The sequence below is a fragment of the Acartia tonsa genome, chromosome 7, assembly GCF_053477335.1.
Source record: "Acartia tonsa isolate MP-2025a chromosome 7, ASM5347733v1, whole genome shotgun sequence".
Lineage (NCBI taxonomy): Eukaryota > Metazoa > Arthropoda > Copepoda > Calanoida > Acartiidae > Acartia > Acartia tonsa.
In genome coordinates this window covers 20,480,928-20,553,016 of record NC_137266.1, presented here as the reverse complement: position 1 = coordinate 20,553,016, position 72,089 = coordinate 20,480,928, and the positions used below count along the sequence as shown (strand labels likewise).

The 72,089-nt window shown below is 32.8% G+C and overlaps 1 protein-coding gene and 1 pseudogene across 3 annotated transcripts; both read right to left on the bottom strand.

Annotated features, from left to right (window-relative positions):
- Window positions 1-28,914: 28,914 nt before the first annotated feature.
- Window positions 28,915-32,833, bottom strand: LOC145323997 (CCR4-NOT transcription complex subunit 7 pseudogene; annotated as a pseudogene). Its single transcript, XR_013881162.1, has one exon. The product of XR_013881162.1 is annotated as a CCR4-NOT transcription complex subunit 7 pseudogene (transcript).
- Window positions 32,834-51,905: 19,072 nt separating this feature from the next.
- LOC145325041 (uncharacterized) lies at window positions 51,906-54,160 on the bottom strand. 2 transcript variants are annotated; one of them, XM_080167841.1, is made up of 3 exons: window positions 53,957-54,160; window positions 52,418-53,462; window positions 51,906-52,029 (listed from the first exon to the last, which is right to left on the bottom strand). In XM_080167841.1, exon 2 carries the CDS (start codon window positions 53,441-53,443, stop codon window positions 52,448-52,450), a length of 996 nt encoding a protein of 331 aa, XP_080023967.1. In that variant the 5' UTR covers window positions 53,444-53,462; window positions 53,957-54,160; the 3' UTR covers window positions 51,906-52,029; window positions 52,418-52,447. The 2 variants fall into 2 exon arrangements, with proteins under 2 accessions (XP_080023967.1, XP_080023966.1); XM_080167840.1 differs by having other exon boundaries at window positions 51,906-53,462.
- Between the last annotated feature and the right edge of the window lie 17,929 nt (window positions 54,161-72,089).

The window sequence follows — 72,089 nt, the reverse complement described above, 5'->3', positions numbered from 1 at the left end:
GAAAAATTATGACATGTTAAAAGCTTTGTCCATATTTAGACCACTGTGACTGGTCATTGAGAAAATTATGACATGTTAAAAGCGTGCCTCCTCCGCGCTTTTTGTCAGAGTTCCCAAACTTATTTAATTCTAATTATATAGAAGTTTTATTATATTTTCAATAGCGCAGCTGTAGTCAAAGGAAATTTTTTTCTAAATATTACTTATAGAATTGTTTCGAATACATGCAACATACATACATATTTATTAAATTTTTCTTGCTGCGCTTCTAGATCCTAATCTAATAACAATTATTTTGATTTATTACATTAAAGTAAAAGAATAGAGGGACATGAGCTATATGTAAATTAACGGTAAATGTAACAAGATTTTTTATTGGGTCTTGGAAATGAGCTATTAGAATAGGAATTATAAACAAAGCTAAGTCCCTACAAAAGAACAGAAAGCAATTTACTAGCAGACGAATAGGGCCTCCACCACTTGTCTGTAGTTGCCTGGATTCTACACCTATACATTTATTTTTATTAGTAGCGAAGCTACTCTATAATTCACTATGTCCGTCCGTCCGTCCGTCCGTCAGTCAGTCCGTCAGTCAGTCCGTCCGTAACGCTATGGGGGAAACGTGATTTTCTCGGCTCCTATTCAAGATAGACAGCTGAAATTTTTAGTGAAGATTCATATGACATATGCCCATCTAATCTATACATTGTTTTGTCCGTCTGTCTGTTAATTGGGGTGCTAGATCGATTCCTAGATTTTTACGTTTTTGTAATTTTCTCGATTCCTGTTCAAGATAAATGGCTGGAATTTTCAGGGATTGAATAAATTTAGATTTTACATATTTCGATTAAGTTTTATTTAGATGCCTTTATTGGTTGGGGTGCTAGATCGATTCCTAGATTTTTAAGTTTTCCTGATTTTTTCAATCCCTACACAAGATAGACAGTTGAAATTTTTAGGGATTGAACAAGTTTAGTTTATACATAATTCCACCTATTTTTATTAAGATACCTTTATTGGTTAGGGTGCTAGATCGATTCCTAGTTTTTGTGATTTACTCAACTCCTGTTCAAGATAAACAGTTGGATTTTTTAGTGATTAATTAAGTCAACATTCTTCATATTTTGACCAAGTTTTTTAAAGACTTACTTTTTTTTTGGGGTGCTAAATCGAATTTTAGATTTTAACGTTTTTTCTTATTAGCTTAATGCTTCAAAAAAACATTATACAATATACATTTTAAAAGGTTTCGTGATTTTTGTTATTGAAGTTTTTTATTACATACTCTATAGATCATTTCCAGTTGTCTATTTATAGTTTTTGAGCTTCGCTACTTATGGATGTTGTCATCCTTGTTATAATATAACTTGAATATATTTTTTGGCATTCATGACAGAATGTTCAATAGTCCAGCAAAGAAATTTCTAAGAGAGGTAGAAATATTCTCAAATTACAAATAGGTAATGAAAGTGACAGAGATTTACTTTTTTTAATATGGCTTCAAAACCGATTTATATCCACTGGATTAGAACCGGTTCTCAGCCACTCTCAAAAATCATGTATAGCATCGTATTACAGATAAGTTTCCACAATATTAAAATAAAAATCAAGAATTTAATACAAGTTTTGTTAGCCCAGCCTTCGACCCCGTATGGCTAACAAAATTGATTTAATCATATAATTTTTCTTTCAATTTCCGCGGAAAGCTTTCTATAGTACGATGCGATAAATAACTATTCCTTATTTTTAAACATAAAAATTAATATTTAGTTTTGACACTCTACATCTACAATTGTTAATGTTTGTTTGTCCTATCGTTTTATAGCTTCACTTTTATGGATGTTGTCATCCTTGTTTCAGAGAATTAAAATCCCTGTTTTCGAGTAAAAAAATCTTATCTCTTATATTTTTTGTGTGATATCATTTGAGACTATCTCAATAGAAGAAACTTTTTATTAAAAAACTAGATTTTTAAGAATTTTTTTTTAGAAATGACACAATCTCATTCAAATAAAGCAAGAAAGTAGATAGATATAAAAGTTTTTTTTTATGATTTTGAAAATGCTTTTATATCCAACGTTATTTTCATTGAGAATTCTTAACCTTAAGTCTAATTTACGAGCAACGAAAACTGAATAAAGTTACTTTAAATTCTATCTTTTTGTCTTGAACAAAAGTTAGTAAAGGAGATTGTTTGCCCATCCCCCCCCCCCTCACTCTAAGGTGTAGTATTTTTTACCCTCAGGTATCTTAACCCATTCCCCCCTCCCCCCCACCCACTACTATACCATTAAGACCATTACCAAACTATTCTGAAAACTTATAATCTTCAGGAGAGTTTTAATCTTTTATTTTTTAATGCAGATGGGGTGTCTTTATCCCCTACCCCCCCTCGCACGCCCTAGGTCTGACTAGTTTCACTGGCAGGATACATTTGCTAAATATTTGTTTATCTTATAATCTAATTCTGTAATACAATACTCTGTAATTGTACAATGATGTCCTTGTTTACAAATTTACTTGACAAAAACTTTCTCATATTTGACAATAGCAAGGAGGGAGGGGATATTGGGCTGTTTATTATTAGATTAGTCTCCAAAATTTTATAATAATTTTTTCTTATTCGTTGGCTCAACAACTTTAGGGGGTTATAAATTATTATATCAAAATAAAAAAAAACAGTTTTATGAGCCCCGAGGGGCCGAAGGCCTGTGCTAACACAACTGGTATTAATTTTATGATTTTCAGTTTAATATTCCTGGAAAATTGTCTGTATAAGGATGCTATACATGATTTTTAAGTATAGCTAAGAACCTGTTCTAATTTAGCGGATGTTAATCGGTATCAAATGAATACGAGAAAAACATTTACAATGTCCTAATTGAAAATAATTTCTACTCTTTAGTTTTACGTCTAGAAAGCAATGTGTATAGGAATACAGGGTTAACACAATTAAAGATAAGTTAAATTTCACCCCCCAATTCTAGTGTAATTTAGTATATTAGTAGCGGAAAAGTTTTGGGGACAAAAAGGATTGTAGATTATATTCCATTGTCCTCTCCCTCCCTGGTTAATATATGAACTACGTAAATAGATAAAAAAGAATCATGCAGGTGTATTTAGGTGCTTTCTCACAAACTACCATGTTGAACACTGATAACCTCCCCCCTTCCTCCTTTATTTTTGTAATAGATTGAAAATAAGTGAGGGTTGAAATTTTAGAATAGGCTAGGTTAGGTTATTTTGGGAACTGGGTAGCCCGTAAGGTTAAGGCACTGTTTAGAGTGGCCCCTCGGGGTTAGGGCATCCCGCAGGGGATAGGCATGACAAAAGGTTTCCTCCCCTTTTTTTCAATCTACTTAAAAATTATGGGGGTGGGTACTGGGTAGGTATCAGTGCTCAAGAGGCTTTTTGTGTGAAAGCACTTGTATTTGTAAATGTATTTACGTTTTTCTATGTACATATGTGTGTGTGTGTGTGTGTTAGAATGAATGTACGTTTTTTGTGTGTACGTAAGTGTGTGTGTGTTTGTGTTTGAGTATGTATTTTAAGTTTAAATTACCAGGGACATGTTAGATGATTCTGGAAAATTTGAAAAAAAACATAAAGTTTTATTTAAAACCAGGTATCTAAAGGTATAAGATTATAGAGATAAATTGATTTACATCCCCAATGATGATACACAGAATTATCCCTTGCTTAGATTTGAATTAATGAACCAATAAATCAAAAATCAAGAAAAGTTACCAAAGAATAAGAAAATATTATTTTTAAACATTGGAGACTAGTGTAATAAACGGCCAAATGTCCTCTTCCTCCCTGATTAAAAACCTATTTGTTCTTTATTTCAATTTTCTACTTTCAGGTTAGGTTGGGTCCCTCCCTAGTTCAGAAGATTCCCGATGGGTTAGAGCCCTTTGCATAGGACAGGTTGGACATTTAGCTTTTTTTCTATGACCAGTCAAATATACTGTTTTACACTTTAATGTTTTATTATCTGCGCTTCTTATAGACTTTTTAAAATCCTCACAGGATTTTTTCTCGGAAAATTAAGTATGCGGTAAGGGGGGAGTAGATGGGTATCAACACCCCTCATAATTCTCAAATTTGTTTGTAATGCCGCCTTCTTATCTTCACTTCATAAAGATTTAAACCCCCTGGCAAAACCCTGTCCACGCCACTGATTAGATAATTTGATGTAATTAAGAACTTGTTTTTATTTTTTGCATTTATGATTGGCCTGTTTATTAATTTTTGTGAATATTCTTCTGTATCCCCAGAGAATTATAGTAAAAGCATTCTTTGCATAGTATCCACACAAGTAGCAAGCACAATTTTGTTCATATACTGCGCAGCAACTTTATATTAATAAATATAGAAAGTCTAGATGTAATATCTGTTGATTGGACCAATAGAAACACAGTTTAATCTAACAGTTTGACGACCAGATAGTCGGACAGATGGACATACAGACACACAACCTTTGAATAATGAAAAGCTGCTATTTTTTTAAAATTTGTCTATTAAACTATCTACCTACTTCTTCTTTTTTATATATTAATATAAACCTTTTTTTAATTTGATCGCCCAAACTAAATTATACTTTAAGCTGTATGTACTTTATTTTCTAGCTCTTATTAACAACAGAAGTATTTTAAAAAAACACGAAGAACCTAGTAATAGTGTCTAACTTTTTATCTTTGTAACGTAACAAAAATCGAAAGATGAGAGGGGAGGGGAAAAGAAAACCCCTAAAAAAGAGATGGATTTTTGTTAAGTCAAAAGTTAAAAAGTTAAACACTATTACTATGTTCAAACACGAAACCTACACGTTATTTCAGCTGTCGTTTGGGGACAACACATAGTTAAATTGAATACCTCCAAATAAATACCTTATTCCTGCATTTTTCTCGTATCTTATGTATATCACATCTAATCTTCATGATTCTGTAAAAATAAAACATCCTACACAAATATCGAGAATAGAAATTTATAGAATGATAATGTAGATTTTGTTAGGTAAAAATATAAAGGTCACAAGAATATAAATATAGACTTAAATTTTAGGTAATTTTAAATTTGATTGTTTTAAGTATATTTAGTATTATATCTTTGGAAATCACTACCCTTTTTATTTCACGACTTTTGTTATTTAGCCTTCATTTGTACCTGTTTAATAGTCAAGGCATTTCTTTGCTGTTAAATTTCAACGTTTTTAGAAACTATACTTTTTAGCATGGCTACGTTTAAATCATGTAAGCCTTCTGTACTATGGCCCTTTTATTGCACGTTCTTTGTTTCATTGTCCAATGTTAGATTCTCTATTAACAGACCATGTTTCGTTTCGTTTCGAATAGAATCATGCTTGAAAATGCATGATTTTGCAGTAAATTATAGGGTTTCGCTTATTCTAAATATGATTCTTTATTCTATTTACATAAAAAAAAGTCTCCAAATTGACGTCACTAAATCGAGTGTCATACACTTTATATAGGAAGCTAAAATTATTCGGTAAAATTTCCTATATTGTCAGTGCACCAACCAATTACTACGCCCCTATCATTCTGTTTTTGTTGGGGGGGGGGGGGGGAGATGGTGTTACTCTATAAGTGGATGTGTCTGTCAATCTGTCCAGATTAGAACTGGTTCTCAGTCATACTGAAAAATCAAGTATAGAATTGTATTTCAGACATTTTAAACGAATATTAAAATGAAAAGTAATAAAATTAATACAAGTTTTTATATCCGCGGAAAGCTGTCTATAATACTATGCAAGAATAACTATTCCCTCACTCCTCCATCACTTCGTTTTCCTTAACTTCCTCTTCTCTTTTAATATCCTTGTTTCTCTGTTAGCTACTTAATTTCCCCTTTTTTTCGTTCCTTTGCTTTTATAGTTCTTCTTTTATGTTTGGGTTAGGCTAAACAAGTTTTAGGAGCCCCATAAGGCTAGTACTTTGCATGTGGCTTTACAGAATTAATGTTAGGTTGGTAAAGGTTAAGTATAGTTTAGGGAAACCCCACAGGTAAAGCTAAATACAAATTTTCAAAAGAATGGGAGGAGAGGGTGGTTTATGTAGAAAAAGTCAGTTGTACAGAATCTGGAATAATGACAGATATATATTGGATTCATTGAAAATAATCCACATTACTTTACGTCAAGAAAAAACACAAATATCAGAATTTTTTTTTATATATTCTATCTTTTATCGAATCAATGCTAGTTTACAAGCAATTTCTGTCAGATTACAGACTAAAGGATGGACATACAGACCAAAATGACAGACAGACAGACATGATCACTTATTAAGTATCTTTCCAAATAAAATTAAAATTTCTTTGAAACTACAAAGATAAGAAAAACAACACCGTTTAAGAACGGGAGTTCTAACGAAGGGATAAAACAATGGCCGATAAATTTTTGCTCATACCCAATGATCATACACATAATAACTCCTTTTGTAGATTACCAACTAATCAAAATTAAATGAAAGTCCCAAAAGTTGTTAAGACTATGAATAAGAAAACGTTATTATAAAACTTTGGGGTTGATTTTAAAAAATAGCCCAATATCCCCTCCCTCCCTGGTTCTAACGTGTTTATATACAGTTAAAATTAGTTCAAACAAGGACAACTATCTTAAATAAAAGCAAAGCTTTTATAAGGTAAAAAAGGTAACAGGAATTCTGACTGTTTGTCTGTACCGAATCTCACTAATCGCTGATCCGTCATGGTTCTCCTTTAAAGGGTAGCTTCAAGTAGGTCCTGGGAAGTTTTATAACTATTTTGGGGGAGGGTACCAACCTCCCATTTTTTTCAAATGGCGGATGGGTGGTTGACGCAATCCCCCACCAAAAAAATCAAATTAAAAAATTGGGTTATCGAAATCAACTCTCCCCTCCTCAAGGTGTCCCTAAAAGCCTCTTGGGGCGTAGCCGCTAGTTGTCAATAACTTAATGAATTTGACATTTTGTTATAAATCTTATTATTTTTAAGCATAAAAGGTTTTGAATTATTTTTTAAAATCTGCTAAAAAACAAGAGGGATACCGTCAATTTTCTTAATGGTATGCCTTAACATACAATTGGTCGTACAGACATACCTATGTTCATAGTGTAGCTCTGCTCCTAAAAAATAGTTCACAAAATTGGCAATAATGACACTAGCGTTAAACTTTTTACGTGTCGCATGGATTTGGGATTTAAATTCAATGATTTTAATTTATTTTAAACATTTAATACTTGTGTGTTATTTAAAGTCAAATTTTATTAATATTTATCACAAAAAGATTTTGGTGAAATATACAACACTTACTTTCACTCAATATATACAACAGCCAAAAGGTATGTATTGCCCTATAAGATTTTATTTCAATTCAATTGCCTTATCATTGTATCTTTGATAAAAATTGTACTATTTATCAGGGATCTTAGACATAAGACAATGAATGATAAAACAGTTTGCATCCTCCATGACGATTTATACATTATACATTCAAAATTTAAAAATGTTAAACTAAAATTCAGTACAACTGTAAACAGATGGACCGTAAATACCGTTATCTTTTATTCGTTGGCTCAACTATATCTATATAACCATATAAGCGGCAACGCCCATTGCCTCTAGAGGCTTCTTATATTTTATTTTTTACTTGGCTAAAAACAATTTTATCTTGTGGTAAGCGATAACAGACAGAAGCCTAATTACCTTATATTATACGATAAAAGGTTTTTTAATGATTACAATCATTGGGATCTTGGACAAAATAGCCTCGGACATAATAGCCTTCGACAAAATAGCCTCTCGGACAAAATAGCCTCGGGACAAAATAGCCTCGGGCCAAAATAGCCTCGGTCAAAATAGCCTCTTAGGGAAAATAGCCTCAACTAATAATAATTATCAAGGCCGCAGCGCTCGGCCCTCTGGCCTGCCTAGCCGCGGTCGCTCGGCCCCCTAGCCATATAACCTAACCTAACCTTACCTAAAAATTGCAAAAAAATATATTTTTGTTTTGAGGCTAATTTGTCCGAGGCTATTATATCCAAGGCTATTTTGTCCACGATCCAATAATTCTATGGTTTTGTCTGTTCTAGTATTTTGTAATTTCAATCTACTACATTAACAATGCAATTCAGACACTTTCACTGTTATTATAATCGATGTATAATCACTTGGATGTTGCACCAGATTTTCATGTAATCTAACGAAGTGATACTCACAGCTAGCTAAAATAACCCACAATCACCATTCCTTACCCCATCCCCTCACATCTCCCTGAATGAAGGAACTGACCATTAAATGAGCTCCATACTAGCAAGCTAAATTGATGAAATTCTTCCCCTGTCATAATATCCACATATATTCTTTGTTATTAAATAGTTATTAGTATTGTATCTACACTGTTATTAGTAATTCACAATGATACAGTCTCTATGCAGTTTCTCTCTAGATTAAACGCAAATAAGTTTACACAAACAAAGACACACTTTTCTTTTTTAATGTTGTTTTTATATAATTTATTTCGAGTTAAACATGAAACAAACTATGAATTTATGTATTTTTAAATGTTTATAATAGATAAATTACGAATTACGGAATATAAATCATGTACATTTGAAGTATGAGATATTATTTTTTTGTTTTAATAGAAACTCAAGAAAATCATTAAGAAAATCAGAATTTAGACCCATATTATTTAAAATTGATAAAGCAGATTTTACAACAAACAATGATTGAGAGAAACAGTTTAGAATGGTCCATCTTGATAAACATTCATCTTTACTAATTTTTAATGAGCGATCTTTGGCAATTAGAATTAGCAATGATAGTTGAAAAAATATTTCATTTTTAGCAAATATAGGGTACCAAACATTAAAAAGATAAAAATTTTCTTTGAGATAAATGAATTCAGGGGTATCATTATTAAAATAATAGTCTAAATATAAAGCAAGTGCATTTATGAAGAATTTTGGGTAAAGGCAAAAAAATAATGAATGTTCTATACTACTTTCTACATTACATAGATTACATTTGGTAGAGTCACTATGACCAAAAAGACCTAGTTTTCGTTTTGATACAAGAGTGCGGCATATTTGTTCAAAAAAGAAACTTTTAAAATATAGGGGTAGAGGAAGAGAGAATAATTTATTGAAACTCAATTCAAAAGACTCAGTGTCAGGAAAAAATAGACCATCTCTCAAACGAGTTTTTATTGCAGGATGTTGTTTTTTGAATTTATTTCTTAACATGATTTTGAAGTGTAGAGAAAATATTTGTGGATTAAAATTGTTTAGGTTAATGAGGGGTTTTCCTAAATTCATAAACTCTTTTTTGGTGACTACTGGAAAGTGGGATGCAATAGATTTCAAAACATTTAATTTATTAACTAGTGTAGTACATGCAGGGTTATTTGTTATTTTAGTATGTAGAGTAGGAAGTATGATAATTCTATCTCCAATTATTCTGTGGTCAAAAATATTTGCAACTGTAATGATATTATTTTGTTTAAGAAGGGAAATTTCATTTGATGATAATTTGTGTTTAAGCATAGAAGTAGAGGTTAATGAAATTTTTAAACAAGTGTTTTTATTAGTTTCCAAATCTTTTAAAAATGATATAATTTGATTAAAATATCTATCATTACAGTTAGGGTATATCGATTTAATGGAGTTCTTATTTTGAAGAAAAGTAGAGTAACCAAAGTTACTTAAAAGGTTATTTAAATCTACATGTTTGTGACGAAAAATAATTCCTAGAATTGAATTTGGATAAATAAAAGCATGATGTAGAGTGTTAAGTAAACTGGGAATAAAAATAGATAAACTTTGATTTTCTGGTTTTAAAAATTTTAATCCTCCATTGACAAAATCAAGTTCAATTCTTTTTTCTGAGACTTTGAAACGATGTGATATACCATCCATAGATTTATTAGACCACAAGAATTTAGAAATGATATTCCATAGTTTTTTTATTTGTTCAATATTAGGACAGTAAACACGAAAAATATGGAAACACATTGAATTAAGTAAAGACATGCAAAGATTACGTCGTTTGAAGATATTGTAACTATTTCTAAGGGGAAGAAACTTTGCTTTTTTGTTCAAATTATTCAATAATTCATCATAAGTGATTTGGGCAGCATTTTTCATATCAAATGATAAATGGATACCCAAATGTTTAAGGCTAGATTGAATAGTTCCTATTTTGCTAAGATTTGGTGGGATTGTACCATGGACGAGAATTTTAGTTTTAGAGAAGTTTATTTTTAAACCAGTACTATTTTCTAATTCATTTAGCATGCAATATAGTTTTTCAATATCCCTCGAGAATCGAATACAATAAAACCTCCAAGTATCGTCAGCAAATGCTAAAGATTTTAAAATTTTTTTACTTATTTTCAAAGAGATATGATGAAAAACTATAGAATCAAGTACAGAAGGAAATATATGATGTAAAATATTAAATAGAGTAGCGGCGCTTGGGCCTCCTTGTGGTGTTCCAAGGATAATGTTAATAAATTCAGAATAGCAATTTTCTACTTTAGCTCTAAAACGGCCTTTAGAAGTAAGGTTTATCCATGTCTGAGCAAAATTTCCATTAGGAAATATATGTTTAATTATTTTATGTAACACTTCGGGTATAATACGATCAAATGCACGCTGAATGTCAAAGCTGATAAGTTGGCTGTCTAAATTATGGGATTGAATGTAATTCATTGTTGCAATAGTAGAAACACTTGCAGAGTGCATATGACGTTTAGGGGTAAAGCCAAATTGATCATTTGAAATTATTTTGCTCAAATATGGAATCACCTTTTTGTTTAAAGATTTAGATTGTATTTTATATAGTGTTTCCATAGACGAAATAGGTCGTTTATTTTGTCCTAGTGAGGGATCAGTTCCTTTTTTATCTATGAAAACAATATTCCTATCCTTAATCCATGCAAAAGGAGAATTATCAATGTTTTTAACTAGATGAAGTTGATTTAGAGCTCGTGTCATGAAATTAGGCAATAAATCAAACAAGTATTGAAATAAAATTTTTGGTTCAGAGGACAACCCAGGAGAACTATTATTACTCATAGATTTGATAACATCCTTATATTCATAGCAACGTGTTTCTGTCTGTCTATTCTTCTGTCTGTAAGGCTAAATTTATCATAACCATGTAATATATCCAAATAGTAAAATAGTAAGGGTTTTTGTCTGAAGAATCAGATCTCAATAAACATTGGTCCCATGATGGTTTCATGCTATTTTATTTTCAAATCTTTGTTAAAAACAGCTTCTCTATTACAAAATGAAATCTTCCCAGTTGGACTATATCATGATAATAATTTTACAATTTAAATATAGTTTGTTTATTGCTTCTTTTTGTAGCCTGTTTTAAGTTAATTTTTACGTACATGCGAACAAGACGGACATAATATAGTATTAAAGAATTTGCGTGTCTGAATGGAGTTTTAGAATAGCTACGCTCATAAAACACATTTTTATATAAAAGATATTTTTTTGTGGTAATAATAATAGCTTATCATTAATGCGATATGTTTGTCTTTACAGGGATCTAAAGGGATGAGACAATGGCCGATAAAATGATGTACGTCCCCAATGATGATACACAAAATTTTCCCTTCTGTAAATTACAATTAATGGCTATAACGTTTGGACACTCAACTTCATGAACAAAACAAATTAAAACTTCAACGAAAGTCCCTACAGTTGCAAAGCCAACGAATAAGAAAAAGCTATTAAAAAACTCTTGGGACTAGTGTAATAAACAGCACAATGTCCGCTCTCCCCCTGGGTAAAAATCCTTTATTTAATTTAAATGTTTTGTAGATAATTACTTCTGAAAAAGTCTATGCATAAAGAAAACATAATTGTTAAAAGCTACTCCATACTTCAATTTGCCCGTCTTTCCATAAGGCTATAAGGTAAAAAAAAAATTTCTCTGCTGTTTTTAGAGATAGACGACTGAATTGTGTGTAATGATTCTTTTACTGATGAGTTTTTTTTAAGGACGTGAAGGGGGGGGGAGAGTTCTGTAGTATAATTCAGTTTTAAGTTTTTGGCTTAAAAGGAGAAACATCATTTACTCTCAATTGCTCTGTAAAAGTTAAGAGAACATTTAAGAGAACATTTATTTAGTTAGTCAGTTACCTTTGTATTAATTAGACAGACAGGCATCCTGCTACTTTGGTGTTTTCACACACAAACAGACATCCCGCTACTTCAGAACTTTCCAGCTTAATTAATCAGTAGTTTTAAATCATTCTAATATATTTAACCATTTCTAAATAAAGTATACATATTTAATCTTATTTACCCAAAACTGCATTTAGTCCAATATAAATAAAAACTTAAAAATCTGTTTGTATTTTGAATTAAATATTGAATCTACTCTATCATTAACTTGTGTAAGTCTGTCTACATCTCAGTTCTGTGTTCAATAAGGTAATTTTAGAGAAAATACAAAATAGATATACTTGTTGCTGTAATAACTTACTGAAAAATAATAAAGTGTATGATAACATGTATCACTAGAACGAATACAACCATTATTAGCAAAGTATCTTAGCGGATACGCAAGAAAAGGGGCAATTCAGGGGGGGGGGGGGGTTTGAATGGGATAAAGCAATTTATAAGTTCAAACCGTAAAGAAAAATAAAAAATAAATTTGGGGGTAATTTTTTTTCTTGAGTCTTGAGGGTGGTGCAGGTACCCTCCCCAAAAATAGTTATAAACCTTCCCAGGACCTATGAGAAGCTACTCTGTGGAGGAGAACCATATCAGAGGTTAGCGAAATTCTTCGGTACAAACACAAACATCCTTTTACTTTATCATAAGGATTCTGTATTCGTTGCGTTATGTTACGATTATATGATTAACACACAGTTATACATATGTTCTTAATGACCTTTTGAATACATACATTTTGAAATACGAGTCTTATAGGGCAGCTGCACTCAAAAAACAAGGATGACAACATCCATAAAGCAAAGTTCTAAAATCAGACAGGTAGGAAAAACGAACATTAACACTTGTAAAGTGTCAAGTTTCATGAGCTAAATCTTGATATTTTATGTAAATAAATTATATATAAATTTAATGCAAAATTGTTCAAATACAGGATAATGTTTAAGGACATGAACGTACGGACATAATGGTAACGATTAAAGAGTTTCTACGCTTTCTAAATAGCACTGAATTGTTACAGGAATCATCATGCAAAGTTTGGTATCGATAGGACAATTCAAACATGCCTGAATTAAAGACAAGAGCTATCCGTTACGTACGGACGGACGTACTGACCAATCCTAATTATATGAAAGCTTCGCTATCAAAAATAAGTAAATAACATGTGTTTTTTTAGGTCAGAGTTATAGAGAGTGTATCACATTATATTATTATTTGATATTGCGTATTATAAACAAGGATGAAAACATCCATAAAAGCGAAGCACTGAAACGGTAGGACAAACGGACATTAACACTTGTATAGTGTTAGAACTTAATTATCATAATATAAATTTATAAGAGTCAAAGCAAAATTGTAAGTAAATTTGTTGTAAAACTGCTTGATACAGGATAATTTTTATGGACATACTTACATTTTTAGGGCTTGATTATAGAGTTGCTTCGCTTATTACATTATACTTTGTTGTCCCAGGAATCAATATACCAAAAATCAGATCAATCCGATGATTTGATCACATAAAAATTTGTTGTTAAACAAGGATGACAACATCCATAAAAGCGAAGCTCTGAAACGGTAGGACAAACGGACATTAACACTTGTATAATGTCAGAACTGAATAATCAGAATGCGAATGTATAAGAGTCAAAGCAAAATTGTAAGTAAATTTGTTGAAAAACTGCTTGATACAGGATAATGTTTATGGACATACTTACATTTTTAGGACTTGATTATAGAGTTGCTTCGCTTATAAAATTGTACTTTGTTGTCCCAGGAATCAGTATACCAAAAATCAGACCAATCGGATAATTAGGTCACATACAAATTTGTTAAAAATGTAAAAAAAATCAACATGTTTAAAATGGACGTACGGACATTCTGGTAATGATTATAGAGTTGCTACGCTTTCTAACTCGTACCTAACTATTACAGAAATCACCATGCAAAATTTGAAATCGATAGGACAATTCTAACATGCCTTAATTAACGAAAAAAGCTATTTAAAAAAGTAAAAAAATCAATATGTTAAAAATGGACGTACGGACATTTTGGTAATGATTATAGAGTTGCTACGCTTTCTACATCGTACCTAACTACTAAAGGAATCACCATGCAAAATTTGAAATCGATAGGACAATTCTAACATGTCTAAATTCACGAAAAAAGCTATCCGTTACGGACGTACGGACGTACGGACGGACGGACCGACCCTAATTATAGAAAAGCTTCGCTTTTAAAAAGTAAAAAAATCAACATGTTTAAAATGGACGTACGGACATTTTGGTAATGATTATAGAGTTGCTACGATTTCTAAATCGTACCTAACTACTAAAGGAATTGCCATGCAAAATTTGAAATCGATAGGATAATTCTAACATGCCTAAATTAACGGGAAAAGCTATCCGTTACGGACGTACGGACGGACGGACGTACGGACGGACCGACCCTAATTATAGAAAAGCTTCGCTTTTAAAAATGTTATCGTAATATCTAACACGCACAAAAAATATTATCAAGAACGCATTTTTTTCATAGTAGATTTTAAATGGTAAAACTTTTTCATAAAAAGGGAAAAGGAAAAAATATTTCTTAATTTTATTACTAATTATATTTACTAACTAGCGGCTACGCCCCCTAGAGGCATATAGGGAAACATGAGAGGGGGGGAGGTTAAAAAATAGTTAAAAACCTTCCCTGGGCCTATAAGAAGCTTCACTGTTAAGGAGAAACATATCGCTTTAGTGGTTAGCGAGATCCTTCGATACAGACAAAAAAAAAGCTTACTTCTTTATATAATAGGATTACCCCAAGGCAACAAAATTATTTTTATTACTTTTTTTCATTGAAATGCTTAAAACCTTTTTTATACTATGTAACAGTTTTATTTTTAAAAAAATTAAATAAACATTCATTTTCAGCTTCTTCTTTGTTGGCGAGATTTAATATTTTTTCAAAAGCAAAGCTTTTCTACAATTAGCGTTGATTCGTCAGTATGTCATAAGCGAAGCATCTTTATAATTGTAAAATGTAAGTATTCGACATTGCAAGCAACTTGATTCTTGGATTTAAACGGAAAACAGTAAAAGTGTCGAACTATGACGTCAGAAAAAATTAACAATTAACCAATGAGATGCCGCTATATATTTTACCACAGTGAATACTGGCTTCTTATTGGTAAATTGTTAATTTTTTCTGACGTCATAGTTCGACACTTTTACTGTTTTCTTACAACTTTTTGGGAATAATCAAACTTATTCAACAAATTTAGAAAACTTTGTATTTATTATATGATTTAACAAGGATGACAACATCCATAAGTAGCGAAGCACAAAAAATCGTAGATGGGAATACGTACAGGTAGATTTAAAAGGTTTTTACTAAAATCAAGAATAGATTTATTGGATAAAATAAATATGAAACCTTGTTTTATTTTGTATGATGACGATGGTCAAAGTAAATTATATTAAAGATGCTCATAACAATGGGAAAAATTATTTTGCTACTGATATCCCCTAAAAGTTTGAATATTGGATAAACAAAGGATATAAACAAAGATCTTGGGAAATATGTAAAACGTATAAAAATAGCCAAAAACCTGATAAAATGCAGTCTGGCCGCCATGGTTGTTTTCTTAAAACGACAAAAAATTTAATTTTTAAATCCTTAAAAACTTCAAAAATTTGGAAAATCGGACCATATACACTGAAGATATAGAAAAAAGTGTTAAATATATTTATAAATAGCCTAAAACCTGCCAAAAAGGCAGTCTGGCCGTCATGGTTATTTCCTTTACAGACGGGAAATTTAATTTTGATATCTACAACTGAAAAAATTTTGAAAATCGGACTATAAACACTGAAGATTTGGAGAAAAATGTTAAGAATATAAAAAAACAGCCTAAAACCTGCTGAAAAGGCAGTCTGGCCGTCATTGTTGTCTTCTTTAAAAGACGGGAAATTTAATTTTGATATCTATAACTGAAAAAATTTTGAAAATCGGACCATACACTGAAGATATGGAGAAAAATGTGAAAAATATAAAAATAGCCTAAAACCTGCTAAAAAGGCAGTCTGGCCTTCATGATTGTTTCTTTAAATGACAGGAAATTTAATTTTGATATCTGTAACTGAAAAAATTTTGAAAATCGGACCATAAACGCTGAAGATATGGAGAAAAATGTGAAAAATATAAAAATAGCCTAAAACCTGCTAAAAATCGGTCCGACCGCAAATGATGTTTTATAGTCAATTGTGCTCCTTAATAATGGGAATGTTGTCAAAAAATTTCAGCAACCTATCTTTTATAGGAGCTGAGTAAATCCCATTTCCCCCATAGCGTTACGGACGGACTGACTGACTGACTGACTGCCGGACGGACGGACAAAGTGAATTATAGAGTAGCTTCGCTACTAATAAAAAGACTTTGTAATATGTATGTAGAAAAAACATCATTTAATCAGCTTTTTTTTTCATTGTTAGAGGGTATTACACTTTTTTTTGGTGGGCATCTACTCTATATTTATTCTCTAGAGTACCTTAAAGATTAATATAAACACTAGGGACGTCCAAGGGGGGAGGGTACCCCCCGCCCCTTATAAAAAAGCTTGGACGTCTTTGCCTATATGATATAAAGATTACCTCCCTCCCCCAAATGCCGTAGGCACCCCCAACATTTTTAATTTTCATTTTTAACCCCCCTCCCCCATTTATGGTTTCATTTTATGTTCAAATTTTTTATAATAGTTCAAGAGAGGGAAAAGCCACCTTCCATTTTTAATGTTAGTTTTGAATATTTTGACAACTTTTTTCGGGGGGAAGGGATCATTTTTTAGGGGGGTTTCATTTGGGAGGGTGATGGTAGCCTCCAGTAAACCTTCCATAGACTAAAAGAAGCTTCACTGCAAAGGAGAACCAAATCGGTTCAGTTGTTAGCGAGATCCTTCGCTACAAACACAAACATCCTATTACTTTAATATTGAAATATTTTTAGTTTTATAATGCTGCGCTACTTATGAAACTATTTAAGTAATTATCCTCAGAAAAAAAGAATGAATATAATTTTTCCTAACTTACTTACGTGATTATTTTCACATATATTATATTTATTTTGGTAGAGTACATAGTTTTCTATATACCAGAAAAGTAATTGGTTTTTAGTTGCGAAGCTACTCTATATTCAGGACCTTTTCACCGTTTGTAGTTTGATGTTTTATCTTTAATAATCTAGAGGGATTAGAAAAAAACTTAAACATATTAAGACTTTATTTTAGAAACAAAAAAGCAAAAAAAAATATCGAGGAAGCTATTTTTAGCGTCCCTAAATTAAATAAAACACAGGTCTTTGGTTCCTAATGGACAAACATTAAACTTAATTATTTATATAATAGGATGAAGAGGTAGGCAACATAAAAATATCCTAAAACCATCCTATGACTTTGAGTTAAATATAAATATAATATCCTAAACCCATCCCGTGGGCTATGTAAAAAAATTTATTTTGATTTTCTGTGCTATCAGACAAAAAAGGGTATTTTACCATTTTATTTTTAAAATATTTATCCCTACAAATAAACCTTACAATAAGGCCTTATTCTGTAACAAGGACATCATTCTTAAAAATTGAAAACTTCAAAAACGTAGGTTGTTTGTCACTAGCGGCTACGCCCCTAGAGGCCTCTAGGGGGCAAATAAGGAGGGAGAGTCGACCTATCTTATCTATCTTAGGAAAATTAGTGTGAAAAATCTTTTGTGAACTGGGCTATAGGAATTTTAATGCTTGGTAAACCTGCCTTAAAGTATTGTCTCCCTTTTTTTAAAGCAAATTGCAGGTAATGTAAGCCGTTAAAACATTTGGATCATGGAAAAGAAAAGGAAGATGCGGGTTTTATCGTATTTTCACAGAGGCTTTTTCTAAAAATGTTAATGATTGACCTGCAGGGTTAGGAAATAGGCCCCACATGGGCTAGAAATGGGAAAAAAGATACTCTGAAAATTCGACGAAACCCGCTACCTCGTTTTCTTTCCATTACCCAACATTTTTTTCCAACCTTTGAGAAAAAATCCACATAATACTTAGATACAGTTTTAAATGGCATCATATTCTATAATATCCAAAGGAGAATCCTAAAGATTGAAGTATAAGATAAGCACAGTACATTAATATCATCTATAAGAGACTTATCATGCTGTCATGCTATTGTAACTGCTATAGCTAGAACCAGTGTGTTGGGTGTGTCTGTGTCAAAATACATTTTACATTTATTATATCTGTATGAGTGTTATACATAGTCTAGATTAGACTCATGGCTACTATTTTACATTTATTATATCTGTATGAGTGTTATACATAGTCTAGATTAGACTCATGGCTACTATTTTACATTTATTATATCTGTATGAGTGTTATACATAGTCTAGATTAGACTCATGACTACTATTTTACATTTATTATATCTGTATGAGTGTTATACATAGTCTAGATTAGACTCATGACTACTATTTTACATTTATTATATCTGTATGATTGTTATACATAGTATAGATTAGACTCATGACTACTATTTTACATTTATTATATCTGTATGAGTGTTATACATAGTCTAGATTAGACTCATGAATACTATTTTACATTTATTATATCTGTATGACACGGCGCGTTAAATCAAAACTAATTGGATTTCTGGTGTGTCACAAATATTACCATTGAATTTCAGGGTCGCCACATTTTGTCAATATATTTCCCCAAAGTTTAGAGTGATTTTTTACATGTAATAAACGATTGTTGAAATTAAATTATAGCTAAAGATAGAGAAAACTAGTTTATTTAATTATATTAATTCTTAAATTAACTGCTTTATAAATAAATTTCTCAAAATTGACGACTAAAGTTTATGAATTTTAAAGTCTGATAATTTTTAAAATTGAGCTTTTATACTCATTTATTAGAAAGTATTTAAAAGAAAATATATTTTTAAACATACCCTAGCAATTTCTTTTCATTCTGATCACTAGAACCAACTGTCTGTTACTTTTTATAAAAATGGGGTCATTATTATCTTTGTTAAGGTATGTGTTTTAAGACTGTAATACAGGAGTAGAATGCTAAAATTTGAAATGGCAGTTGCTCTAATATCATACAATATGAAATTGTTAAGAAATGGCTGCAAAACTGCTGTTGCCGCCAAAAACTGGTAATCCCCTGAAAAAAATTTAGCTTGTTCTTAATTAATTAGACAATTTTGAAAAACGTTAAGGCCCAATGAGTAAAAACAATGTCCTAGTTGGACCCAAGCATAACTGAGATAATCAAGCCTATAGTAGAAACCAATCCATTGCTTTGAGCTAAGAAGGAAGGCACAAATTACGGGTAAGACGGTACTAACCACTACCGCACGTAGTATAGCTAGATATCTTATGCTCAAATGCAGATTTTCACAACCATATTTAAAGTTTTAATTTGTTCTTTAGAAGCTACCAATACAAAAATGTGTATTTCCAAAATTTTAATGACTATTATTTTTCAAGGGGAAAAAGTTTCCAAATTGCATGGCAACCATGTTATATACTATTACTGGCTGTACTCTGTGTACAGCTGATATAACAGCTGATCCTAAACATTTCAAATGTTCAGAAGTTACAATAGGATTAGGAAAAATATGTTCTTTAACATACTGTGATTATTTGATGTAAAGTGACTCTAGAGATGCAAAATGATTTGTATTGACTCAAATTTTATAGTACAGTAGAAGTGCTTGCTTAAAGCGCGGTGATGAGTGTTATACATAGTCTAGATTAGACTCATAACTACTATTTTACATTTATTATATCTGTATGAGTGTTATACATAGTCTAGATTAGACTCATGACTACTATTTTAAACAAGGATGACAACATCCATAAAAGCGAAGCTCTGAAAAGGAAGGACAAACGAACATTAACACTTGTATAGTGTCAGAACTAAATAATCAGAATATAAATGTATAAGAATCGGAGGAAAATTGTAAGTAAATTTGTTGAAAAACTGCTTGATACAGGATAATGCATATGGACATATTTACATTTTTAGGACTTGATTATAGAGTTGCTTTGCCTATAACATTATACTTTGTTGTTCCACAAATCAACATACCAAAAATCAGATCAATCGGATGATTAGATCACATATAAATTTGTTGTTAAAAAAGTAAAAAAATCAACATGTTTAAAATGGACGTACGGACATTCTTGTTGTGATTATAGAGTTGCTACGCTTTCTAAATCGTACCTATCTACTAAAGGAATCACCATGCAAAGTTTGAAATTGATAGGACAATACTAACATGCCTAAATTAACAAAAAAAGCTATCTGTTTGTGACGGACGGACGTACTACGGACAGACAGACGGACGGACGGACCAACCCTAATTATAGAAAAGCTTTGCTTTTAAAAACGACCTTTAGATTTATCAGTTTATAAGAATTAAAGGTAATAGCTTATATGTGGCACTATATCTTTAAAATTAACTCAATTTAGGGAAGTTTTATGTCAAAACGAAAAATTTTTTCAAAATAAGAAGGGAGTTTTATCAGTGATCAAGGGGGTACTTTGTGTGATAGCCTCTAAATAAACAAAGGAAATGAATTAATGCATACTCGACAAATAAGATGAATGACAAATTTTATTTATAAATGAAGGAAATTTAGATGTAAAACAATTAGATTGCTTAGCGAAGCTACTCAACCTTCACTTTATCTGTTTGTCATTTAGTCAGTTTGTGTAGATAAATCGGTAAATTTCAAAAGACATAAACCTTACTTGCACATTCTTCCTCTTTCTTTTAAACTCTATAGCTATATTTGATTTTTTGTACTCTGCTACTTTTAGATGTTATTATCCTTAGTTACATGAAATTCAGTAAGTAAATCTCTAGTCTAAAATATCACTTATTTGAACTTATTACATACATATATATGATAAAAGTACAGCTAACAATCAATATCTGATCCAAAATAAATTTGAAAAGGCATAAATCTAAATTTAAATACAAAATTGTCCATAAATAGCAGTTACAAGGAAAAAGAACAGTAAATTACAGTACTACAGTAAGAATAGAACAAATAATAATTGAGATTTTAATTCATTTTAAATTATTGTAAAAACTAAATTTAAAATTTCGAAACAGAATTATAAAACTCCGAATGTAGTAATCCTTATATAAAAGTGATAGGATGTCTCTTTGTCCATAGCATAAGATCTCGCTAACCGTTTGACAGATTTCTTTTGTTATCCTTTATAGAGAAGCTTCTTAGAGTTCTACTAAGGATTGTTTGTAACCATTTGGGGAAGGGTACCACCACCCTTCCCTAGGGGGGGGGGGGGGATAATAAATCGTATAACGTCCTATCTTAATATCGACGTATTGTAATTCTAAATAGAGATAAGCTTCATATACGTAAATCATTTATATTTTACGTTTTATTTTATATGAAATTAAATCAATACCAGGACAATTATATCCATAAGTAGCGAGCTTTTTTGTTTTTTTATATAATATATTTTGTCGTATTCATTCGAATCCGGTGGATAGGAACCGGTTCTTTTTAGCCGGTGCCTTCGGCACCTTGGGTGTTGGTAGCGAAGCAACTCCATAAGTATTCGTGACCGTTCGTCTGTCCTTCTGTTGTCTGAAAAATAAGGATTTTACTTATGATTTTTAAACAGCGTTTGGAAGTAATAGTCCTTGTCAATAATAAGAAAGATAATTAAAGAACGTACTGACAGACAAACCAAACTTATAGAGTAGCTGCAATATAAATTATAATTGAACAAAGATTACAACATCCATAAAAGCGAAGCTCTGAAATGGTAGGACAAATGAACATTGACACTTGTAGAGTTTTAGAGCTCAAAATAATCAGAATATAAATTTGTATACAAGTCGAACGAAACAAAATTGTAAGTAAATCTCTTGTAAAACTGCTTTAATACAGAATATTGTTTAAAGACATACTTATATTTTTAGGACTTGATTATAGAGATACTTTCCTCATAACAATGTACTTTGTTGTCCTATGAATCAGTATTTCAAAACTCAGACTAATCGGATAATTGTATCACATAAAAATTTGTTGTTAAAAAGTTAAAATCAACATGTTTGAAATGGACGTACGGACTTTCTGGTAACGATTATAAAGTTGCTTCGCTTTCTAACTAGTACCTAACTGCTACAGGAATCATCATGCAAAGCTTGAAATTAATAGGACAATTCTAACATGCCTAAGTTAACTAAAAGACCTAACCGTGACGGACGTATGGACGGACCGACCCAAATTACAGAAAAGCTACGCTTTTAATAATAATTCTACGCTTTAAAATGATAATGAATATAAAATATTAAACTCCCTATTGACGTAGATATAAATTAAATTATGAAATGTTCTCTTTTAATTATAAGGAGCACTTTTTTAAGGCTAAGGTTGTGGAATATAGGGGCTTATTGTAACAAAGAGGTTCAAGGGGGGGAGGCGGTGGCGTGCACAGCAGATCACCAAGGGTGTGTGAAACCATCAAAAAGTGAAAAAGGAAAGATATGTTTTCCAAAGAAGGTGTATTAACTTTTTTGCTTTTTATTTAAGATAGCTAGCCGGTGCTTTTAGTAAGTAGTAGATGTACAATTTTTCATAGAATTCAGATATGCAATCGGTTTTTTTGTAGACCTCTTATTTTTTAAGCAATTCAAGTTTTTTTTTAAAATAATTAAGTCGGTTTTAAGGTACTAAAACGCAACAAAATAAAAGAAGAAAATGGCCAGTATGAACAAAAATAGTAAGATCTTTAATTTGACACCTTACTTTTAAAATTCTGTTGAGTAATTATTGAAAAAATCTATTTTTTAACCTCGGTTTAATAAAAACTTTAAACCTTAATATTTTCTCAAACAGACATAAAAACATGGGTTCATATATACCTTTAGAATCAGAAAAATATTACGAATCCATTCTAAGCAAAATTGAAAAAAAGTAAAAACTTAAAAAAATAAAAATGGCCTAAAATATTATATTTTTACAGGCAACACTTAATTGTAACTATTAAACTAGCCAATCAAAAATCTCTTAAATTGACGAATCAAGAAGCTTCACCTCAAAACTTAACCAATAGAATTGACAAAAAAAAGGATAATGTTCAAACAATATATACAATAGATACTACAATAAAAATAGTGATAATTACATAACATGTAAAGAATGAAAAATTATGAACAAGTATGCTTCAGTCTGTTTATAAACTTCAAAACAATGCAGTTAAAAATGCATTATTGTTTCTTGTGTTTAAAAAATATCTGTTACAGTGTATGTACATTTGTTTAGGTTTTGTTCAAGTCAACCCTTTAAAGCCGAAAATTATGATTCTTAAAATAAACTTATTTTTAAAAGCGAAGCTTTTCTATAATTAGGGTCGGTCCGTCCGTACGTCCGTCCGTACGTCCGTCCGTACGTCCGTCCGTACGTCCGTCCGTCCGTCCGTCTGTACGTCCGTCCGTACGTCCGTAACGGATAGCTTTTTTCGTTAATTTAGGCATGTTAGAATTGTCCTATCGATTTCAAATTTTGCATGGTGATTCCTTTAGTAGTTAGGTACGATTTAGAAAGCGTAGCAACTCTATAATCATCACCAAAATGTCCGTATGTCCATTTTAAACATGTTGATTTTTTTACTTTTTTAACAACAAATTTTTATGTTATCTAATTATCCGATTGATCTGATTTTTGGTATATTGATTCTTGTGACAACAAAGTATAATGTAATAAGCGAAGCAACTCTATAATCAAGTCCTGAAAATGTAAGTATGTCCATAAACATTATCCTGAATCAAGCAGTTTTTCAACACATTTACTTACAATTTTGCTTTCACTCTTATACATTTATATTATGATTATTCAGTTCTGACACTATACAAGTGTTAATGTCCGTTTGTCCTACCGTTTCAGTGCTTCGCTTTTATGGATGTTGTCATCCTTGTTTTATTATAGTTTTATAAAACTTTTTCAATTTTGCTTAGAATAGATTCGTAATATTTTTCTGATTCTAAAGGTATATATGAACCCATATTTTTTAAGTTTGTTTGAGAAAATATTTAAAAGTTTACTCCCCCTCCCCCCCAAAGTAATAAATATCGAGTAATAAATAGCAGAATTGTTTACCTTATAAAAATTTTAATGTTGTCCTTGTATTTTGTTATAGTGGCGCCACTTATGGATATAATATAAATGTCCCTTTTTAAAATATATTTGTTATTGCTGCGCAACTTATAATCATAATTATCCTTGTAAGTAGATTTTATTTTTCTTGTCTATTTTAGTGGACTTATTGTTATTTGGATCTTACACCAGATTATTTTGTACCCTGATGCTCGCAGCTGGCTAAAATAACAAAACACTCCATCCACACTTTTACCCATTCCCTTCCCTCCTACTGCATGGATGAACGAACTGATAAATAAATGAGGTTCATAATAGCAACCTAAAATGACGAAAAATTTTTTATCCACATATATTCTATATCCTTTGTTGTTGCTGCGCTACATATAGATATAATTGTCCTTGTATAGAATGATTAAGTGTTGCAACTATTTCTCTATTCTATAGAAATAAATCATCCATGATCTTAGAATAGGGATAGATATTATAAACAACAATTAAACAAACTATTCAAACAAACATTTAACTAATATAGACACTTTAAATATTTAAAAAAAATAATCCTTATAATAAAGTAACCGGATGTGTGTTTTTCTGTACCGAAGGATCTCGCAAACCGCTGAACCGATTGGGTTCTCCTTAACATGGTAGCTTCTCATAGGTCCTGGGAAGGTTTATATTTTGTAGGAGGGTACCACCACCCTTCCAGGAGAAATCACAAAAAAAAATCAAAACTTGTTTTACGTTTCTCGATTTTACAAAGAGAGTTTAACGCAACTAAAACGTCAACGCAACACAGACATATTTCAAATATAAAAAAAACATTCAAAGTGCCACTAGAGGCCTCTAGGGGCGTAGGAGCTAGTATTGTTTAAAGTTTTAACGTCTTTTTGTTTGACAGTTAAAATCTCGCTAACCTTTTATAATATCCCTGTACCCTTAGCTGAATTCAAGGTGTTACACGAATGGATATAAAATATATGTGGATATTATGACAGGGGAAAAATTGTTTTAAATTTAGGTTGCTAACATGGAACTCAGTTATTGTCAGATCGTTAAGGAGGGGAGGAGAAGGAGAGAAGGGTGGATCGTTATCTTATTCAGCTACAAGTTTCACTTCATTACATTAAGTACATTATTATCTGGTGTAATAATATCCAAGTAGTAATAAATTCATTGCTACACGTATTATCTTTGAATTCAAGTATACCTTTTAAAAACAGGGATAGAACAATGAACGATAAATAAGACTTCCTCAAAAAGCTTTATGTTTAGAATTCAGTCCTTAGTAGCTAGTGATTATTGTGGAATAGAAAGGTTGTAGATTAATCTAACCTTGATTGTCCTTTCCCTCCCTAAGTTCAACTCGAGATGAAGGTTAAAGAATAGAGGGGGCATGAGCTAAGTGTAACTTTGCCCACAGCGCGGGGACCCTGTCCAGATTTTGTATTGGGTCTTTGAAATTAGCTAATAGCGTCGGAAATATAAACAAAAGGGGCATGTAGTTATGTGGATTATACATTTATACTTATACATTTATTGACTCGAGACTCAAGTTCTATCAAATAATACTCATAATTGAAACAAACTTATATTCTTCTGTTTATAAATTGTAATTTAATTATCAAATGATTTCAATTTCATGGGTCAAAATAGGTTTTGTGTGGATGAAATAGAATTATATCGACATATAACTGTTATATTATATATCGACATATAACTGTTATATTATATATCGACATGCAGTTATTCTATTAAAAACATCTAAAATTGTCGACTTTATATGATAATAAAAAAAAAAATTTGGAGTGGGTATTTTGTCTTTTTTTGGTGGGGATGGGGGTGTCCCATCCATCCCCAAGAAAATAGTTTAAAACCAAAGTTGTCCTTCATGAACTGATTGGGTTCTCCATTCAATAGAAGATTCACATGGTCACTTGGTTTTAGGCTATTTTATTATTGGAGTCTCAGCTCTTCTTTATCCTTTTGAATACACAGTCCATAGAAGCTAGCGTTGCAGCCGCTAGTTGATTTATAATCCTCTCCTTGAATTCAAAAGAAAACGTTAAAGTACGTTGGTATATTGGTGAAGGTTAATTACGGAGTGGCTACTCTATAATTCAATTTAATTGACGTGCAAGTTCGTTACTCAATTAAGGATTAATTACGTTATTATAATCAAAATTAGACAATATCCCTTCCAGTACGGCTTCGCAACCGATTTTAATCCGTTAGATTAGGACCGGTTTTCAACCATACTGAAAAAATCATAAAAATCATCTTATAACAGACAATTTTCCACGAATTTTAAAATAAAAATCATAGAATCAATATCCGTTTTGTTAGTCCGGGTCTTCCTCCCCTCGGGCTTAGCAAATCTAGTTTTAATCTGATAATATGGCTAAGAACCGGTTCTAATCCAGCGGATATTAATCGGTTTTGGAGCCATAGTGGAAAATTTATTAAATGAAAATTAGATTTATTGTATACGCTATTAAATGAAATTCTAGAAAATTAGATGTCTTTTTATTCATATTTCTTAATCTTATCTTTTACTGTAAAGATTAAAACTTTAAATGTTCAAAATTGTAAATAATTGCAACTCAGATAAAAGTACGTGAGTAATAGTGTAGTTATATAACAAAACTAGCGGGTGGGTCCCTAGCATATGAGGTTTGGAGGTAAGTATTTGTAGCCTAAAACCATCCTAAGACTATAACATGACACACGTTACGTGTCTGCTCATTTTCGGAAAGCTGAAGGTTCGAATCAACACAAGGATGACAACATTCATAAAGTGAAGCTCTAAGATCAGCAAAAAGAACAAACGAACCATAACTCTTGTATAGTGTTAGATTATTAATTTCTAAGTCAAAACGAAATTGTACATAAATCTGTTGTAAAACTGCTTAAATATAGGATTCCGTAAAAGGGCAAACTTTATTTTTTTTATGATTTGATTATAAAGTTGCCTCGCTTATAATACTTTACTTTGTTGTCCAAAGAATCATTATTCCAAAACTCAGATAAATAGGATAATCATATCATACAAAAGATGTTGTAAAAATGTTAAAAATCAGCATGTTTTAAATGGACGTATGGACTTTCTGTTAATGATTAAAGAGTTGCTACGCTTTCTAAATTGTACCTGTTACAGGAATCATCATGGAAAGTTTGAAATCGACAATACAATGCTAACATGCCTAAATTAATTAACGAAAAGATCTTATGGATGGACCGACCCTAATTATAGAAAAGCTTCGCTTTTAATAACCTTTTTTTTTTAAATTTACATAGGTACCTAGTTTGAACATATATATTTCATATCTTTCTAAATCGTACCTAACTGTTATAGATATCATTCGTTAAACCTTACAAAAACGACATTTTGTCAAATATGGTCACTTTTCTTCGAGAAAAGGCAGAACTTGTGAAATTGCAGACATAACCAATGCATTACGGTTCGACAGGATTCAATCAATTCATTAACAAAACTGATTATAGAGTAACTTCGCTTAACGTTTCCTATCTACCAAGTTTATATTTGATTTAACCTTATAAAAGCATGTCAATTATGTCGACACTTAATAGTTCATAAGACAAGGCTTTGAGTATTGACAGGGAAATGGATTTCATATTTCTTGGATCTTACACCAATTTTTTCGTTATTGTAATAAAGCGAACCTTACAGCAAGCTAAAGTAACGATATCTCCCCCTCTCTCTTACTGTTTAAATGAATTGACCAATAAATTACAGGGGAAATAGCAATCTAAATTGGCGATAATGTTCCCCCCGTCATAAAAACCCACATATTTTCTACATTCATTGCAGGGCGCAATAAAAATTTAAAAAGCCGAGAAATGTTAACTAATTATGAAGTAACTTCGCTTTTCGATTATTATATAGGTACCAAGTTTATATTTCATTAATTAAAATTAGCATAGAAATGTAAACTGATCATTTATTTTTCAAACAAAACTAATTATAGAGTAACTTCGCTTGTTGTTTCCTATCTACCAATTTTAAACCTTTTATCTATAGGTATTCAATTGTTAATAAACGTACGTTTTAACAAGACCCTAAACAATTAAATATATAGACGCTTCGCTTGTTTTAGGAGACTATCGAGCTAGGAATCGCCATTTACACATGAAATAAATTAACATCTTTGGTTAAGGATTCGTAGTAGCTACTATTCTACCTATAAACTAACAATTTAATGAATCACCACACCAAGTTTAAAATAAGTAGGACATTTATGTCTAAATAAACGACGAGTTATTACGAAGGAACCTATCCAAAATTATAATGTAACCGATTTGTGTAATTTTAGGATAACCTGTTTTTTTAATTCAAACAATCTTTTACTTCAACCAAGGACATTCTATTTCAAACGTAATGCATAATCAAACCAATTTTATGTAAAATATAAACAGAACAGTAAAGTATCATACGCAAGAACTACTTCCTAGTTAATACAGACAAATTCTTGTTATAGAGCAACTTTGCTTCAACACAAAAAAAATCAATAAAAAAAAAGTTTTACATAATAACTCTGAGATTTATTAATTGATAACTTGAATAACTACAAATAATGAATTATACAAAGATTACACAGTCAGAGAATAATTAATAATAATAATAATATAATCAATACCACAGCTGAGAAGGAGATATACTTTATACCCGGGGGCAGGGATAGGATACATAAAGAAAATTTGAACACAAAAATTGTCAAAATTAGGTATCTACCTAGGTATGTACACCCAAAAAAATTCTAAATTTTCTTATGTTTCTTACACCTGTCCCCGGATATAAAAATTAATAAGCTTGCAAAATTTTTGCTGGCCCCCCTGGGGGCATTGACCGATTTTTAAAATCCGCGCGCCCGAAAAAGCTGCCTTTGTCACGCGGTCATGCAAAAAACGGTCACTGCCGCAAGGCGACCAAGTATGACACTTTAGCTGTCAGGGAGAAAAATAGGGGGGAAAAACAGGGAAATGAAATTTATAGGAAAGGAGATAGATTTTTTTATAGGAAAATAATAATACATATAATAAAAATTGGAGCAGTTATTAAGTCAAAAAATAATTATAAAATTTATAGGACAAAGGGGAAGGATTTTTTTTGGGAAGTCTCCAAAAATGACCAGTTTAGGGATTTTTTTATGTCACAAAAAATTACTGTTAACAAAAAACATTCCATGAAAAAAAACTTTTTTGATTTATAATCTCATAGAGATTAATGGAAAGTATGAAAAAGTAATTCTTTTGTGACACAAAAAATGCAATTTTTTGTTAATTTTTTTTACTACTAGGAAGTCTAACCTAGAGTCAATGCCAAAAAAATGTATCAGAGAATAAAAAAATGATAAAAAAGAACTACATGAACATGACAATAATGAAAGAGAAATAAAAAAATATTTATCATCAGAATGAATGGATATGAAAATCAGGAATTTTCAATATGAGGCAAAACAAGAATAAAACAGTTGCAACGCTTCAGCACCAGCGGAGAGAACCACAGAAATAATCACGACCAAGCAAATGCTAAGAGAGATGAGAGAAAAAAATGACAGAATGAAATTTTGGGTGAGAATGCCAAAGACTAAAAACAAGTCTTTATCACAGCAGATGAACAGCATTTGCTTAGTCCTGATTCTTGAGAAAAAAAATCTACCACTGAAAAGCGCAGCAACTGTTTAATTTGTCAGTTTTTTTTTTTTTTTTTAAAAGGCTCAGGTCATAGATTCCATATACAAGTGTGTGCACAGGCATAAATAATAAAAATCTATATTCAAAATCTTATCACAGACTAAATTTTGTTTTTTTTCTGAGAGCGACCTAAATTAATCCCCCAATCCCTGCGAAGTGCAGCCTGTAGGGGGGTGGACCTAAAAAACCTCAAAGACAAATACATACACAGATGGGTTAGGTCCTCACAGATTCAGGCTGACCCACAAGGGCTCGGAGGGCTTAATCAGGCCACAGTTACAGGATTGACTGTTTAGAAACATACTATATATATTAATAATAAAACCATAGATATAGACTTTTCAAGATTGAGAAGTATAAATAAATTTAGCAAAAAAATGCATTGAAAAAAATAACTACTACACAATTGATAAAATGATTGGCTGTGCTGTTTTGTTGAAAGACATGTAAATGGCTGTGCGCCCAGATGTGGGGGGGGGATTATAGATAAAATAAAAGTCTATAAACACCAAATAACCTTGTAGGTATGCACAGCAGTGAACAAGCGCGCGCGCGGCTTGAGTATGATGGTGATTTATACTGGATGGCATCAAATGTTGGCATTATATGATTTGCTGGAAACTGGAAACCTGCGGGCAGGATCCAGGTAGAAGTATCACACTGGAAATAATCCCAGGTTATTATTTTTGGTATCAACCCGGATTTTAGATCACTTGGAAGGTCGCCAGGCGTTTTGTGGAACCTGGAGAGCTGTGTTATTTAAGGCACCAGGATAATAACATTGTGCCGTCACGCTACGTTGCATTGCACATACACACACAAATTAATAAACTGAGAGTATGCTCATAGAGGTTGAGGGGAGAGTGATTGAGACCTGTTTTTCTTTGCTTCCATTCATTACTGTCACTACTTGACTGAGTGTATCTTTCTGCTGGATGGATGGTTTGGCATGGATGGAGAGAGATATGGAGGAATTATTTTCTGACTTTCTGCTCCGCGGTGTAGTACTGTGTGTCGTTCTTGTTGGAATATAATGTGTAAAATATATAATATTGGTGCTCAGCTAAAACATAATTTTAATTTCTAGCCTATGCCACAAAAATAAGTTTATTGAGTAACTTTTTAGTAGTCCATACTGCCTTTGGTCCAAATCTGGAATTTTGTCATCGTTGAAATTATAAGAATAGCGTCCAATTTAATGTGTGTGTGACACACAAATTAAAATAAACCATATATCAGATATAGATAAAATAATATATATGTTGTGTGTAAATATATTAGTGGACTCTGGCAGGCGACTGGGTCAGGTTGACCCTTAACTCCTCCATCTCATAACAGGTCTCCTCTATAAGATACTGGTGGTTGTGGTGGGATCCTAAAGACTTACTGGGCGTTGAGGTAATTGAGTTGGTTGTGATAATTGTCGTAGTGCTTGATGTACTACTCGTCCCCACAGAACACGCTCCCCCGAGGCCACAGATGAACCCATTGTACTTAACATCGTCCAGGCCCTCCTTGAAGTACTCATTGTACATCTTGAAGAAGACCTGTCCGGTCAGAAGGGAATCAGAACCAGCCTGGTGCTGGGATCCAATCCGCTTGACGCGCAACTCATTAGCAACTTTCTGGAGGCCTCCATTCAGATGCTCAATGGAGGACATAAGGTACTTGATGTCATACATGTTAGGGAAGTAGACTCTCAAAGTTTCAAGAAATTCAGTCTCACTCTCTGGTAGCTGCTGACAGGTCAGCTGGGATAACAGGTAACCAAAATCATAAGCACTGTGGAAGGTCAGCCAGGTAACGTTGTCCATCAGCACCAGTCCGGACGTCAACAGCATCTCTGCAAATTCACTGGGCTCAATTCCTTCGGTGCAATGCTGGTCAAACCGAATGCCTGACTGCTTCAGAAGATCAATTGATTCCTCCGCGTACAAGTCTTCACATAGAGAAAATTTAAAGTTGAACTGCCAGGTACAAACTCCCTCGGGGCGGTTGCCCTGCGCGTCAAACAGCGTCACCCCCAGCTGGATCATTTTCAACAAATCTACATTACATTTGACTAGCCGATACTTGTACTCATCCATGGTGTTGAAGTTACCCATGGGCTTGGCAACAATCCCTGGAAACTCTGTGTCCATGGCAACGAAGGGGTATGACTGGACGAGCTGACATATCTGCATGAATTCCTCATAAAGATTGTAGGCCCACACCTCCCTGATCTCTAAAGCGGCGGCTCTGCCCCCCTGCTGTTGTTGATGGGACGTGTAAGAGTCACTACAATTACTACTTGAGTTGTTGATATTAATGAGATCAGGATTGTTGTTTAGCATATGATTATGATGATTTACATTGTAATTGTGGCTGTTCCTATGGTGGTTGGTATTGCTGTACTCCCCGCCGTTACTGCTAATAGTATCACATTCATCACTACCCGCCGAGGACAGCACCTCATCCCTGTCCGACGGACTTTCACTGCTATCATACTCTGATATCACATCTGATCGGTGCTTGCTGCTGCCGTTCAGCAACAGCCGCGAGGTCAGCGGGTCCGACTCTTCGTCGGAATCTATTGTCACTGTTTTGCCCATCCTGCTGCCTGAATAATGGTGGTCCCTGCTCCCTGAATGATGGTCTAGAAGCATAGCAAGCTCGTGTGTGTCACAGCGAGATCCTCTCACTTGAATGGATGTCTTTGTTCTGTGCTATGCTGAGCCCTTCTCTAAAAATGGAGCTAGGTCTAACAACTTGTGATTGGCCAGGGTAAGCTGCCCTCCTATTGGCTGCCAGGGTAGCCATAAACAAAATGTGACATTTTCCCCAATTTCCCCCTAAAACAGCCTTATTTTTTAAAACAGTACCAAAATATTTGCATTTGAGCAGAAATTAATCAAATCAAAATATTTAAATTATAAAATAAGCTAGCCTTATTCAATTTAGGGGTTGTTTTTAACAAAAGTTAATAATAAATTTGGTACCTCTGTTGGCTGGGGGCTTAATCAGCTGTTAAGGTTACAGGGAACTTGAAAATGGCGTCGATTCTGGAATATTTATATTTATGAAAATCAATTTTTATTTAATTTAGCATTTATTTTTCCATCTAAATTGTTTTGAATAAGGCTTATCTTTGCAAAAAATAAAAAGTTTTAAATCCTTTTTTTTGACATTTTGGTGTATAAAAGAAGGAAATATACATTTTTGAAAAATTTTGACAGTATTTCAGCATTATAATTTCAATTAATATACAAAATATGTAAAAAGAAATAGGATTTTCCTTAAAAATCAGTAAAAAAACGTACATGAAAATATCTAAATAAAATTTACAAGTTTCAAGTTCCCGGTGACTGTAACTGCGTCACAGCTATAAGCCTAGCCTAGCTGCCACAATACAATCCCCTTTCTATTCAATGTACACCTCCCCTTCTACAGCACACCCCCAACCTTAATGCCTTTCCTTCAAGAGACAGGATGTGTTTGAAAAAAAATGAAATAAAAAATATGTTTACATATTTAAAGCTTCAATCACAAATCAATTTAATAAACTCTATCTTGTTTTTATAATAATAATATTTCAAACTTATAAAATATACATCATACAAAATATAGTCATTTTGACCATGAGCACTAGCCACAAATCAAATTAAAAAAATAACCCAAGGAAAAAATACACTCTAAAAACATTGGTTTATTTGTTCTAAATTGACATAGACTATATTAAAAAGAGAAATTCAACATTTCTGAAATTTAAGTTTATCATTTTAGACCTCTGTAATTTTTTTGTGTAGAAATCATAGGTTTTATATGTTAAAATATAGACTTTTGAAAAGAATTTAGTAATAATTACTTTTCTAAAATTATAAGTTTTATCATTGATTATCTGTAAATAAATTGTTTATTTGTATATTCTTTTTTAGACTTCACAATAAGAAATTTTAAAATGCAAATATATAAATTGTTTTATCCTGTTTTATCCTCTAAGGGGGCTGTCCAACGGCATCAAATGAGGGGGCAATAATCCCCTCTCACCACAACAAATTTGGGTTTGCAATATTTACAAGCATATCAGGTGTTATTTTTCCCACCCAAAAGTTTAATTATCTCCCCTATTCAGATTTTTTACCCCTTTCACCCAAAAAATGCTTGAACATCGTTAGCTTAGCCGTTAGCATGACATGAAAAATTTAAAAGTTTTGCTAATACCCCTCAACAATTTTTTTTTTACATATATCATATTGACCCTCTTCTCCAGTGACTAATCTATCAAAAAATATTGTTCAGAATCACAGCCCTTAGTTTTTACCAATCAGGTTAGTTTTAAACAATTCCTGTACACATATTTTCCCCTCCCAAAAAAAAGTAAATCTTTTCGATTTAAATTATTAATTTAATGTTTATAAATATCAAAACAAATTTGTATTTTGAGCTTCTAAATCTATTTTTAAAAATAAATTGTGCTGTCTCTTGTTATTGATGGTCTCTGTAATCCCTCCCCACTTTTCCGTTTCCTTTCCCTCCCGACAAATATCAGAGTCAGCTTCTAGTTACCTGCCCCTTTTAGGAGGCAAGTTCTTCTCTACGCAGTTAGCTTCCCCTCGTTCTTTATATCTCTTTCCCCTTCACCAAATCATTATCTCAAGAGTGAGCTAGGTAGACAAAATTTTGTTTAAAATCCCCAAATTTGCCTTTTTTAAAAATTATTTTTAGGATTTTATACCAAAGATTTACTTTTTACAATTTACAAAATTCTACATTAAATTTTTGTTTATGGGTAACTAGTATTGCATAGCATCAAAAACAATTCTTTTAGCTAGAATACAAAAGATGATTTAGTTTTTTTCTTTATGGTTTAATAGAACCACATTTTAAAATGTGCAAAATATTCTTTTTTCAAAAAAGCCAAAAAAAACTTGAAATTTGGCATATATGGGGGCAATATTCTTTCTCTTTGCCTTTCCCAGTTTTAGAGGCCCCCTTCCTTTCATCTCCTTTGTATTATTTTGTGCTAGGACAGGAAATATATTCTGTAAAACAATTAGTAAAGAATAATATAGAAATAGCCAAGTAGAATTTTATCTTTTTGAAATTAATTTTATAATTTTCTTATTTTTTTGTGAAAAGATATTTTAATATTTTTTTTTTGAAAACCTTTTCCCTCTCCATGTAATTCTGTATATAATGTTTTCCCCTTAAAGCTGTTAGCAACTAACTACTACTATTTACTTTATCAAAGACAATTATTTCAAAAAATAATTCGGAAATTTTTGTAAATTCTGTAATTTCTTTATTTCCATTTATTTTCATGTATGAAAATTTGTATTTTCTGCAAAAAAAAAAAAATTTAATATTTTTTGCAAATAGTTTTTGGTAATATTTTCGCTTTTCTAGGCTCGACTTTGTTTGTCTCGCGTCTATTTACAATTTATTTGGATAAAATTCAAGCTTTGTACCTTTACAATATTTAGAAAACATTTTTCTTTATCAAAACATTCTCAAAATCAGCTCGAATTTAGCCCAAATTGAACAAAACTTGGCTGTATATAAAATTGTTTGTAGATGCTACTTATAATTTCCATTACGTCAGATCTGACATAGTAAAACTTAATTTTGCTAATTAGGGAAGCTTTCAAAGACGCCTAAGGGGGTGGCGTGAAGTGGTGTTTACCCATCTCAAACTTTAAATCCACTCATTTTAATCCTGTAAAATAAAAAAAAATACATTAGATTACCCCCCTCAAAACTTGAAACCCTTCGTTTTACCCTTCTCAAAAAAGCTTTGACGTCATTGAAAGCTTGTATTCGATTTAAGCATATTTCAAGTTTTTTTCACATTTTTTATGAAATACCATGAGAATAATTGTATAAAACCACGTTTTATACAGGCTATTATGGTATATAAATTATATATTTTAATTATGCTAGAAAGTTCCTTCGCATTACTTTCTTCTTTCTTAAACGTTTGTAATTTTCTATTACAAAATACAAAGCTTGAGCAATATAAAAAGTGCTCATTATTTTGATAAGTCCAACACCCAAGAAAATAGCCTAAAACCAGTAGACATATTCCCTGAAAAGAAGGGCACTATTGGTAACCAGTCATAAACAGTCTAAAGATTCATACGGTCGGACGGACAGATAGACAGACGTAGAAACATCGTTATACTTTGTATTATCGACTAGCTGCTTTGACCCTAGCATCTAGGGGCTCTATGATCAAAGAGATAAGAAGTAGAAAGCAAAAAAACTTAAGCCTGACAATGAAATAGCCTAAAACCACCTCAGGACCTATGTGAAGCTTCCCCAAGGCGAATTTAATCAGTTCAGTAGTTGGAATCTAAAGCTTCAGGATAAGATAAAAAAAATTATTACAAAGATCAAAATTGTCTACATTAAAGTTTTTAAACGCAAAGCTTTTCTATTATTAGGGTCGGTCCGTACGTCTGTCCGTTTGTAACAAATAGATTTTTTCGTTAATTTAGGCATGTTAGAATTGTCCTATCGATTCCAAATTTTGCATGGTGATTCCTGTATTTAGGCAGTTTTTCAGCAAATTTACTTACAATTTTGTTTCGATTTTGATAAAATATTCTGATTATTCAGTTCTGACACTCTACATGTGTTAATGTTTGTTTGCCATACCATTTCAGAAGCTTTTATGAAGATAGTTGTGTTGTTATAGCTCTATAGATGCTGGAATTATTAGGTATACCTATTTTCAAATAAGAAAAGCCTATATCTATCTATTAGGTTAACTTTTAATTGTAGATAGATTTTTTTAAAGTAACCCCTCTAGGATAGACGGACAAATAGACAAAGCAATATATAGCTTCCCTACTAAAATAAAACATTATTTATGCATTATATAGTTTTTATACATCAAAAATGTTATTACTTCGCTACTACTATATAATTATTCTGTTTATTCATGCAAGCCTTAAAATTCTTTACTGAATTGAAGCCATTATGATATTGGTTATAATGTTGTTTGTGGAAGGAAAACAAAATACAATGGGTCCCCTCACATAGGCTTACTGCACCTACATTTTCAAGGTTTCTGATTGGGGTAGTACAATTAAAGAAGCAATTGGGGGGGGGGGGATATTGAAAAGGGGGAGGGGGGAAGGGGTGCTTTGTTTTTAATGATTGAAAAACTTTTTTAATGCTTGAAAAAAACTTTTTTTAGTTATATCAATACAGAAAATTAGATCAAAGATGTGGTCATAAAATAAGAATTGAAAAACTAAATTTTCCAAATCTTGTTATATATCTAAACTTCGACATGTTACTTTGCAGTCAACCTTGATAGTTACCAAGCGCAAGGTTGGTGCAAGTATTAGTCAACCTTTATCCATAGTCTTGCTAGTTACCAAAAGCAAGTATTAGTCAACCTTTATCCATAGTCTTGATAGTTACCAAGCGCAAGGAAGGTGCAAGTATTAGTCAACCTTTATCTATAGTCTTGATGGTTACCAAGCGCAAAGAAGGTGCAAGTATTAGTCAACCTTTATCTATAACCTTGATAGTAACCAAGCGCAAGAAGGTGCAAGTATTAGTCAACCTTTATCCATAGTCTTGATAGTTACCAAGCGCAAGTATTAGTCAACCTTTATCCATAGTCTTGATAGTTACCAAGCGCAAGTATTAGTCAACCTTTATCTATAGTCTTGATAGTAACCAAGCGCAAGAAGGTGCAAGTATTAGTCAACCTTTATCCATAGTCTTGATAGTTACCAAGCGCAAGGCAGGTGCAAGTATTAGTCAACCTTTATCTATAGCCTTGATAGTTACCAAGCGCAAGGCAGGTGCAAGTATTAGTCAACCTTTATCTATAGCCTTGATAGTTACCAAGCGCAAGGCAGGTGCAAGTATTAGTCAACCTTTATCCATAGTCTTGATAGTTACCAAGCGCAAGGCAGGTGCAAGTATTAGTCAACCTTTATCCATAGTCTTGATAGTTACCAAGCGCAAGGCAGGTGCAAGTATTAGTCAACCTTTATCTATAGTCTTGATAGTTACCAAGCGCAAGGCAGGTGCAAGTATTAGTCAACCTTTATCCATAGTCTTGATAGTTACCAAGTGCAAGGAAGGTGCAAGTATTAGTCAACCTTTATCCATAGTCTTGATAGTTACCAAGTGCAAGTATTAGTCAACCTTTATCCATAGTCTTGATAGTTACCAAGCGCAAGGCAGGTGCAAGTATTAGGCCACAGCATGGGGTATACAAGGGCCTCATTTAATGGGGTTCAAACCTATCAACCAATTATTTAATATTTTAATAGCCAAGAATGATAAAACACATCATGTAAGTTTAAAAGCTTAAAATACCCTTGGACCTATAGGAAGCTTCCATTAATTTACGAACTCAACCGGTTCATTAGTTATTAAAATCTTAAGCTACAGCTACTACTTTAAAATAGGATATTTAGAGACTATTTTTGTTTTGATTCATGGTGTGAAAATTACAGAGTAAAAGGGGCTTGAAACTATAAAATATTCAACTGCTCGAAATAATGTTGTTTTTAGACTTAAATTCATTTTTAAAATACTACTACTACTTTTTGTGTTTGCTTAAATGAAGAAACACTACCATTCAAAGAGCAGATAGATTACAGATTTTTTATACTTTCTATCTAAGCATCAAAAGATTAAAACCAGATTTTAATTTTGATCTCATTTTGTTTCTATTATAGTGAAGTATAATTAGTAGATTTTTGTTTTTAAGATAAAATATAATTTTTTGGACTGATATAGGTTTTAAGCTTCTATTAATTTTTAAACTACTTATGCTATGTAGCTTTGTTTGATAAATTTAAGGTTTTATGCTTCTATTAATTTTTAAACTACTTATGCTTTGTAGCTTTTAGTTTGATAAAATTAAGGTTTTATGCTTCTATTCATTTTAAAACTACTTATGCTACGTAAGTAGCTTTTTATTGAAGAAAATTTAATTTTTAATTTTAGATGATTTAGAATATTATACTTATGGCCCTAGACGTCCAAGAGTGGGGGTTAAGGGGTGTTTACCCCCCCCCCCCCCCTTCAAAATTACATTAGATTACACCCCTCAAAGCTTTAAAACATCTCTTTTCTTTACCCATCCCAAAAAAAGATGCTTAGACGTCCCTACTTATGGCAATGTTATAACTTTCGTAGATTTTTTGTAAATTTTGTCTATGACTTTAATTATTTGAAATAAGAGAATGCATGTAAATTGAGACAAAAGGGTTGTGGAGGGGGGGGGAGGGTCTGTAAGTACATATGTATGTATGTTGTGTTGTTGTCTGTAATGATATTAGGTAGAGGGATAAACATATTGTCTTCAAATTTTCGGCCATTTCCTTAAGCATTACATAAACCAGCATTTTTGTACAAATGATTCTTAGGCTTCTATTCCTATGACATATGCATCATATGCATATCTAACCTACATTACTGTTCGTCTGTTTGTTGGTCATGCTTCAAAAGACTTAAATCATATTTTTTTCATGTCAATTCTATTTCTTTTCTTTGTTGTGATAACCGAAAATTCGCTCTTTAACTCACTTTGTCCGTTATTAATTCCATAATTTTGATTACTTCTCTACTTATAAATGTTGTCCTCCTTATTTTTGTAATTTATTGACTTAACTAAATCCTACATGCCTGAAAATTGATAGAAAGATATTGGGGTTAGATTATAAAACAGATTCATAATCATAATTTATAATGTATATGTACTTATCAAGAGGCAGACAAAATTCTTCCTGAAAAATAAATATTAGATAAAGCAAATTGAATCATAATTTTAGTTTAATATCAATCAAGCAGCAATAAGCTTACAATATAAAACATTGAATTGTAGAGAAGTAAGAATATGTATAAAGGAATCACCCGAAATCTAACTAGTTCCACGGCAAAGCTTCCCTAAAAACGATAGACAATTTTATGCAGTAGATTTAATAATTTTTCTGAACACACACACACTAGCAACTGGTTTCAATATCTGTACCTGGTTAAGACAAGGCAGGATGGAAGGGGTATATCAATGTAAGTTGTTCCCGTACCCAAAGTTTTATAAAGACGCCTTTTCATTTCTTGGCTAAAAAACTTTGAGGACTTTCATTAAGTCTTGATTTGGTTGGATAGAACAGGCAGTGTTCAAATTTCACATCTATGAGTCTACAGAGGGTAAATTTTTGGGGTTGTACTAAATTTATCGACCATTGTCTTGTCCCTTAAAGTCCCTGAATTCAGACAGACCATCAAATAATAATCTAGAAGATTTTCTACAATGAGAAGAAGACCCAGACAAAAATGATCAGCAATCCGTAAAAAATTTGTTTAAAGGCGCAACTGCTACATAAATATAGCTATGTCCGATAGTGATACTAACTGACGAACATATCTTACATGAAGATAAGCTTTACTCTAAAAATTATTATAATGTATAAACAACTATCAATCTAGGAAGTTCAGATAAAGGGTTACAAAGGTGAATGCAGGAGCGGTGACATAGATTATTGAAAACAAAAAATCATGGATACAATTTACCCCAATCATTATAATCAAAATACCCCTGGCGTAAATGGGAATTATTAGGGGAAAATTTTCCTGCTAATAGTTAGGGATCTTAAGGGATAAGACAATCAACAATAAATGGAATAAAATCCCCAATGATGATAAACAAAACTTCTCCTTTTGGAGATTGAAATTGTTGATTGAAAAATTAAAACACTGCTAGGTTTGAACCAACCAATCAAAATAAAATAATAGTATCCAAAGTTAAATAAGCAAAGTACCCACCATTTCTGTAAGGTTATAGTCTTTTCCAAGCTATGTCATACTAAAGATGATAAAACTGGAATGCATGGCTGATATTCTATATTATTTGTAGGGTCCATCCAAATACACTATTAGCTCCTGCAGTCAAATAGTTGGTTAATAATGTGATTTTTATTTAATATTGATAACCTTAGTTATTGAAATATATATATGGCCTGTACAAAGATGTTAGTTTGATAAAGTAGTCTTGGATTGAGATGGATCAATAGCTTTTAAAACTTTAATATTCGTGGAAAATTGTTATACATTATTTTTCAGTATGACTGAGAGAGAACTGGTTCTAATGCAGCTAATTTATTCGGTTTCGAAGCTATACTGGAAAAGATTTTAAGAATTATATTATCTCGCTCTGATTTTATACAATTTTTGGGCCGCGAGTGGTTTGGTTGTATTATTGAATACGATCTGATTTGTTTTCAAAAAGAGGTGTCCATCAATTCCGCATACTAACGAAACTACATATTGTCTTACATTTGCAATATAAAAGAAATGTATAAATATAGATGTATAATCCATACAACTACACGACCCAAGTGGTGGAGATTTTTTTCGTCTGCTAGCAAATTGCTTTCTGTTTTTTTGTAGCTGGCTGTGGCTGTGGCTGTTGCATAGCTTATGAACCCTCTATTCTTTTACTTTAATGTTTTAATTTGCAAATGCGACACAGCAGCTAAAATATAAAAGGGTGTTTTTGTTTAATGTTGAGTGCAAAGCAAAGTAGAAAAGGGGCAAGTTGTGCTGTGTTAATAATATGCGGTTCTGATAATCTGATATTTGTGAGGAAGTAAATGCACAATGTTTTCAGATCAATAAACAGGGAGGGACTTATAGTCTGAAGAAATATGAGTAAGGGCAAACAATAATACATTTAAAATGGAAGACTACGATACAAAGATAGTGAAACATCCTACTATATAAAGTAACTAGCAGCTTTGTCCCTAGGTATTTGTAGTGACAGAAAGGGGCTATAAAAATAGCCTAAAACTACCCAAAAACTTAAATCTGTAAATACAATGACCTAAAACCTCAAAAGACCTTTTTTAAAGCTTTAAAACAGAGAACCCAATCGGTTCAGAAGTCATTGAGATCTTAGGCTTCAGACAAAAAAAACCTTAATACTTAATATAATAGGATAAGCTTAATTTTGTATGAAGCTGATGGTATAAAAAAAAATATGTTCCTAGTAGGTTATACTTTTCAGGGAATCTTTACAAATATTTTAGGTGGTTTTAGGCTATCTTCTTAACCTCCTCAACCCTGCCCTAGTGGCTAAGGACGAAGTAACTAGTACTTATAGATATAGTTTGATACAATTAATAGGTATATCGAAGTAATTTTAATAGATCTAATACATACAACAAGAACATGTTTTCTTTAGAATGAGAGAATAGTTATTTCTCGCATCGTATTATAAACGGCTTTCCGCGGATATATGTAGAATGTACAATTATAAGATTAAAACTAGTTTTTTTAGCCCCGAGGTGCCGAAGGCACCGGCTTAAAAAACTGGTTTTAATTTTATGATTGTACATTTTTATATTCGTAGAAAGCTGGATATAATACGATGCTAGACATAGTTTTTTCGTATGGATGAGAACCGGTACCTATCCACCGGATTTGAATAAATACGAGAAAAGATTATTCTGTCATCCATTGAAATATCCCTGCGTTCTAATCAAAACTAATATTAAAAAGCCTCCTTCTACAAATGAAATTTGGAATAATTGTCCTTTGAATCTAAAACCATTGTTTTAGATAACGTTAAATTCAACCTTTAGCCCTTTCGGTATAATACCGCGAACTTGCGATTTGACTATGAACCCCCCCCCCCCCCTAGTCAACTTTTCATGAAACTTTCCTAATTCATACTTAACCTAACCTAATCTTTAAAAGTTGTGAATTTAATAAAAAAGATTTTTTTGTGGTCCAGTATCAGTTGCAAGGAAATTACTGCCCTTTCATATTTGGTTTTAAATAAATTGATAAATAAAACTAGGAAGAAAACATCCATTTAGAGCGGAGCTCTTAAATTTAAAACAATTTACTAAGATAAAAAGGACGGCAAAACGAACGGGCGGATATTGTGATACATGGAGAAGGTTCTTATCAGTCATGGGAATCTTCACATGGAATTTCAGACTTCTATCATTAAAAGTACCTGGAGAAAAACTCAAAACAGATGGACATACGGAAGAACAGACTTGCCTTTGAAAATATATGGGAGCAACGCTAATAAAAATCAATCAATATTCGATAACAATAACACAATCTTGATATAAAAGAGCCAGGATGTTTGTTTGTGTGTTTGTCGCTCTTTTCTGGAGGGAAGGGACATTGGACTGTAAAAAATACTGGTGCCCACAGTTTTGTAAACACGTTCTCTAATTCCTTGGCTTAAAAACTAAGGGACTTTAATTAAATCTTGGATGGTTTAGATAATCTATTCCACCAATGAATTTGTATTACAGTGGTAATTTTGTTTTTCATAATATAAAGAGTACAACAATTTATCGTCAGTTGTACCACGAAGGTCCAAATGTTAACCTGGATAATCATCATTTTAAGTTTGTTCTTTCAAATTCCGAAATCAGCTTTGAAACAAAGTGCAGATGGGGTATATGGCAAAATTAAGCTTTACTGTAACGGAGAAACACATCAGTTGAGCTGTTAGCGAGATCCTTCGCTACACAACATACAAACACAAAAATACAGACATCCTGTTATTTTTATAGGGAAATATTATTTTAATCATAATCTTTGATTTTTAGTTATACCAACCTTTCTAAATTTATCACATTAGTATCTTTAACCTTTTATGCATATTTTATAAATCTACATTATTTCTACTATTTATTATCACCTTAATATGATAATAAATAGCAACTCCACCCCTTTATAATTCCTTTGTTGTTTTACTAGCCACGCCCCTTTTATTGTTTAACCCCGCCCTTACTTGTCTACAAAAAAGATAGCATTTGTTTTCACCTTCCTCCTGTACCTTTCAGGGAAGAATGGATATGTTATTGGTCATAAAGTAGCTAAAAACCTGTCGTGACTAGTGTTAAAGTTTACATTGGTTTGACTGGCTTTTAAGGTTCATTCTAAACATTTTCTATAAATACATTTCAAATAAGCAAGGATGAAAACATCCATATGTAGCAAGGGATAAATGCGAATTGATAAAAATCTTGGAATGGTTATTTATCGAATCAAATATTTTTCTTTCTTTAAAATATTTACCCGTATTATAAAATGCTTTCCGCGGATATAAAAATGTACATTGATAAGATTAACACCAGTTTGTCAGCACCGAGATGCCGAAGGCATGGTCTAACAAAACTGGTTCTAATATTATCATTGAACAATTTTATAATCGTAGAAAACTTGATATTATACGATACATGATTTTTAAGTATGGCTTACAACCGGTTTTAATCCAGCGGATATTAATCGGTTTTAAGGCAATACTGGAAAATAACATTTCTCCCATATCATTAGGGTCTTACGGACTTACGGACGGACAGGCGAAGTTGAATATATAGTAGATACTAAATATATGCCAATTAGATTATCCCTTAATCCTTTATTCCTTCTTCAAAGATTTTTTTTCGGGGGGAGGGGGGCAAATCTTCCCAGGAAAACTTGCTAAAAATTCTCATCAACCTGTTTCAATTACCGAAGCTACTAAATAACCTTTTTGCACGTCAGTCCATCTCTCAGTCATTCTATCATTCTGTAACGTTATTGACAAAATTTGTACTTTTATGTGAAGATTTACATTACCCATGGACATTCATGTACAATTCACTTTGTACATCGGTCTGGCAGTCAGGCTTAAAAAAGCCTGTAGGGCAAAAATTATCTTCTCTGTTGATTTAAAAATAGATTTCGCTGGCATTTGCGCATTGATAAAACAATCTTCATGGACAGACGAACAGACAAGCACAGCAGGGATCTAAAGGGATAATACAATTGCCAATAAGTTGATGTATATCCACAATAATGATTCACAATATCACCCATTCTGTAGATAACAGTTAGTGGCTTAAACGTTTGGACACTCAACTTAATGAACCAACTAATTATAATTCAATAAAAGTCCCCGAAGTTGTCCAAATATCGAATAAGATAACGTTATAATGAAACTTTGAAGACTAGTGTGATAAACTGCCCATTGTCCCCTTTCTCCCTGCAAGCACAGGCCATTAAAGAATAGATTAGCTTTTCGAACATAGCTTTCTTTAACCCTTACAGATCGGGGGGGGGGTCATATTGACCCCCCCCTCTAGTTTTTTCAATGTCATTTTTTTTGTAGGTAAGATAGAGAGTCGTGACTTCATGACTTTTTAAGTTTAGTAATTATACGTCGGCAAGAGTTGATCTTATAAGGATATCTGGTCTGTGTCGGTCGTGGCGTCTGGTCAAAGTCGGTTAGGTGGCACCAAATTTAGAAAAAAATTCTAAATAAATCTTAATTTCTACATTATGACTTTTGTGTATAAAGTAGAAACCTAAATTTTTTTGGTAAATACTTAGATAAGATAAGATAAGATAAGATTTATTTTCCTCAAAGGTACAACATATTTTATTAGATATATATTATAAATTATGTTACTATGCTTGATTTGTTTGATTCATCTGGTTTGTTGTGTTTGGTGCAGGTTAGATAATAATATACATAATAACAATTATTAAGTACCTAGCATGGAATTGGCCGAACTTCATCTCCACCTAGTTACCAGGCCAGTTTAAATTGAATGGAGACAATATTTTACAATAAAAATTCCATGCAACATTGTACCAGATAGTTGGCATAACCCTTTAAGGGTTGTGGAGCCACTGGTGTACTTTGACGCTTGCCAAGCCGATACAATGTTATATGTGCAAATAAATAATAATCTTAACAATGAAACAATATCTTGCTGTGTATTTCAGACATCCTCCTACTATCAGTTGCAACTTCTCCAAGCGTGAATTCGGAACAATTAAGGAACCAAAACCTCCATAAGGAGTCGCTATTCCCGTTGAGATCCCTTTTCAGCTCCAAATAGACAGTTTCCTTTATATCAAATTATTTTCATTATAGAGTGGAGTTTTGTCCGGGTTTTAAGGACATCTCCACACCAATAATTACAGGATAACGGCAAATTTCGCGATAACACTTGGTCCAATCCAAAAAATCCAAAAAAAAACCAAAGAAAAGTCCAAAAAAGGACAAGAATACCCTAATAATAATCATATCGTGTACTTAAGTGAACAAGGTGTAATGGTTGGTTTCGATTCCTACGGAATCTGATTTTTATTTTTGAGAATGGATATAAAAAATCCTAAGAATAGGTCATATGCGATTCCTACGGAATCTGATTTTGGTATTTTGATAATGGGAGTGTGTCCCTAAATATGTATGGTTCGATTCCTCCGGAATCTGATTTTTGTGTTTTGAGAACTGGTCACAGCATGGCTGTGAATGGGGCAACAAAATGGGAGAGGAAGAGGGGGGGGGGGAGGGGGTTTTAAGGGAAGGCGAAAACGTATCATTAATCCATTGATTCCACCCCTTTTTGAAGGTAAAAGGGTGAAAGTGGGTCATGTTAAAAAAGACTGTGGCGTGCTATTGCGCGCGTAATTTGGTTATAGCTTTGCTTTAGTGAGGTTTAAATCTTACTATTGTTTAGACACGAAATGTTCGGAGAGGAAGAATACCAACAAATGTGGCAGCCGCTACGCAATAGATTGACAATAACATATGAACGACTTCTCAATATAGTTAATGGTGACAATGTCAGTGACGAAGTACGTCGTGAGGTAGCCCGTCTTCTATACCAACAGGGTTATTTAGAAACCGAGTTGGCCCTCACACTATACAACCCAAACAAGGACATGGAGTTTCATGAAGCTAAATTGGGTGAAATTGCTGAGCGGATAACTGCTCAAGAGGGGGCCTGTCTCCAGCTATAGTTCCAGAAGTTGGCCATTTCCGGTTTGAACCAGTTACGGTCAAGTTCTCTACGACTTTATATACAAGATATCCGCAAAAATATCCGCAAAAACACCCGCGGAAATGTCCACATGATGTTCACAAAAATCAACAAAAATCAACAATGAATCAACAGAAAAAAACTGCAAAAAGTTACTGATATGGCTATTGAAATATAAAATTGTTTTTGAAGAATAATACAGTTTAGTTTTATCCAAAAAAGTAAAAGTATTAAAATATCATAAATTATCATAAATTCATTGATTTGTTTAATAAATCCTAGATATCTTGCTATGAACTTTTATTTTTTATGAAGGATGTATAGAGTAATAGGATGTCTGTTAATATTTCGCTATGGATTAATTTTCATTAGCATAAAAAAAAGTGAAGTGAGAAACTGGTTAAAATAAGGGAGATGGGTCAGGGAATTCAACAGGTTAGGGGGAGGAGGGGGGGAAAAAACTAGAAGGGGAGTGGTGGGTGGTTTGTGCGCGGCCGTGACTTCCAGCTAGACAGACGGAGCGGCGCCTATCGTTTGGTATATACTGGGGGGGAGAAAAATAGGGGGAGGGGGGAAGAGTGGTTTTCCGGTAAAGCACGGCAGAATAAAGCAAAAGAATAAAGCAAAAGAGGGGGCGGGGGGGAGACAATTGGTTGTAAAGCATAGGGGGAATACGCGGGAAATCGGAAGTAGGGAAAGTTATTTATTAATTAATAAGTTAAATTAAGATTGAATAATGTATGGTATTAAGACACAAGGGGGGTATAAATATGGGGGTGGGTAGGGTCAAAGTTCAATTGTCTCAGAAATGTCAGATCAAGAAGAGGAAGTTGGACAAGGCCAAGGTGCTTTACCGGATGGGGCGCCGGAAGTTCCGGAGGAGGCTGGAGGAGAAGAAGATGTTCCCCTCCAAGACCAGGTGCAGGAGCTCATCGCCATGTTGAACTCAAGCGATGAAATCGATGATCCTGCACCCGTGCACGGCGTCCAGCAGCTGCTGAACCTCGCGGCAGTGCCTGATCTACTCCCATTTCCGGGGGTAGACAGGCGCTGTCTGGACCTCTGGTTTATGGTCAAGAGGAGGTTAATGGGCGTCGTGTACGAGGGCGACAGACTTATGTGGAGGAGATTCCGCCAAGATGCCATCGATGAGGAGATCCTCCGCATGATGTACTCCAACTATGGGTTAGTCGTGAGGCTAATTTCAGTAATGCCCACGTACGCCCGCTCCTTCCAGGCCAACATGGATTCCATCGCCACCATGGACCGCTTGGTCACCGTCCAGCAGGACCTTGTGGAGGAGCTCCTCCAACAGGAACCCGACGACGTCGATGACTCCAGCGACTACGACGAGTAGATGGCTATGCCCACTACATGAGCTTAACCAGTCCAGTCAGCGATAGTCATATATTAAACAAAATTTTCGATATCTAAATTTGAATAAATAAATATATTTTTGGTCAAAATTATGAAAAAACTTTGTTATTTTTTTATTAGATAAAATAGAGGTAGAGGTTGCGCGATTCGTTAGTTGCTTGATAAAAAATATATAATATAATAGAAGAAGTCAAAGTCAAAATATAAAATGTAAAATGAATAAAGTGGATAAGAAACAAACTATGCTAAAGCTACTCTATACATAGGTATGTATGTCGGTTCCTACGGAACCTACTCGTTGAGATTTGAGGTTAAAGAAATGCTGTTTTATTATTTTTTTGGTATAGAAATTAAGTGCTTACAAAAAGTCGAGGGCTAAAGATACGAATAGAAACTTAGTTAGAACAAAAAATTGTTAAATAGAGGAAGAGAAAAAATAAAGTATTTGCTTTTTTTTTAAGAAAGTAAGTAATAAGTAAGTAAAATATCTTTCTTGAGAATAATTTTATTATCAATCAGTTTAATTTCAAAAATAAAATATTTGCTTTTTTAAAATATTTGCTTTTTTAAAACTCAATCTTGTTTAGGTAATAAGTAAAACATTTTTTCTTAAAAATATTTTTATTATCAATTAGTTTAATTTCAAGTGGAAGGTTGTTGAATATAGTTGGGAAAGAGTTAAGAGGGGCGTGCAGGAGAAAGTTTCTATTGGTGCCCGGTTCGTAAGCAAAGTTGTTCCTGTTCCTAGTGCCATACGTATGTCTGTCTTGAACAAAATTCCAGGTGTTTTCGAAAATTTTGGGAAAATTGCCTAATTTATAGGCGTGCATAAATTTACAAACATTGAATTCAATTAACAGGTTAAATGGAAGTATGCCATTAGATTTAAAGAATTCAGCTGTGTGAGCTCTGCTAGGTAAATTTTCGATTATTCTAATGGCTTGCTTCTGCAACTTAATGATTGGTGCTAACAGATACATAGGACAGGCAGTGAACAGGAGACAACAATATTCGATATTCGACTTAATATAAGAAGAATAGAGTAGCTTTAAGTGTTTCTTGTCCAACAAATGACGCATTACTTTCATACTATAAATTATTTTAGAGACTTTGCTATAGACTTTTTCAAGATGATAAGAAAACTTCATTTTCTCGTCCAATTGAATTCCCAAGTGTTTGATACTACCCTCATTGGTACCGCTCACAAGATCCAACTTAGTGATTTTTGACTCATCATTTTCGTTATGATTATTCATGTTTACATAGACTTCAAAGTTGGTCTTAGCGGCGAGCTCAGCGGGGGTGAGTATCTCACGGGGGGAGGAAAAGACCATACATTTGGTCTTGCGGGGGTGAATAAGAAGTTTATTGGCATTGTACCATTGGGTCAGTCTGGGGACAAGCTCCTTTGCAAGGTTGATCAATTGTATAATATTCTGCTTTTCAATGAAGCCCACTGCGTCATCAGCAAAGAGATTGATTAGGATCTCTTCACTGCATGAAACAAGGTCATTGATAAAAATCAAAAAAAGAATTGGTCCCAGGACTGACCCCTGAAGTACGCCAATGATAATGAATTCAATTGTGGAGGAGAAAAGGCCCTTAAAATATACACGCTGTTTCCTATTTGCATAATAACTACGGAACCAATCAAGTGCAACCCCCCTTATCCCTGAATTCTCCAGTTTGCTAAAAAGGATGTCCCTATTTATCATGTCGAAACACTTCCTTATGTCCAAAAATATGGCCATACAGGAAGTGTCTCGACTGAGTGCTTGGGTGATCAATGTGCTTAAGTTCAATACATTGTGAAAGGTTGAGATTCCTTTCATGAAGCCAAACTGGCGGTTGCTAAAAAAAGACCGATCTTCCAAGAACTTAACCAGCGTTTCACAGACATATTTTTCAATGGGCTTGGAAAAGTTGTCAATGAGTGAAATTCCTCGATGATTATCTGCCTCGCTGAGTGAACCTGATTTGTGAAGGACAACTATTTTGGAAGTTTTCATTTTTTCAGGAAAAGTGCCATTTTGAAGTGATAAATTATAAACATGTGTTAAGGGAGTGGCAATGGTATCAGCACAGCGAGACAGAACATACATCGAGACATCATTTATGTCTGTGGAACGCTTAGGTTTAATACTACGAATGATATTAATAACCTTGAAGGGGTACAATGGCTCAAAGAAGAGGGAATCTTGACATGGGGGTGGTAAATATTCAAAGAAATTTTTGGGGGTGGAAGGAATTTCAGGCCTTAGGGAAGACCCAATCTGACTAAAATAACGATTAAATTCATTAGCTATTTCTTGGTCATTTTCAATTTTGTTTGGGCCTACTTGAAGGTATGTGCACTCAGGGGAAGATTTACTAAACCCAATGACTTCCTTTAGGGTTTTCCAGAGTTTTTTCCCATCCCCGTTTGCATCTCTTATTTGTTGTCTGTAATATTCAATCTTTGCTCTTCTCACTTGCCTATTGTAATTATTCCTATAGACATTGTAAATACTTTCATTTTCAATTGTTTTGTCTTTTAAAAAGTTGCTGTACAAAATATCTCTATGCAATCTACAACGCAATAAAAAGTCTGACATGAAAGGCTGCTGAGGCTGGGTACGTTTGTTTTTTCGTTTTTTTCTAACTGGACACTTTTCATTATAAAGTCTCAAAAAGGTTGAAATAAAGTTATCATAAGCAATGTTTGTGTTGTCTTGGTTTAAAACGTGATTCCAGTTAGTGTGGTAGAGTGCATAGTTTAAGGCATCAAAGTTTTCATCATTCAATTCTCTTTTTTCAAAGAAATCTGGAGGTTTGGGTTTATTTACTCTGTCTATTCGGAATGAATTAATAATTGGCAAGTGATCGGAGATTTTTGAAGTTAAGACAAAGGAAGACATTAGGTTTTGAATAAAGTTACCTACCCCGAATAAATCAAGAAGGGTTGCAGTGGTTCTAGTTACTCTAGTAGCTCTGGTAACGGTATTTATGATACCGTTAAAGGAAAAAGACTCAATAATTCTCATGGAGTTGCTATTTATATTATTTATTTTGAAAAGATCAAAATTGAAATCTCCTACAATGAAGTATGGTATGCTTAAAGCTGCTATTCTATCAATCAGGTCCAAAAAAAGTTCAAAAAATTCTTCTATTTCAGCACTACTCTGATTGGGTGGCCGATAACAGTTTAGTAAGCAAAACTTTAGTCCATTGTGGGAAATTTTTAAGCAAATAGATTCAAGAATATTTTCTTTAAATGAAAATTTATCAAATAGTTTATCTACTTTATAATATTTGCTTACTAGAATACCCACCCCTCCCCCCCTACTTTTTGTGCGGAGTTTAACATGCCAATCGTAATTATTAATTCCATAGCAATCCATATTTACATCCTTATTCAGCCATAATTCTTGAAAACACAGAACATTTAAGTGGATATCATGTTGTCTAAAGAAGTCTACAGTGGAGACAATATCATTGTATTTAGAATGTAATGACTGACAATTAATACTAAAAATATTGAGAAGGTTTTCATTGAATGTTTTCAGTTTCTGTACGATACCTTGTTCACTTGAAAAAACGCAATTTATTCCGAATTCGTTCTCAAAATCGTTAAAGTAGTCGCCGTAAATCGGATTCATAAGATTTAGACCAATGTTATCGTTTAAGTTACCGTAATCCTGGTTAATCTGATCATTAGGGAGGTTTGTCATAGCAGAGCTGGTCCAGGAGCACCGCAGGAGGAATCGTCTTAACATCAAGTATGGACATCTGAAACACAGTAGATATTAGTGGACAAATAAAAATAGGTAATATACAATATATTATCGTTAAAGCGAAAAAAATTACCATATTTACTATGGTTATTCCGATAGCGTTTAGTTTATGTGTGTGTTGGGGGTGGCAACACATTTCAAGCTAGTTTAGTTCCCCCTACTCATTTTCATACAAGTTCCAAGTATTTTATATGCTAATCAGCAGAAAAATAAGAAAAATAGATTGAAATTAATATGCTATGTTGGCGTTCTAACAAGTTGGGTAATATTTAATATTAATATTATAATAATATAGAGTTTACGTGGATATAAACATTAAGTTTTTCGAAATAAATCACTTTGTAAATGAATTTAAAAATGATGATAATAATTTTGTTAAGTACCTTTTTTTCCGACGTATAAGATACTTAACCTCATGATGTGATTACCGCCTTTGTAGCTTTGCTTTGCTTAGCTTTGTTGGCGGTGTCTCTAGCTTTGGCCCTCGTGGCCACAGGATCAGAAGGTGCTGAGTCAACGACAGGGGCAACAGGTACAGAAGGTGCTGAGTCAACGACAGGGGCAACAGGTACGGAAGGTGCTGAGTCAACGACAGGTGTAGATGCGGCAGATGCGGCAGACGTGGCGGCAAGTGCGGCGGTGTGTGTGGCGGTAGGTACGGCAATAGATGCCGCAGGTACGGCGACAGACACGGCGGCAAGTGCGGCAGACGTGGCGGCAGATGCGGCGGCGGTCACGGCGGCAGGTGCGGCGGTGAGCGCGGCGGCAGGTGCGGCAGTGAAATCAGCTGTAGCGGCGGCTGCGGATGCGACGGCGGCAGGTACTGACTGTGTGGGCTGTGCGGCTGGTGCAACGGCTGTATGTGCGGCGGTTGCGACGGTTGCGGCAGAGTCTATGGGAGGGAACACAGCTAGGTCCCCAAGAGCTGGGGCAGGGGCAGACGTTAAATTATGTTGAATCGTGCTGGAAGGGTGGGCTGTGATCGTACTAAACTGTCTTGGGAAGTCATCCTCTGTTAAGTCAGCCTGATTAGAGAAGAATGTTTTCCTTTCCTCAGGCGCTAGCTTGTTGAAACAAAGGATAGGCGGTGCCTCTGACAGAAAAAAATCCTCGCTTCCAGGTATGGGTTGGGCCATTTCCTTCAGGTCTTTGCCAAACGGGTTAAGGCAGCGTATCCAGCGGCTGCCGTTCTTGAGCTGAAATTGGACATGTTGGCCAGCGACTTTGGCCCTCGAAATCTGGTTTGTGGCATACACAAAGGTCATGGTCTTCCTGTTGAGGTCGGACATATCTTGCTTCGCCTGGACTAACCTATTGGGGAAGAACGGGACCGGTGACGCGTTGTTCCTGGGATTGAACCTCTTGATCTCGGCGTTGTAACGGTCAAGCACAGCCTTCTTATTGTTCATCCACGCGTCGAGGTAGGATCTAGACATAAAACGAAAAATAAAAACGGGGATCTGGCCCTTTGTATATGGGAGCATATGGGCACGCTCGACGATATCACAAAAATGTGAGGGAATATATTCTAATTCTCCACGTTTAAGAGCGGCTTCAAGGGTGGGCCTTATAATGTTTCTAAATATGATAAACTCTGTAATATTTTCACGGCTCCACGGCTGCTGAAAATTCACTATTCTACAACTCCAATCGCGGCACCTTTGCTCTCTTATCGAGTTTTGTAGAAGTTGAAATTTGACGAAATTTTCTCTCGACGATTCAATAGAGTTTAAATAGTCTTTTTGTTGTGTAATCGTGGTCCTAATCGCTTTTTGTTCACTTGCAACAGATTTAGCATCTACGAAATTTTCTATACCTTCGATAGATTGAATTTTAACATTTAAATCTGAGACTCTCAATTTAATATCGTTTATTTCGGTTTTATGACTGGCAAAAGTACTATGAATAAGCTCATCCCTTACCTTAGCTATATTCGCATCGTATTCTTTAAACTTAACATCCAAAGCAGCGTCCAAATTTGTTTTAAACTTTGACCAATATTCTGGGTTGTCACACGTACTACAGGCCATGATGAAGTGAAGATGGCGGAACCGAGGGTGCTGAGTGAGTGTGGGTCAGCTGACCAATGGTGGGACGCGAAAAAATGTTAGCCAATGGGAGAGCTTATTTGTCGGGAGTACTTTGCGCCGGTAAAAATGTTGCCAGACCGATAAATTATCATAAAATTATCAAAAAAAATTTGAGAGTGTTTTCACCAAAAATTGTTCATTAAGTTAAAGCGATTAGGTTACACATAAGTTAAAAAAAAACTTTTAATTCATTAATGTTTTATTTTCACTTTTTTTGTGTTAACAATTGACCGATACGTTAACACATACACATTGCCAGGCCTAAATACGAGGTGCCCTCTGGCTACAGTGTCTTCCCTTTCCTCCAACTGCGGAGTGACCACGGGCAGTGGGGAGAGGGGAACTAGTTGAGAGAGAGGGGGAAGGTAGAACTGAGCTTAACACATGGGGTAGGGCGGGGGAGAGCTTGCTAAATGCGTGTGCTCAGCCCGACTCTCTGAACTAAACAAACCTTGATCTAGGCATAAAGTCATTTTAAAATGATAAAGAATACTTTCATATTATCAATGCTAGTTGTAACAATGATAAAAGATTGCAGACTCTTGCCAATATATCTAAATATTCCTCTACACATAATAGTTTGTTCTGTAGCTTTCATATCAGATATTCTGCTTTACAAATATTTTGGATCTTTGCCAGACTTCAAGAAGAGCATTCTAACTTACACAGTGAGAATGGTGGCATTTACTAGTTGTATTAGTGTATTATGGTTTAATATAGCTGCTGTAACACTAGAATTTTCTGGTTATTTTAATGAGTGGATTTGGGAATATCCCAACTTATTCTGCAGCCTCTCAAGAGCTGAAACAATGAGTGAAGTTATTATGACAGCTGTAATTATGGTTCAACTCTGTAAAGCTTGCATTGTCTTTAATTCACTTTCATTTCTCAACATGGACCACGAAAAAGTTTTTAGATTTATGGCGTGCACTGCTCTGGCAATTTTTATTATCCAAAACTCATTGGAAGTTTTCTTTATTGGAACTCTATGCCCTGCCACAAAAATGAAAAAACTTTCAAAAGTCCATGGTATCAAAGTACCAGCAGAAGCTGTAAAAGAAGCTCCACCTATCTTCTACATATATTTCTTAATAACTTTTCTGTCTACATTATTGCTTAAACTTGTGAAAAAGAAAAAGAATAGAAATAAGAATGTTAATCCAGTAAAAAGGCCTGACAAAACTAACAATTTTCCCAGTGCTGTTCAACCACCCAGACAAGACTATGATGTATTTATAATTAAACAAGAAACAAGAAAAATAAAATTAAATAAAGTTGACCCTTACCCTTCCTCATCACAGATAACAATAGATTTAGAAAGTGAAACTGATGCATCTCTTCATGTCAAAGAAATAAATGAAACAAACAATGAAAGTGTTCTTGATGCTTCTAAGCTATCAAATGAACATTCTAAGACCTTTAATGATATTCAAGCTTGGACGTCTGAAACATCAAACAAAAATTCAGGTTGACAGATAAAAACATGTTGATAAGCATTCAAAGTTTTTTCATAATATATACATATATTATATATAGATATTGCTTATTTTTACCCATTTACCCTTGACTGGAAATTGACATTTTTATAAATTTGCTTTAGTGGCTTGAGTAAAAGGGGTTGGGTTAACAATCAGAAAATTGTTTTGCAATCCTTATAATCATGTAACAGGATGTCTATTTGTACTGAAGGATCTCGCTAACTGCTCAACCGATATGATTCTCTATTACAGTGTTTCTTCACATAGGTTATGGGAAGGTTTATAACTGTTTTTGGGGAGGGTATAAACATCCTCCAAAGAGAAATCGCCCCTAGAAAAATTATTCCCCCCCCCCCCCCAAGAAAAATCCCACCTTAATGTTTTTTTTACCTTTCCTTTTAAATAAAATTTTAAACATTGGGTTTTCGAATTCAAATACCTCCTCCTCAAGTGCTCCTAGAGGCCTCTAGGGGCGTAGCTGCTAGTATCTGAAATTTATTTATCAAACATTTGTTAACATATTTTAAATGTTCAATAATATAGGGCTCCTGAATGAAAACATAAAGATGAACCTGACAGTCATGGTCATTGTATGTATAACAGTTCCATCCACATTAATCCTGATATATGATACAAGTTTTTTGCCATTTATAGGACAATGTATAGTCGCATGTGCAATACAGGTTCTACCCATCACAAGACTGCTTAGACAAGAAGAAGCATGTGCATATGCTAGAAGAAAAATTAGCCATATTTTTAATCAATACTAATTGATCATCATGCTTTATTTGTAAAACATGTTTGAAAAAAATATAAATAGGCAGAAATTTTGTAATAATAGATTGGATTGGATACCCCATAATCATGACAAAAGTATCAAATTTTTCGAATTGCTCTGCCACAGCATGAGGGGGGGGGGGAGGTTTTCCTTCCTAACATAATTTTCAAATAGAAAATAATAGTTTTGGATAATTTGTGGATTATTTTAGCCAAACCTGTTTTTCCTCACATATTACCAAATTAAAATAAAAAACTTGCAATTTCTAATCAAATATCGTCTTTTTCCTTTTTTGCAATTTTAAATTATGTAACATTTTACAGCCGTTGATTTTATAACAAGAATAATTATATACAGAAAGAAGCAATAAGCAATCATATGATTTTTATACGCAAAGTTTTTCTACAAATAAGGTCGGTATGTCCGTAGCGCAACGTTGCTCTAATCGTTCTTTTAAATGTTAGAATTGTTCTATCAATTTCAAACTTTGCATGGTGAGAACTGTAACAGTTAGGGACGAATAGTAATCATAACAATGTTAGTTTGTTCTGCCGTCTGGTTTCAGAGCTTCACTTTTATGGATGTTATCATCCTTGTTTTAGATTAAAAGACCAGTAACTTTTTGACAAAATTATAGTTCAATCATATGATATCTCGCTATTTAGATTAAGTTACTTTAACGGACAGACATATTAATATCCTAAAGTAAAGAGATAACCCAATTCTATAATGACTATGCTTCTAATGTCAACCCTTTCTATAAAATCTCGCAAGCCCGGGCCATAAATAACAATTTTCTTCTTTTCAATTTCCAAACTTTAGTGTTTGAAATATTACATTTTCGCAAGTTCAATATCTCATGACATAAATCAATTTAATTGTTAAATTAAATATAATTTACTTTTATCAAGGATAAGAGAGGAGTGGAAGGGAAGAAAATAGGGGTGCAGGGATACATAGAGAGGGAATTAAATTTTGGATACTTCTGTTAACTTTAGATCTATCATTATATCGACATGAGACTACCTTTGGATCAACCTTTTCAAATAGATATAATCTAGATACATAATAAATAAATTAGCCAAAAGGAAAACAGTTGAGGAACAATCCTAACATATTATTGGTTAAAAAGTGTTCAGATACTGGAACAAAAAGGCAGTAAGTTGTTCATTTTGTAACATGATGAGTCAGCTATAAATAGTCTTATTTCTTAGGGTAAAGCTTTGCTTGGGTAAATATACATTCATCATGTAAAACCTTCTTCCCTTGTATAATGTGAATTATTTTTCGACAAAACATATATAATAAGTTATCTTTCAATGATTGAATTTATCAGGATAAAGTTAACTTTTGGAAAATTCAATCATAGACAAATTACGTCACTCGTATTATTTAAATAAATCGTACATAAAATAAAAAACAAAAGCGATGTTTAGCTTTTTTTCAGTTTTGACGTATTATGAGGCAAAATTGACGATCTAGATATACTAAAGGGTGTGCAAAAAAATGCGGACATTTTTGAAATTGAAATTGCGTGGCATGTGTTAATAGTAGAAAAATGTTACTCATATCGTTAGAACCGCTAGGAAGTCTATTTTTTGGAAATATAAGAACGATTCCTCTGCTACGTATAGTTTAGGAGTCATGTGGTAAAATGTCCCAACTGGCTTAAAACTTGACTTGCAAGTAAATCATTAAAGATTAAATTAAAGGGTATGCAAATCAAAATACGTACATTTTTAAAATTCTTATTGCTCGGCTTGTGTTAATGGTAGAAAAATGTTTTGCATATCATTAGAATCGCTATAAACTCTATTTTATGGAAATATAAGAACCCTTCATATGCTACGTATAATTTATGAGCTATGTGGTAGAATGTCCCAACTGACTTAAAACTCAAAAAAAAAATTCCACTTTTCTCGCATTTATCAATACAGCTCCTTTTTTATCTTTAATGATTTACTCGCAAGTCAAGTTTTAAGTCAGTTGGGACATTCTACTTCTTGGCTCCTAAACTATAAGTAGCACAGTAATGGTTCTTATATTTCCATAAATAGACTTCATAGCGGTTCTAATGGTATGCATAACGTTGTTCTACTATTAACACAAGCCGTGCAATTTGAATTTTAAAAAGGTACATATTTTTTATATACTTTAATTAATCTTTAATGATTTACTCGCAAGTCAAGTTTTAAGGCAGTTAGGACATTTTACTACATCACTCCTAAACTATACGTAGCAGAGGAATCGTTTTTATATTTCCCAAAAGTAGACTTCCTAACTGTTCTAACGATATGCGTGACATTTTTCTACTATTAACACAAGCCGCGCAATCCAAATTTTAAAAATGTCCGCATTTTTTTTTGCACACCCTTTATATTTAATCCTTTATAAATAATGGAAAATTTATATCCACGTAGTGTACCTAATCAGTCAATGTTAACCATTGGGATTTTATGTCAACATGGAGTCTCAAAATTTAATAGGGATAGTAATCATTATTACATTTACAGCCCTAATAATGAAATAACAACATTAGAGAGAGAGAGAGAGAGAGAGAGAGAAAGAGAGAGCAAAAAAGGAAGAAAAGTGGGCTGTATAAATTAAGTATCGTCAACCGCTAATTTAGAATAAACATGTTAGACATTCGTGTGGTTTGAATTACCTATAGTATATCATTATGAAAGGGTTTTTTTGTCTGTAGCCTAAGTTTTGATAACTATCTAACCGATTGTGTTTTCAATTTAAGGGAAAGTTCACTTTGGTCCAGTCATGACTTTAGGCTATTTTATTTTAGTTTAAGTTTTAGGTTAGTTATCAAATTCCTTCAAATACAGAGCCTTCAGATACTAGGGGCGCAGTCGCTAGTAATATTATCATGTCGATAAATGATAGAAAATGTCGACCTTCAGGTGACATTATGGTGTCAATTATATGTGAGCTACAAACAACAAGAACTAACCAATGATATGCTACAATAGGGTTTTTAACAAAATGAAAATAAAGTTTAAAAACGATAGTACAATTTTAACATGCCTAAATTAATGATAAAAGCTATCCGTACAGACGGACATATAGACCCTAATTATAGCCGACATACTGACATCTTATAAACCCTGCTATAAAAATAAATTGTAGCAGCCTTCTAATAAAGTTTAAAAGGAAATGAAACAATAAAATGATATATTTAATTCTAAAATAAAAAGAAGTATAGCATGTCAAATTTTATTTATCAAGTAAATTATATGAACATACACAATTTTAATTAATTTACTTAGAATTAAAATAAATTTAAAAACCTCAAAAATTCTTCTTATAATAATAATGAGGCCATGGATGACATATTATCGAAACAACAATAAATGTATAATCCAGAATACTACTTGACACAAGTATTGGGGACATTTATCGTCTACTAGCAAATTACTTTCTGTTCTGTACAAAATTCTGCTTTGTTTATATTTTCGACGCTTTTAGCTGATTTCAAAGACCCAATACAAAATCTGGACAGGTTCCCTAGCCCTTAACAGTCGGGGGGGGGGGGGGGGGGGAGGGGTTTATCTCATTTTCTCTGCGTGAAAGATGAAGAGCCCAAACGGCTTGACTTTTTAAATATATTTAGGTATGACTCATAACTGAGAGTTGGAATTTTTTGAATATCTTCATCCTGGCGGGCTCAGGATGTCCGCAAACCTGGCAGGGTCATCAAGGTAAAAAGCAAAAATATTTTTGACTAAAACAAAGCATTTTATCTTACCAAAAATACTAAAATGTCCTCTAGTAGTACATCCTTATATGAAATACAGGTGTTCAATTCAATTTCAGGTTCCAGGTATGATCCTGCAGGTTCTAATCCTCCAGGTGTCCAGAAATCTTTAAAAGGCTCCTGTGGCCGCAATTTTTGACTTAGAGACGTCAAATTTCAAATTTAAGCTTTTCATTTATGTCTACATAACGTATTAAAATTCAGCCGCCGTTTTACAGCAGACCGCCGACTGCGGCGGCTGGCAGCTGCCAAGTACAGCTGCGGCCGCTGAAATTCATGTTTTGATATTTCTAATATAAAATTTACATAAAGATAAACATTTCTGGAGAAAAATTGTTCTTCTAGCTTCAAAAATAGAAAATTACAGCCGTTTAAAATTTTTAAGTAAAAAAGGACCTAAAAACAAAGGTTGTAAATAAAAGGGTGAAGGTAGCGAAAATTGACTTTGACTTATAAAAGGTCGGAAATTCATTATCAAACAGGGGACTTGCACAAAAAAGTAGCCCTCTAGCTCTAATAGAAACTGAGATAATAGGGGGGGGGGGGGCATTGAACTGCACTATTTTTATTGGGCATAGGGTGTTATCATAAATGACAACATACAGAATAATACATATGTACAAACAGACCAAATCGTAAAACGTGTAGAATAGATCTGCTACATCAAAAATCTATACACAACAATTTGAACAACTGTTTACCCAACCCTTTATTTTCTAAGATATCCATCAATAATCAATATTTGTGATCATATCAACGATAATTACATAAAAGAAGATCAAAAGATGATTAAAGAAATGATAAAGGTTTTTCAAATGTTTTTTTTCTTTCTTTATACTGCAAAAATACAACTAAATATAACACATTATTGATATAAAGATTTATAATTAGGGTAAGAGGCCTGCCCTCTCGTGCGTCGATCCACAAAGACAAATAATAATGATCCTATCAATTTCAAACTTGACATAATAATTCCTTTCATAGTTAGGTACGACTAGGAAAGAGTAGACACTTTATAATAGATAGCAAATAGTTCGTGTATCCATTTAAAACATGTTAATTTTTAACTTTTGTGACAACAGTTTTTTTTTATATGATATAAATATTATTATCCAATTAATCAGAATTTTGGAGCAATGATTACTAGTACAACAAAGTACAATGTTAGAAGAGAAACCTAGATCTTTAATCAAGTCACAAAAAAATTTAAAGTCTCATGTTCTGTCAGTGTCACTCTACAAATGTAAATGTTCGTTTTTCCAACCGTTTCAAAGTTTCGCTATTATGAATGTTATTATCCTTATTTTATAAATGTCAACTGATTAGATCGACCGACCAAGAAAAAAAATCATATAAATCTTTTTAAAAAATCTCGTTCTCTAAAATTAAATTGATGGTGGTTGTAAATCTTTTATTTCTTATTAGGTAAAACATCACTGCCGCTTACATTACTCATTTTGCCAATATTTTGTATTTTAACAGAATTTATGCAAAAGAGCCAATATACATTAACTATATATAAAAATCTCACTCTAATTTAGCAGGGAATGAAGGGACATTCAAATGTAAATTATAATAATTGTTTTATATAGTTTTTCTCATTCGTTTAATCAAAAACTTTGGGTACCTCAATTTGATACAAACTAGCAGTTTTCCACGTAAAATGTCATTTTAGAGAAGGTATAATTTTGTTCATCGTATCATCCAACGTCTTATCCCTTAGGATCCCTGAAGAATTGCTATTGTGTTCGCTAATACAGTTATGATACTTTGGCGGAAACAATAACACATCCTTAATTTAGTACTGACATTGAACTTTTAGTTCCTATTTACTGTTAAATAAAAAGAGGGCGGGGTTGTTTGGTTTTACTTTTACAAATGCTATTTAAACTTGCAAATCTTCCCTATATTTTTTTTTATTTTGCATAGATGTATAGTATACACGCTACATACGAGCAGAAAGCAATTTGAGATAAAAGGTCCTCACAATATTGGATCGGTAGTTGTTTAGGTTATTCATATATGCTTATTACATTTATTATTTCTATAAACTCAGAGCAAATTTTGAAAGCATTTTGTGAACATTTAAGTATCGATAGACATATTTAGTTATTAAGCTAAATTGCTTGGTTTATACGTCTACATCACTACCGAAATCCTATATCTACCACATAATTATGAATCGTGGTTTGGCTTTTCCCTCCTATTTTTTATTAGACTGATAAAATGATAGCTATTAAACCTCTCTGGAATGAATTATTCTTGTTTGATGGCGCAATCCAATGATTGTAAAAGAAAGTTGAATCTCTTCTTGGTGTATGTTAGAAATACAGGGATAGTTCATTGGAAAAAAAAAAATCGTTTCAAAATTGAAACCTAAAAGTCTGTATTAAATGTCTAGAGGTGGATTCTTAAAAAACCTTTTTGGGCTCACTGCCTCACTAAAATTAAGATTTTGTTTTATTTTTGTAGATTTTTTTGAGATTTTGGAGGATTTTTCACAAATATTTTTAGCGAGCCTCACTAATTTTAGTGAGGCAGTGAGCAAAAAAGTTTTTTAAGAATCCACCTCAGCTTTATCCAAAATCATAACAATTAAAGTCAAATTAATTTGTTTTCCCCTAAATGTTTTAGGTATTGATTTGTCTGAAAACAAAGACAAATCTTTGAAGCCTCAGAAATATCATCGATATTTTTAAATAAACTTAATTCCCATTAAACCATCCCTTATTCTCTGATATACATCTACTTAATTTACTACAATGTAAACTATAGTATGTAAAAAGTAAATCCTCTAAAATTCAAAATGTCCGGCTGCTGAAAACTGTGTTTATGTCATAATTTCTCAGCTGCTATTTGAGATACAATGAGGATCAACTCTACATCTTAATTTGTCAATTCGCTAACTTTTAACAACAACTTTTTATGAAATAAAAATGTCTTTTTCATATGACTTTTAATATTGCTTACTTGAGTTTTTCTTTCGTGGATGTTTTCATCCTTGTTGTTCAATGTATTTAATATCTCGAAGAAAACAAAGACTGCCAACTTTGTATAGTAAAAAAAAATAATATGATACATTTTATGTTTTTTTTTACAATGATATAAGTTTCCTATCTAAGGTGTCATTAGATGCAGTGTTAGTTTGCCCTTTAAGATATCAGTTATCAGATTATAATAAGTCTCTCAATCTAAGTATATATCCAATAATGGATATAGAATACATGGGAATTTTGTTGTCAATTTAGATTGTTAATTTAAAATAGTCCTCAAAAGTTGCTTAAAACGTTTCTCCCATGGTCAGTGGAGGGGTTGGGGTAAAGTAATAATGGAGTTATTGTTATATTTGCCAGCTGGAGTAGACATTTTATCAGGGTATTCGAAAATCTTTCACAATATCCAAGTATTCTAAATCCATTCATATAATCTTTCTATTTTTCGGTATTTCTCGAATCTCCTAATTTATATCTTTCTTTCTTTTACTCTTGATATCTTTTATCTATCTACATTTTGGCAACTATCTATTTGTCTATCCAAATATCTGCCTATCTTAAACTCTTCATAAACTTTTTAAAACTCCTTTCTTTCAGGGTGGGAGGGCACATTGGGCTGTTTATTACACTTGTCCCCAAAGTTTTATAATAAAGTTTTCCTTATTCGTTGGCTTAGCAACTTTCGAGGCTTTTATTGTATATCAAATGGTTGGTTCATTAAGTTAAGTGTTCCGCGTTTCAACCACTAATTGTAATCTACAGAAGTGATAATTTTATGTGTCATCATTGGGGATGTACTTCAATTTATCGGTCATTATTTTATCCTTTTCTTTCTTTCTTCCTCTACTTCTGCATCCCCTATTCTTAATCCTCTGATTCCCCCCCCCCCCTCCCCAGTTCTTCTTCTTCTTGCCATAGTTTTGTTTAATTAGTTTGCTGATTAAGCTGACTAAACTGATCTAATCAGCTCAGCTACAAAACTTTGTGTCTGCTGCCAAAGTTTTGACAAAGTCTCAGGAATTTTAAAAAACCTCCAGAGAGATCAAAATTATTTGATTTCTTTTCAGTGTGCCAGTCAAAACAACAATAAATTATATTCTGAAAGAATTTTTATATAAAATTATAGGCAGCTTATAGTGCCTAATAAAAATGACGCTAATAATACAAATAATCAATGATAGGCCAGTATACATTTATATTGACCAATGGTAAAGTGTATAAGCCTTGGCCATTTTTATTGTATGACGTCACTTTTTATTAGGCACTATAAGCTGCTTCTAAAATACTTAGAATTAGTACGTGTTTTCTGCAAAAAAAGATGTATTTTAAGATGTGTCCGTTCGTCTGTCCAAATTTTGGTCCTTTCCATCAGACATGCATAGATTCCTGTAACTATAAGGTCTGAAATGATTCTATTTTATTCTTAGGACTATTAGAACTTATTTTCTAATGTTAGTAATATTTGTAAATATTCAAAATTACATCCTGAAATCAATTTCTTGGCTGATTTTAATTGTAAATTATCTGATATTGTAGGGACACTTATTTTCTCATCTTATCTCCCTCTTGTGTCCTTTATTCCACCATTTTAATCTCCCTGTCAATTTTCCCCTCCCCCCCTTTGTATTTGTTGCGAAATTAATCTTTTGTTTAGCTTAGCAAAACTTTCTGTTATGCCAAAATTTCAGATATTAAAAAAGATTTTATTCTAGTGAAATATTTTGTTTATAATTTTAAAACAAGTTTAGGGTGGCTTATTCTTTGTCTAACTAGGCTATAAGTATACAGCTACAGTAACTAAATAGATTGTATTAATTGATGATAAATAATCATTCTTTGCTTGTTGTTTTGCACCCTACTATATTAAGAAATATGTTTTTTGTCTTTAGCTTAAGATTTCAACAACTACCAAACTGATAAAGTTCTCCTTTATAGGAAAGCTTCACTAAGGTCAAGAGATGATTTTAGACTACTTTGATATTTGAATACATAGTCCCTTAGATGCTAGGGGTTCAGCATCTAGTGTTAATATATGGGAATGCATTGAGATTGAAAAGATAGAGTTTTTATCAATTTGATGAATACGCCTTGTCATTTTTGTCAATAAGTGTGCTATCATATCCGCAAAAAAATATGTTATTATGTTGAATTTCGAGTGGCTAGTCAAAAGTATTATGATGATATTTTTATCAAAAAGAAAATAATACACTATTTATGGCCCACGGAAGTTCGTGAGGAATAAAACTAAAAGATTTCGTTAGATGAAATTTCTTCTGTCTTTACCACCTCCCTAAAAATCATTTTTTAATCAAATAAGTTGGATTGGAAGTCCAGTTTTTATGCTTAGCGGTATCATTTGACATCTGGCTATAGCTAGCTATAAGATTTCGGGTTAAAAACGACTTGGCGTATTGTTTTAAACTAATGCGAAAGTGATGATACACTTATGTTGGAATGTGGACATGTTTTCAAAACTATGTCAGATTTATGATGAATTACAACTCCTTATCTCATCAGATTTTTCGTATTCTAACTAGAACTAGCGGCTACGCCCCTAGAGTCTCTAAGTACACTTGAGGAGAAATGGTGGGAAGGGTGGAGTTGCATCCCTTCCCCTTCGGAGGATGGTAGTACCCTACCATAAACTAATTTTAAACCTTCCCATGGGAAGCTACATTGTAGGATAGGTTCAGCGGTTTGCGATATTCTTCGGTACGACCAGTCAGGCCGACACACACAAACACATATATATGAATAAAAAACAATACAACAATCATAAGGTGCACAATGTAACAATCTCGGTTGCAATTTTAAACTACAAAAGAAATTCAACAAAGAAAAACTTTTGAAGAAAAAGGTGAAAATATTACAATTTTTATTAATTCTAAAACAACTTTTGTGCCACAGAAGTATAGACAGACATAAACAGTGGACTAACATCTAAACATCTAAATTTGAAATTATACTAAAGAGGTTCCATAAACTTTATAGACCCGTCATTGTTTTAGTTTATTATGTTACTTTTTTATAAAACAAAAAAAAACTTCGCAATGCCAACGAAAAATAAACAATTTTGTGTAATTTAGAAAAGTGCTGACTAAGGAATACATTTTTTACTGGAAAATTGCAAAGAAAATTACTTTTCCCCCTGTTATTTGGCGGTACACCTTGGCTTTTATGTAGTTTTCTTAATATATAATTTAAGAAAAAAAAGTATTTAGTCAATATAGTTTATCTGCCAACCTAACCTAACCAGAAAAAATAATCCTATTATCTTTAATTTATTAAATCAAAATAAGAGGATTCTCTGCTGTACTTGTACTTTGAAGGGGGTTTCTGTGCTCGGCTGAAGAATTTGAGGGAAACTACCAAAAACCTAAATATTTTTTCGGTTGGGTCACACAGTCTTAATTTCGAGAAAAAAAGGGGAAAACGGCTGCAATTAAACTTTTATCCTACTTAAAATTCAATATATTTAATATGATATAACCAAAAAATATAAACAGCTTTTTTCTATTTCTGTATTGTTGAGTGTAACTCTGGCGTCTGAGAAAAAGTGTGCAAATTAATTTATATTTGTTCTAAGATTATTAATATTCTAATAATGAATATTAAGTAGATAATACCTTGCAGATATTGAGTAGAGTTACAAAATAACAAAGAAATTTATATCAATATATAAACATACATGAATAATAATAATAAGATATTAACTTAATACTATTTATCCATAAGTTTATATTTCTTTGTAGTTAATTTAAAGTGATTTTAATAGATAAGACCCTGTCTTAAGTAGTTTGAACAATCCAATAAGATCTAATACAAGTTTAAGCCAAGTATTGATTGAGACAGTAATTATGCGTCGGCAAGAGTTGATTTTATTAGGATATCTGGTCTGTGTCGGTCGTGGTGTCCGGTCAAAGTCGGTTGGGTAGCACCAAAATTCAAAAAAATTCTAAATAAATCTTAATTTCTACATTATGACTTTTGTGTATAAGGTAGAAACCTAAATTTTTTTGTGAATACTGAGATATCAATGACCTTATGAGAAACGTGGTGTTATGACCGTTTGACCGCACCCTGACCGACTTTATGACCAATTTTTATCCGGCTTTTACTACAGACATATATCATGAATATCGTGGCTTCTATTACAGCTAGAGACTTATAAATTTTTTTGTTAAATTCTTGAGCAACAATAAACAGATAAAAATATTAATTTGCGCCGCCAACCGCCGTTTTACCGCCGTAACCGCCGAAAATGGCGGTTTCCGTTATTTGCCGTTTTTTGTTATGAAAAATAAAAGTTCGTCCTAAAATTTGGTCATCCTAGCTGCAAAATTGGCCGCTCTACAGCTGTTTTAAAATTTAGCGGCTGGCCGCTAAAAAGCGGCTAAGGAGCGGCCTGACTGCTATGACTAGAAAAAGTAATTTTCTCTAAAAATACACATGAACCACCAGAAAAAAATTTTACGTCTTTATCTCTAACAAAGAGCCCCCCCCCCCTCTATCTCGGCTCCTGGTACAAATTTTAGGACGAACTTTTATTTTTCATAACAAAAAAATTACTTTTTCTGATCATCGCCGAAAAACGGCAAATAACGGAAACGGCCATTTTCGGCGGTTACGGCGGTAAAACGGCGATTGGCGGCGCAAATTAACATTTTTATCTGTTTATTATTACTTAAGGATTTACCAAAAAAAAATATAGGTCTCTAGCTGTAATAGAAGCCACGTTATTCATGATATATGTCTGTAGTAAAAGCCAGACAAAAATCGGTCATAAAGTCGGTCAGGGAGCGGTCAAACGGTCATAACACCACTTTTCTCAGATGGTCATTGATATATAAGTATTCACCAAAAAAATTTTAGGTTTCTACCTTATACACAAAAGTCATAATGTAAAATTAAGATTTATTTAGATTTTTTTGCTACCCAACCGACTTTGACCGGACACCACGACCGACACAGACCAGATATCCTAATAAAATTAACTCTTGCCGACGTATAATTACTAAACTTAAAAAGTCATGAAGTTACAGCTCTCCATCTTACCTACAAAAAAATGAGATTGAAAAAACTGTAAGGGTTAAAAAGAAATGCTTGTTTTGTGTCTTGAATGGCAAAAATAATCAATTATTCAAATTGAAAAAAAAACACTTTATCGTGAAAAAGAAAATAAACAAATAAAGAATTTCAAAAATAAAAAGGGACTCAATTAAATGAAATAAAAAATGATATCAAAAGTCTTTACGATATTTGGTGAAGCCAGTAGAATATAAGATAGCGGATGCGGTCTTTGCTCATAGAGGTTGTAACGTGTTGGGATGTCTCTCAACTTTTTGAAATATTTAGGTGGGTGCATTTATTCTTGTGTGGGGTGTCCTACACCCCCTTCCCAATAGCCTAAAACCTATCCTAGACCATTGTAAAAAATGTAGATTGTGGAAATAGATCTTACCAGACTTACAAACATACAACCTCTCATCCTGTTATTTTAGCATAAAGGATAAGCAGAAAGAAACAAGGATGACAACATCCATAAGTAGCAAAGCACAAAAAATCGTCGATGGGAATACGTACAGGTAGATTTAAAAGGTTTTTACTAAAATCAAGAATAGATTTATTGGATAAAATAGACATGAAACCTTGTTTTATTTTGCATGATGACAATGGTCAAAGTACATTATATTAAAGATGCTCATAACAATGGGAAAAATTATTTTGATACTAATATCCCATAAAAGTTTGAAAATTGCATCAAAATAAACAAAGATATGGGGAAATATGTAAAACATATAAAAATAGCCAAAAACCTGATAAAAGGCAGCCTGGCCGTCATGGTTGTTTTATTAAAACGACAAAAAGTTTAATTTTTAAATCCTTAACTTAAAAATTTGGAAAATCGGACCATATACACTGAAGATATGGAAAAAAGTGTTAAATATATAAAAATAGCCTAAAACCTGCCAAAAAGGCAGTCTGGCCGTCATGATTGTTGAGGAAAGAGAAACTGTCCCAATTTTGTATATCTTTTGCGGAACAAGTTCCAATTACGTCATATTTTTCTTTCCCGAAAAAGGGAGGGGGGGAAGAAAATCTCTTTAAAAGAGATGGGGAAAACCCCCTTTTCTCCCATCTCTTTTTTCTTCCCCCCTTCCCTTTTTTTCTTTCCCCCTTCTCTTTTTCAGGAAAGAAAAATATGACGTAATTGGAATTTGTTCCGCAAAAGATATACAAAATTGGGACAGTTTCTCTTTCCTCACACTGAAGATATGGAGAAAAATGTGAAAAAAAATAAAAATAGCCTAAAACCTGCTAAAAAGGCAGTCTGGCCTTCATGGTTGTTCCTTTAAACGACGGGAAATTTAATTTTGATATCTGTAACTGAAAAAATTTTGAAAATCGGACCATAAACACTGAAGATATGGAAAAAAATGTGAAAAATATAAAAATAGCCTAAAACCTGCTAAAAATCGGTCCGAACGCCAATGATGTTTTATGGTCAATTGTGCTCCTTAATGATGGGAATGTTGTCAAAAAATTTCAGCATTCTATATTTTATAGGAGCTGAGTAAATCCCATTTCCCCCATAGCGTTACGGACTGACTGACAAAGTGAATTATAGAGTAGCTTCGCTACTAAAAATATATTATAATCCCTAAAGCATACATGATGAGATAAAAAGATAAATAATGATAAAAGGATAACACTCAGGGAAGGAGGGGACATTGGGTTGTTTATCAAACTCATAGAGAAAAAAATAAAAGAGAGGAATCGAAGCAACTAGAAGACGAAAATAGGCAGTGGGCCTAGAGGCCTACTCAGCGCTGTTGCCGCGCTAAAATTTATTGCTATTCCACTACTTTTCAAATGGGAGGATTAAAAATTATTAAAAAAAAATATTTTTTTACTTTTTACTATTTCCATATTTAGGGCAAGAATATTAGATTAGATATTTTCGTTTTAATGTTTTAATTAAAAATTACATAGAATTTTTTTTTATTTAAAAAAATTTGTTCATGAAAGATGAATCCTTCTATTTCTAAAAAGGGGGAAATTTTTTTCATAATGAACATTCAGCTGATTCTGACCGCCCACGGCTGTTTGCTAAATATCGCTTTTCTTTTTATTCACATTATTATTTATGATTGACTTACAAAAAGCCCTGGGCGGTTTTTGATTTTCGTCTGCTTCTAAATTTAGGGATGGGGAAGTAGTATTTTACCATGAAAAAGGGGTGAGTATTCATCCTCTTATCCTTTTTCCTTATGATCAAACTAGATCCCAAAGTCTTTCTTGTTACAGTCTTGATAATGTTTTCTTATTCGTTGGCTTAACAACCTTGGGGTCTTTTAGGAAATTCTGATTTGTTGGTTCATTTATTTGAGTGTTTAAACGTCTCAACCACTAATTGTAATCTACAAAAGGTGTAATTTTTTGTATTATGATTGTAGATGTACATCTATCCCTTATTCCCTGGACTACACTAGTTGTCCTACCATCTTAAGCCAATATTTCCAACATCAGCAAACAAAGATTATTATTAAACAAGGACAATTATTTTCGTGAAATTCAAGAAATTTTTATTCAAGAAATTTTATTCAGAAGAAAGGTCTTTTAAAAATCTATAGTATTATTAGAACAAAACTAGCGGCTGCAACTATGGCTCTATATTTGAAGGAGTAGGGAAGGGCAGAAAATCATCCCAAGAATTGAAATTAAAAATGAAATAGACTAAAACCATCCCTGTAACTATGTGAAGCTTCACTAAATAGGAGAACTCTGTATGTTCATTGGTTATTGAAATCTAAATCCTAGACACGAAACCATACTACTTTATAAAAACTCTAACATTAGCAATTAACATATCGATAATATGTCAGACATTACGACTTGTATCTAAAGTCATACATTCTATAATATAAAGAAGAAACGTTTTTGGTTTGTACAAAAAGTTCTTGCAAACAATTGGTGACCACTGAACTGATTACGTTCACCATTTTGAGAAGCTTTACACTGATCCTGCGAGGGTTGTAGGCTATTTCACTTTAGGATCTAAGTCTTTGGAACATTGGGGTGGGTTTAGGCTAATTAAATTAAACCATAAAAATTGTACAGCATGACCCTCAAAAAAGTATTTTTAAGCATCTGCAGCCCTTATTTCTCAATGAATTATAAAAAAATGCATATGTCCTTGTTCTCCATAGTATTCCACATAAGTAGATATAAAAATATTTTTTTTACCTCCATTAACACCGGAGATTTTTAGAGCTAAAGTTTTGAAAAAGTGACTGAGGAAAAAGTAACTTTTAACATGAAACGACTTTTTTAGCAAAATTAAGGTAGAAATCCTTTTATTTTTGTTACTAGCAGAAACTTTATACAAAAATGAAATAAAAAATTTAGTTTTTGAGTAAAAAGCATTTTTTTACACATATTTTTTGAGTCTTTTTAGTTTAATGATATTTTGAAAAACTTACTTATTAGGCAAAATTTTTTAAGATTATAAAACCAAATAAATCTTTATGAATATAGCAGGAAAATTGTTTTTGTTTCACAATCCTAACTTTAATAACAAAAAAGTTATGAAGAAAATAAAATTAAAACATAATGATTTTTTTGTCTAAAAAGCTTAATTAACCCCCTATTAAATTATTGAGATGTCAGAAAAGTAGGCGGAGCAACTGTCATAATTAATCCTTTTCTCAAATAAGGATTAATAAATAACCTAAAATTTGCAAATAATCAATTCATTCAGTAGTATTTTTTGCCATTAAATATTTATATTTTTTGGTGGAATAAAAACGAAATAATTAGTTAACTTGTTTTTCTTTGTGTCTCATTATTCAGTTGCCAGAAAAACATAATATAACCATCCAAAAAATAAGAGAAACAAAAAAAATTCTTTTTCTCAGTCACTTTTTCAAAACTTTAGCTCTAAAAATCT

Coding starts and splice junctions, on each gene's coding strand:
- LOC145325041 (XM_080167840.1), bottom strand. CDS start 53,443: ATGAACAATAAGAAGGCTGTGCTTGACCGTTACAACGCCGAGATCAAG.